The 72,089-nt window shown below is 35.0% G+C and overlaps 2 protein-coding genes across 3 annotated transcripts in view; both read left to right on the top strand.

Moving 5' to 3' along the window:
• LOC149797362 (uncharacterized) overlaps positions 1-2,396 on the top strand; it is a 4,911-nt gene extending 2,515 nt beyond the window's left edge. For both annotated transcript variants that reach the window (XM_089962129.1, XM_089962130.1), the window contains exon 2: positions 217-2,396. In XM_089962129.1, the coding sequence (XP_089818255.1) occupies positions 237-1,373 (1,137 nt within the window). In that variant the 5' untranslated portion in view covers positions 217-236 and the 3' untranslated portion in view covers positions 1,374-2,396. The remainder of the gene's footprint in view (positions 1-216) is intronic.
• A 29,206-nt stretch (positions 2,397-31,602) lies between these two features.
• Positions 31,603-36,314, top strand: LOC149797363 (uncharacterized). The gene is made up of 2 exons (XM_089962132.1): positions 31,603-31,850; positions 33,560-36,314. Exon 2 carries the CDS (start codon positions 33,569-33,571, stop codon positions 34,691-34,693), a length of 1,125 nt encoding a protein of 374 aa, XP_089818258.1. The 5' UTR covers positions 31,603-31,850; positions 33,560-33,568; the 3' UTR covers positions 34,694-36,314.
• The last annotated feature ends 35,775 nt before the right edge of the window (positions 36,315-72,089 follow it).

Consider the following 72,089-nt stretch of genomic DNA (forward strand, 5'->3'; position numbering starts at 1 on the left):
TTTAAAATGGCATATACAGGGATATAGTATGTGATTCCGATATAATCAAATGGATTGAGGACACCAGCACTGCAAACAAATTATATATCGTTAAGGGATATATATATATATATATATATATATATATATATATATATATATATATATATACATACATAGATATAAAATGTTTTCCTTAAGTGGAACTTATTTATAGTGCATCTCACTACTTTACAGATGTATTAATGGAGTGAATAATGGCAGCGATGAGAAGAAGAAATATTTGTAAGAGAATGGTGCTCGTCTGTGTTTTAGTTTGGATCGCCTATTACGGCATTTTATTATTTGCTGATGTATTCCATCAACAAGTGGAGAAAGTATGTATATACAAGAGCTACTCGAACAGTACGAAAAGAGCACATTTTTCGCATGAGGAAATCGAGAAAGACGTTATAAATATCAACCTGCAGGTTGAACCGCCCCCTTATGAGATTTCAGCTGAACACTTTCCAAATAACGGATCTTTCAGAATAGAAAGAATAATCCACCAAACATGGATTGACACAAATATTCCTGAAGACTTCCGAAAGCATGTCGCTTCATTCAAAAAACACCATCGCAATTATGTGTATATGTTCTGGACTGATACATTAGCGATGAAGTTTGTGGAGGCTATGTTTCCTATGATTCTGCCTTTCTACGTCAACTATCCGCGTAATCTTCAACGAGCTGATGCTGTACGATACATGATTTTATATGACTATGGAGGAGTTTATGCCGATCTTGATATTGTAAGTCTCCGTCCTCTTGATCCAATCTTGAGGAAATACTCCTGCGTCCTCTCACAAGAACCCTACCTCCATCCTATCTATTATAGTAATTTCTATGGTCTGGCATGTAATGCATTCATGGCCTGTCGCCGTCATCACCCCTTCATGAAGATCTTGGTGGACAATCTTCCTTCGTTCTCTGTGGCTGCAGATACACTTGATTCCACCGGGCCAAGATTTGTTACCATAATATACAGAAACTACATAGTCGACCATCCATACGTCAACAAAACGGATGCTGACGGTGTTTATTTAGCGCCGCCGGAATACTTCATGCCGTCTTCAGACCCTACCCTTCAAAAGGAAGTGGAAACGCTGTGTTCCAAGACAGAACTTATTCATTTGCAGAAATGGTTATGTGAAAGGTTCAAAAGAAAGGCCATGGGAGAACCCACAAATTACACATTTACTGACCACAAGTGGGCTCATTTAACCATGTCTTCAAAATCAAAAGTAAGAAAAAAAACCTTTAGCATCACAAACATTATTTCCGATGTAAAATTTTATATGCAAGAAGCATTCAAACAAGCTAAGAATAATGCAACGAAAACTCCGACTTCATGAATACATATTAAAAGTACAATCAATTTATTTCTAGAATTTTCTAACGCCAAATCATCCTCCTTGTGTTGAACCATGTGCATCGAATTATTGCTATTGGACCGATTTTAAATCTCGAATGATTTCATTATGGGAAACATTAAATTCTTGCCTATGTTCCACCAGATACACTAAAATATGTTACATGACCGAGTCGTTTTCTACATTTATGTAATTGATTCTACAATACATGTATATCTTTAATAAGGAAAATGCATAGATATTGTAATTCATCGTATTGCAACCAAGGTGAGAACTACAATGTTGAATATTTTATTGAAGTCTACTTAATCGACTCTAAGTTACTCTCATATTGATGAAAAATATTTCCACGAGCTCTCCATAGTTGACCACACACAACGAATTATTTTTTAGAACAGATTTTATGTAATATTCTACTGATGTAAACTGTTGCTTTGGTTTTTAGCTTAACATTAAACAAAGCAAAAACAAAGTTATATAATTTATGTCTCTGTAACTTCGCAATCCATCATATGGGGAACTCACAATTATACCTATTTCTTTGAGTTCATTAAAGCGACATTAAGTTACTTCCACACTGTTCCAAGATATTTGCACAAGTTCCCCATAGACAGATACATCAAAAACTGTTTTGAGTCGAATTTTGTTTTACAATTCGGTATGCTCTGCTGATGAAATGTATTGGTTTGATTCTGAAATCAAGTTTGAACGACGCGTTCGATTATCCGATTCATATTCCTGTAACTGCGTATTTAAACGAATGAGCAAAGCAATATTAGGTCTATTTTTATGGGCCCTCTGAGGAGATATTGACTGACTCTATTACTGATCCAGGATTGCGGATTTACTAACGCCAAAGCATTTTAAGTTCCATGTAAGTTTTTGTTAGTTTCCTACATGTAGAACTGAATCTAATCAAATGTTATAAGTATGTGGTTATCATAGTTTTGTTTACTTCGATTACCACACATATTGTTATTTATTAAAGCTTAATTCTTCGCTGAACTATGCTGAATCTCTCCTATGTATAATAACGTCCGAGAAAATCTGATGATTGTAACGCTCTTTGGCCATTTATTGCTTCATTCTCTTGATTAGAAAGAAACATTTTACGTTATAAAGAAGAAGTGCCTGCTCTGGGTATTCTGACAGAGACGATTACGATGACAGCATAAACTAACACCAATTGTCGGGCCGTGGGTCTGAGTTTGAAGGACATTGACTATACTGCACCCCCTTCCAATGGATTCGTATTACAGTGATGGTAAAAATGTAATATGCCGTATTTGTCCTTTTGTGGCATTGAGCTTCAGTTTGTTGCAAAAGAAAAGATTGGGTTTGGATGTTTTAGAATTAAGTTATATTTCACATATTGCCTTCCAAGAAATTGGTCAACGGTCTATGCGATTTTGAATGATCGACCCTCTGGCGATACTATATATGAAAGAGTTTCTATCTATCGAGTTTTACAGAAACGTGTGGCTATAGGACCTTATATAGACTCTTGACTTGTCAAAAAGCACAAAGAGGAAACAGATTGGAGCTTTATACCAAAGGTCGTAAATGAATTATTCCATAATAATTATATATCAATATTTAATGATACATTAACGATGAAAACAATTAGACTATTTTAATCCTAATATAGACTTGAACTTGAAATTAATTAAATAGCAGGGGAAAAGTCGTAAGGGTTAAATATTGTGACGGACTGATTAAAGGACCTTTATGTGCATGAATAGCACATCAGAGGCCGACAAACATTGGAGATTTGTTTGTCTTGTCCAAAACTATAATTAAAGGATACTCATTTCCTATTCACTGCATGTCAGTGTTCAGGTTTTAAAGAAGAACGAATGCCCAGGGACGTTGGCATTTTGTGCTTTTTTAAGTGTGTTTTGTGGAAGATACTCACTATTTGCAAAGCGAACAAAATCCAACGAATTAATTGGCCTAAGGGAAAGTTAAGATGGACATTGCAGAATGGATAAAATTGAAAGATAGTCAGACGTGAGTGTCAGGTGGAGGTTAATCATGTCTGAAGAAAACACGACCAACGTTATCATCCCCAACATCTAGGAACATGTAGTACAAGTCGACTACCAGGAACGTTTATTTGACAGTATGGGGCTGCTTGACTTGCTAAGGAATGGGGCCATTGATTAAAAGTGATTGGAATTTGAACAGTGAAAAATATGCAGTGAATATTGGTAGTCATGTTTGGCCTGTTGCACGAACACTTTCAACCAGACAGACATGTTTCGGGAAGACTATTAACTTCCCTTCATATGACTCGTCAGTTGAACAACGATAATAGCACTAACTGTTTGACATGATCCAGATTTTAAGGTTACCAAAAATGTCTGGATGACATTCAATTCCGACTTCAGAGAAATACTGAGGAAATAAGATGAACTCATTAGAGTACTTGCTGTAACCTGTCAGTCAATACTTCTTTATCACAAATAAAACTTAAAATTCGTGTACTGCAAAGAGAACACATCATCATTTGTTATAATAGACATGAAAAGGTTTTTGTCAGCAAGTGAGTAAACTTCTTGATTTAATTTTGTATTTATTTCATAAAATTACCGAAATCTACCTAGGCACAGCATGACGTTGTGTTACAGATTTAATACTTTGTGTTTTTGTCGAAATAAATTAAAACTGGCGGAAGGCGTTGGATACAGAAATCCGGGAATGCCTAGGTTGGATTCACAGCAGAGAACGAATTAAAATATGTATACATAAAATCAGCATGATATTTTAATACATTTTCGCAATATTGTATTCTGATGATGTTTCTAACTGTCCTGATATTGTTGGGATTGTACAATAACAAATAAATGTAATTGAACGTATCTGTGATAGAACTGGTGTGATGGTCAATCTCGATAGAACTGAAATCATTTTTTCTTTAGGAATGAGGGATAACATAAGCAAAAGGAGGTTTGGTTTTTCAAACCAAAGACGTATTGAATGTGCGCCTTACTACATATATATGAGTTTGTTTTTCACCATAACATTTGTTTAGACAAAAGCAAAGCATGTACTATCGAATCCGTCAAAGACGGTAACTAGAAGGATTTTGAATTATCAAAACCGCTTTGACTGTTTTAGTGTAGAGGATAAGTTTAACATTTTGATTCTGTAATATAACCAATTGCATGCTATGGGTCAGAACATTGGGGATATGAATTTAGTAGAAATACTGAAAGTATGCAGTGCAACATTTGTAAGCAGTATTTATGCGTTTCTAAAACTGCCAATAATGCGATTGTGCAAGGAGAGTGCGTAGGACACCCACTTTGTACCTCGTAGTTTTTACGATCTATTCAAAATAGTGTATGGAGATTGTAACAATACCTTGAACTCGTTATCCACATCAGTTTTATTTTATGTTGAAAAGATTAGATGAATCCATCCGTGTGAACTGGCTTACCAAAGATAAAGACGTGTTATTTCGCTTCGATTTTGGGTATGTCTGGCTAATTAAGATTATGGAGACGCAAAGCAATTGTTCTCACTATTTTTACAAAGAAATGAGGATTCGGCTTTCCAAAACTACAAATGCGATATTTACAATTGACGTAAATGTGCGTAATATCGTGTGTACTGAACCAAAACCGGAACAATATATATTGTTTGGATGATCATATGCTTTTAGGAAGTTACTAAATTCCGGTAGGCATAGCAGGACTGAGAGAATTAATAGGTACTGTGAGTTATGCTGAAACAATAATATCAGTTTGGTAGAAGATGAACTCTGGTTCATTTGTGTTTGCCAGATTACGACCATTTGAGAAAGAACTACAGTTACTGAAGCTTTATTATTGTTATCCTCCTGTAGAAAAGTAGAATTGTAACAACTCTTACTATATCAATTCGGCTTTTCAGCTGAGACATTCTTTCATACAATAGTCGAATGATGAGTAACACACTTAGTGAAAGTAGCACATTTATAATATGCATTTATTCTTTAAATTAAATTGTGTATGTAAGCATTTGTTGAACACCACATTGAATTTAAGTACACAATGGCTCTCAATGAATGTAGGGGTATTATATCTTGTAATATATATTGTAATATGATCCGCTCGTCTAAATTACTGAATAAAGCATTCTTACAAAATACTAATCACGTTACACAGCAAGGCTAGAGGCCAATGCAAACTGGTAAGTGAATCCTGTGTTAATAATGGGCTGTAAGTGGATACGGCGGCAGGTCAGCATAATAAAGGGATCATGGGGTAATTTTAACCTGAAAATAAACAAAACACATTCAGTACATCGTCATCAGTTTACGTACATCTCATTCACATCTCAGCCTATTTTAATCTACCTTAACTCAGAATCAATTAATATTTCTCACAGTTCTTAATTTGTATATCCTTGCCACTGTATCTATACAATAAGCAGAAATGTTCATGGACAAAAAAGTCACGCCCAGATAACAAATCACGGAATGAGGGCATAGTACGTGTTCACAAAGCTAGACAACATACAATAATTATATTCGAATATGCCAGCATCCTGTATCATATACTTTGTTTAAGACAATTATACAAAGTACATAAAATGATGTATGAAACGTACATACATATACATGTCATGAAACGTTAGGAACATTATCATATGGGACTTTGAACATAACTCGGGTAATACATTAAAATATCACCCGACTCATATCTAACAATTCAAAGACATTTTACGGACAAGACTATTGAACGAGCTATCACCTATAGGCGAACAAACACATTTTTCCGTGAAGCAAAGTTGTACTGTACTGTACCGCGCAAATGAATGTATATTTTAGGATGCCAAATCAATCATATCTATTTTGGAACTTCACCGACACGATGTTCGCTTGTATATGTGTGCAGTTCAAACTGTTACTCATTTTCAACATAGACAAGAACACGCGAAGAAGAGAGAACATCACTGAGTTGTTGAAATGGTTCTTATGTGTCTGTCCCTGCTTCCAGATTCAATTGCCTGAACTGGATCTCCTTTCGACACTTAAACGCTTTATAATGCTCGATTGGAATCCATTTCAATGTTGGTCTGGCTATTTTCAAGAAGTTCTACACAAACACGATCTTTTCTACTTTGAATGTTTTGACTTCAAGACCTCGCTCTGATCCAACACGATCAACATAAATGATCCTTTTCCTGAAGAATATGTACTTCTTCAGGGATAATGCCAACACCACACTCCCGAAGCCTTGCTGGGACCATTTCCATATTTTTGGAATGTTCTTCAGTTAGAATTATGTCGTATAGATAGATCACACAAATGTCGGATGCATGTCTCCTTTGCACTCCTCTGTCAATCTTTGCCTGGAGCAATTCACTGTCCCATGGGTAGGTAGTCTCTCAAACTCGTATAATCCTAGTGAATTCACTATAAAGGCTATCCTTTCTCTCTCTCTCTCTCTCTCTCTCTCTCTCTCTCTCTCTCTCTCTCTCTCTCTCTCTGAAATTCATGTACTTCGAACTGATCATAACCTGAGTTTATATCAGTACCGTAAAATATTTCTATCCAGCCAAGCAATCTTTCCTATCTTCAATCATGGCAAGACAAACTAATAATTGATTTTTTATCTACTTCAACTACGAGATGCGAAGTTTGTCATCGTTTTTCTTCACTATGACGATATTGCTTGACCCAGAACTATGCAATTTAAGGAACACTCCACCAGCAAGTAGTTGGCTGAGATTGTCTTTTATAACAATGTGCATCTAATGAGCACCCGACAGTAACTTTGTTTAGAACGATGTTGAGTCAATCAGAGCTATGTTAGAGCTGTTGTGAGTACCGGTCTGTTTCATCTTCTTGAGAGATCGAATTTCATGACATCTTATCATTTTAGACGATCATCTTTAGACAGATCTTCTACAGTGATGCCCACCTGACTTAGAATGTCATCTACTCTTTCATTTCAAAGTGCACCATCTAGCAGGCACAGAAACCGGCAGTAACTCCCACAAAATGGCTCCAAACGAAATATATTGATTGTCATGTCAGACACACTTGACACATACATTTTAATCAGACTATCTTGTTTTAGCTGTACGTCACCAAACAAAGATAAAATTATACGTTTTGACTGACAGTAGACATTTTTGCTCGCAATGACGTATACTAGTACCAAGCCTACAAGCAGTTTAGCCCAAAAATATACAACCCAAGAGGATTAGTAATGACATTGTCTCAAAATGCAGTTGAGATTAAAAGGAAAATGATATAAGGATGCACAATACCTTGGCGAGTTTTCAACATAAATCACTTGACCAAAATAACAAGGTTTTGAAACTGTCCATTGAACTAAGAAACTAATACCAGACAAATAAAACTAATGGGTTCAAGAATCATTATATCTGTAACACGTGATGAAAACAGATACAGAAAGAAACCACTGTGATAAACTGGGTAATGCGAGACGGATGGCATATGTTGGCATTAACACGACCTATTGTCGACTTATCCTTAATAAGTCAACACAAAAAAAGACGTTACGCTGCAATATGATACAGATTAGTAGACTTATGTGTGGTTATGTCGGCAAGTTTGAATGACTATGACTGCTTATTGAGGTGAATAAGTGGCAACACTATGCATCAACAGATGGCATAAGTGGGCATTAACAAGGCTAGTGGTCAAATTATTCTCTTATCAAGTCGACATAAACAGATGGAAATGCTGACTTTGATTTTACAAATGCTAACTTATTTAGTGTCTTAAGACGAATTATTTACAAATATGTCAGCCTATTTGAATGAATTAGTCATCTTATTTAAATGGATAAGTGGCACGTAGTTGGCAGAAATGTGACACAATATTCGAACATTACTATCACATGTATTTGCACACAGCAAATACCTGAAAACTTCAAAACTAACAACATGTTTTCGTGAGAGCGAGTAACAACAATAGAATCAGATGCAGCCAGCTACATTAAAATAATATTACCACATCCATGCGCACAAATAAAACTCCCATGAAGATCAAACATTTATACAGTGGTTTCCTCTGAATGCTGAATACCAAAAGGTAGCCGACTCCACCCAGATGCAAAGATGCTAAATTAAAAGACAGTGGATTCGCTCATTTTTAACGCCAGCTTCATATACAGATCAAACTTCAACCACTATACTTAAATACAAAAGAGTACAAAAGAGAATTAAAATCACACTTCCACAACACGTATGCCAAATAGGCCAAGCACGCTATCACGTAAATTGAAGATGTTATCAAGTAAATTGACGATGTTCTTGGTGACGATTAATGTACTGTATAAACCAGCCTTGCTGTCTCATTAATCAAACTGATTCGCGCTTAATGGATAACACCGTTTAATAATTTTATTTTTCCTCATTGGTAGTAAGTGTTATTTCGTAACTGATTATGCCTAAAAAGAACAGACACGCAATGACATAATAAGAAGTACAACGACCAACAAACAGATGCAAAAATGCACAAAGACTTATAAAGACAGGCAACATGACACACGGACACGGAAATCACTCCAGTTCAATTATTTGTAATGCATTTGTATGATTATGTTTTCCGTACTGGTCTTTGTTCATCTTTGCGGAACATTCCGCATGCAAAGGCACACAAAGACACATACATAATTACACGCAAAGACGCACAAAAATATACAACGAAATACACCTTGACACAGATTTTACTATCTTTCAATTTCGTATTTAATGTCTCTTGCGGTTGCTCTGTTCTGTTCTGTTTTTGTTTTTCTCGTGCTGGTCTTTGCGTGTTTTCATTCTCCTCTGAGGGACTTCCTGCCCATGGACGTGTCTTTGTTGTTAAAGCCGCCACACAGCTCTGATCACAGTGATATCCATGAATGGAAACCGTTGGAATTTAACCAAGAACAAAGATCTGAAAGTTTCAGACTCGGTAAATTACTGCATTTGTCCATGAGCAGTTAAATTCAAGCCGACAAAGGCTACTCAGAGTCAATTTTCAAAACATATAATAGTTGATTTTTGAATAAATTACACACTAAGTAGCGATATATGCATTATATTTGTATATAACTACTACATTAATTGTAGTCATTCACAACTCATTCAAGTTCCGGCAATTTCATCACAAGTGCTATGCGTTCCGAGCATTGACACTATACTATGTTATAATTACAGCTGACAATAACCCGTGCCTAACTGAAGCGGGATATCTGATAAAGAACACGACAAAAGAGGCGGCTTCTTGAAGACGATCAACAATAATTTCAACTTTTTTTTACAAACAAAATCTAGCAAATATCTTTGTTTGATCTTTAAGAAAATTGGCTCCTCGCTTTTAATTAAATCATCAAGGTTATATTTCAAGGTGAAAATAAAAATGTTTCCAGTTGCCAATCTCTGAATTTCCCATTATTGTTAATTAAATGCAACTGATGCAATTTTTGGATATGACCGGGCACTATAGAACATTGTGTTCCAATTTTCCTATAATTGCTGAACCCCTGACAAATTTATTGAGTAAGAGAAACAAGCTCTTTTTGACTGAAACATATTAGGAGGCTTTTCACAAGTTAAAAGCCAGACATAAAAGTGTGTCAGTTTTACAGCCCCAAATTGTAATGGTATTGATCATCCAGTGTGTTATTTTTCTAAGAAATGAAATAAGCAACAAATCAATTATTCAACAATCGACAAGGAATGTTTGGCTTTGATATTGACATTACAACATTTTGAAGTTTACATAAGCTATCTCCATCTTCAAATATTGTATTTAGTGACCACAACCCAATTTCTTTCATCAGCTAGATGAAAGATACAAATCAAAGACTACTAAGTTGGCGTTTGTTGTTACAGAAATATAATCTTGACATCAGGCACATTATTTATTTTTTTATTACATGCTATTGTAAATTTATAGCTTCACAGTGAATGTTCATTTTGTAAACACCAGATATCAATCTAGATCCTGACCTTGCTTTCAAATTAGTAACAACTTTAAAATGATTGGTAAATAAGTTCTTTTTTATTTAAACATTATTGGTAAATAAGTTATATTTTATTTTAAAATGATTGGTTGTTGTCAAGGTCATGATGGGACTACTGATTTAAGATGTAAACAATATTTTTCATTTTTTAATTCCTAGGGTAAAATGATTGGTCTTCGTCAGGGCCACACTGGGTGTATGCGACATTTAACAAGTACATACTTTTGATGAGGTTCTGGAACATGATCACGTGACCACCATTTTGCGTTTTAGAATACGATAAGACCTTAGTTTTAGAGAGATATTCTCAATAGCGACTGGTCTTTTTCTTTACAATGGAAGGTGAATGTTGTGCTGTTAAGAGTTATTTCAAAATACTCGGATTCAAAAGGATAAATTTCTTTCTTCCTGGACAAATATGTGTGCTGGTGTGAGATTCTTCACAAAAACAGTTCTTATAAAAAATGTATTCAGATTTCGAAAACTGCAGTGATAATTCTTGTTTCTACAACGAAATATAGACTTCGATACTACAGGTTACCGCATACATCATGATCTTCGATCTTGGATTCCTTGCTTGGATTCGAACTTGAAATTAGTAGAACATTTTGTTATTAGGACTTCTAAAACAGAATTTTTCTTGGGAAATGAATTATTATATTTTTTCAAAGCTAGCTGTTTTCACTCTTTCTTGTTTGACTGTTTTTTTTATGCCTAACACGTAATACTGTTTATTTCATGTAACATTTATGGAACAGAAATGACAGTTATGTGATTCTGTGAGAAAATCACCCATATAATTTGTTATGTAGCAAACCCTTAGTAAACTAATGTAAACTAAGCGTGCAAAATGCAATGATATATATATATATATATATATATATATATATATATATATATATATATATATATATATATATATATATATATAATGGATGAAACATGGGGGGGTGACGATGTCATGTGAAGAAAATGTTCAACTGCTGTGATTTTTGCTTAAAGTAAGAAATCTCATCAACCCCATAAAGAATTAAATTTTAATTAACAACTCGTTTAATTATTTTCTTTTATCATGTATTTTCACGTTTCTGTGCATGTCATATTTCGTAAAATACTGAATCCACAGAACATAAATACTTAAAAGTACAAACAATAATAAATTACTGACCCAACATACTAAATAATTACTACATTATACATATATAAATATTTCTGTTTTCAGATGACATGACAATTTCTATTCGGGGCACTCGTTTTCAAGAAAATCAATAAAACAAGCTAATTATGGGTAATAGGAAAGGCCAAATATGCAACATTGTAATGTGATGTGATGTCTATACTCCCTGAATCAAACCTGTTCATTACTGACTCCCTACTCTTCCTTAAATTTAAAAGAATCAAATAAAAATTAGTTTGTCTATCGTTGTTACAGAAATTATATTTTCAAACAATGGTGTGTATTTTGTAGTTTTTGCCAATTGCAATAAAACACTAAATTTTAAAAAGAAATGTTAAGAAAACGTTTCACGAGACTATTTGTAAAATCATAATGTAATATTTGACATTGTTACTTGATGGATTATGAATACGTGTATACCCATTTAATATACATCAAACCATGCTGATTGTATTCAATATGCAGTTATACGAGATTTATGCTGATTATTATCCCGATAGCAAAAGATATCAACTGAAAATTTTACTTGTCCGTCCTGTTATGTGAGTTCTAATTATAGGATGGAAATCTGACAACATTTTGAGGGAAAAAAATTAATGTTATCTTCCAGTTCCTTGTATAACACAATATTTAATCAACCGGTCTTAGAAACATTCAAGAATTCAGTATGAATACAATAATATTTCCGGAAAAACGAATTAATCTTTTAGAGTCCAAATAATCTGAATAAAAATGAACAAATAACTCAAAAACTCAAAACTTCAATACTCGTCAAAACAGAAGAAAACACATAAACATCAAGTTTTAAAAACCCAAATTCTGATCATGTTTACATATAAATAAAGATCGTGTAGACCCTGCATGACCTTAGGAACCAATCAATTTACTCATAGAAAAAACGTTTATTTGACCCTCAGTGAAGGCCAGGAACTAAGTCAAATTCTTTGTAAACAAATTTACATTACATTGACATGTAATGAAATAAAAGATTTAAAACCCCACAAACAATAAAACCAAATCAAACACAAATTAAATCAAATATAAATTAAATCAAATATACGTAACACAAGAAACATTTTCTTCAAATGTTCTATGAAAGTGATATATGTTTCTTTATTCAGCATATGAAGCTATGGCATAGCCCAGCTTGAAAGAATTAACTCTCAGCAGTGTGACAGTTGCTTTTACTAAGGAGTTGTACTCAATGGCATCATAGTACGAAACTTTAAGTTCAGTCCTTCGTTCCGTCATTCGATAGAGGAAGTAAAATACTTGTGGAATCGATCATTGTTGTGATTGTGCTTGATTGGAATGAGAACTGCATTTGTTTCCAACAAGGATAACAGAGCGACATAATGGAAAAATATAATATGCATTATTTAGTTGCCGGATAAATCTTCTGACCGTAGAAAGTTGGCTGATAGTATTCTATCAGTAGAGTTTTACTTCCTTTATCTAGTGCTTATTTAAACTGGTTTGAAACATATTTGAAATCGTTTATACGACATGTTGAGTGTTAAAGTAATAACAGAAAGAAGTGTTAACTGAGGATTCGCTAGTGTTGATGCTTTGGATTCGGAAGGCCAGGATTATTTTGAAAAAGTTGTATTGCTGTGTTCGTTTAGACCGTCGACGACAAAAATGGTCTTCGGCAAGATAATAGACTTGCGTGGCTAGGTGATTTCTACCAAAACTACTTTGAGGCAATTTCGCTGTTGATAAACGTCTATCTGATACACTTGTTCCTAGAGTCGACTAAAGATTTATTTCGCCTTGTATAATTAAGTACCTGATCTGTATATGGTAATCAACTAAGTATGTTATTTACATTCTTCAAGAATGGAATCTATTTTTCACACTGATGACACTATTCCTGATATGTTCAAGGTGTTGCCCTCGTTTGTAGTAAATGATCTAAAACAAATTTCCAAATGTATGCGAACGGTTTGACGATTGCACAAAGGTATAATTGTGTCAGGATCCATTGTTTTGTCACGAAAGTTTCGATCTTTACCTGACTTCAAAACTTATTTTAGGACGTTAAAGATCACCACATGACTACAACAATAGTTCGGTATGAACTTTCACTTTGTATTTCGTATGATGTTTTTACTTGCATGTGTATCATTAATCACAAGTATAGCCTCTCCCTCGACAAATTTACAATTGTGTGCTTTAGATATGCATTGGTCTATATAACTGACCGATTACCTACGATGTGCAGGTGATAGCTCAAGGATCGATAATCATACATTTATTCGGTTTCAAAGAAATAACACATTCTTTGATATGTTGGAAAACCGAGTACAATTTTACTGCCATTGGCAGTAACATATGCTGCCACTATCATGACTTTATGAACTCGGTATTTAGCGCAGGCTAAGTGGCAATTCGCAAAAAGTATACCTACACCTAAGATATCCACGTCTTTAATTAATTTATTTTTTTGGTAATGACTTAAATGTATCCGTGTAAATTTAGCAAGTAAAATTGAATACAAGATGTTAATCTTGTTTCCCAAAAATTAATTCAGCACGCACTTTACAAGTCTTCTTAATATATTTGTCTTGTTTTCTAAGGTGATGTCCTTTAAGGAGTGTGTTTGTTCTTTAAATTCACCTTTATCTTTTAACGTCCGATGGCAAGATAGATAATTAGCTTATTGCTTCATATGACACAATCACTATCTTGGGATTATTGTAAATTCATTCAAGGACTCTCTGGATTATATCATTTTTAAACATCATTACTATTGGTTATACAACCTAGTTTAAGGCTATTAGTTCGATAATTATAACTGAGTTCCTGCTTCGTAGACACACACATTATCTTGGGACAATTATGAATTCATTCAAAGACATTCTGGATTATATCATTGTGATATATCAAGATTGTTGGTACACCACCCTATTTAAGATTATTAGTACATCAAAACCTTCAGTTTTAGAATTCATTCGGCTCACAATACTTTTGGATTTTGAAAAGACTTTTAGGAATATTTGGGATTCATTCACAATATGGTAAATTCTTCTTGAATGATCGCTTTGCAAGTTAGGAATATAGTTATTTGTGTGTTTAACTAAACTTATTGATTTTGCTTCTTTTTGTCACTTATTTCAAGACTATTTTGTTCTAACACGCGCTGAAGTCTCATTTCAGGATAAAAACGTCCGACACTTTAAAACTATTCACTTTACACCTTACAGTTTCATACGTTTTGTAACTGTTACAGTTGTCTTACTGTTCAAAGCACCGCCAAAATATTTCATATCTGATTATGAATACGGTATGAACTAAATAAATATTTATTTTATATTGAAGTTTACAGAGACAGTGCATTTTGTTGATTTATTTCCAGAAAATAGATAGGTAAACACAATTAATGATTACGGATATCACTGCATTCACGTATTGCATTTCCTACTCTGAATTCCTGTTTATGTTCTCCTTAAACAATTTACCTCTCGCAAACCAAGAGGTGCTATGCTACTGCCTTGGAAACGTTCTTCTTTTGCACACATTGTCTCAATAATCCAACACCGTATTAGCAAGATCGTTTGATTCTCTCAAAATGACAGACATACGGATTTATTTCACAGTTCATGTTGTCACATCGACAACTATTTACATATCTTTAATTGTACGTACTTACCTGCTGACAAGACTGCATACGATGCCTGCATTTGAAGACGTATAATCCCGCTATGTATTTCTTGTGTGGCAAATGTATGAGGCCCATGTGCTGGGACCATGGCCCGTTTTATGGTGCAGTCTTGCGTACATTTAGTACTGTTGTCACCATTATGGCAGATTGTAGCATTGCAGTTTAAACTCAACGTGTGGCTACTGTCCTGGAATTTAAACACTTGGTATGAGAATCGTGTCTTGTGATTTTCCGTCGAAATAAGGTGGACCATAAGGTTAGCAGGGCAACTGTAAGCGAAGTATAAAGGAAATAAATTATAAAAAGGAATATAATATAAATAGAGATTACTTAGAAAATCAAATCCAAGCTTTTGAAAAGAAACCTATTATAATGTGATTAAACGTGTCTCTGCTAAGATGGGTATATCGATACATGTGGTTTACCATACATTAATATGTCCTCTTGAGAAATGCATCTCTAAATGTATTTTCCCTTGAGAAAACTGGCTAGGAGTATGTGGGTATGTGAGAACAAGGCTATTAATTTTCGGTGAGTCGCTGGGTCTTTTGGGGGATTTTACGGGTTTCTATTCTAACAATCACAATGGCCGTCAAGTATACCCTTTCTACCTCTAAGAAATGGCGTTCAACACAATATAAGAACAACACATATTTATGAAAATATCTTACTCATTGTTCTCAGTTCCACATACAAAATTTCATTCAAATATATCATGACAATAATTGTAGGCTTTTCGTCCTCCCCTGGGCCCGTATATATATTATCCTTTAAAGGTAAAATTACCACTTTGTTTAATAAATGTTCGATATCAAATTTGATATATAGAATTAGTGATTAAGAACTCTAAACCATTCTTAGACACTAATCAACATTATCCTGATTGAAAACCATTTCAAAACATGGGTGAGCATGTCGTTTTGTTTTCAGCGGACTCTAATTATCAATAAGAATATTCTTCGTACTACTAAGCTAACATGCATTTAGCGTTATGAGTCTCTATGGGAATGCTGGTTATATACTCTATGATCTGTAATGTGTGCATAAGCTAGGATGTGTGATTACCCAACTTCGTAGCCACTACATGTCATTCTAACAATAGGTTTTTGCAAACAAATATGCACAAGATGCATGTCTAAGGAACGTTTCTAACGAATATCAATAAAACGTAAAATTCAATAAACAGGAAACTTGCCCGTCTTTAATCTGTGTGATCTTCTACGATTGAGAAGATTGATCAAAGACAGTACATACGTCTAATCTCATCTTCATATTGACGTCTTGGGAATCAGGCGCGACCTTCACATATAACTCATTTCCAAAAGGTACATATAGTCTACCCTTAATTTCGTTATTGAACGCTTGATCAATATACAAGTCGAACTGAATGGTACTCTGAGTTGTGAAGGTGAGATTGTGGTAACCGTTAGCAATAACAGAAACAGCCTGGTCTTCTGTTGGATGGATGCTTATTGTATTAGCAGCGATAGCGGGCATACTGCAACGCGTTTCGACTCGCCACTTGTGCTTTAACACAACTGATGCAAATTGTGGGTCAATAATGGGCTGGATAAGATGGTTTGTGTAGATAACGTCATCTGAAATAATCTGGAATATATATCGATAGTGTTTACTATATAAGATTCAGATTTGACGCTGTAGTACATGAATGGCGTTACTGCCCTATTCGTTACCCTATTTGTTCAACACCACCAGTTCTCCCTCTAACACCAATGACCATGGCTACATTTTGACGAAGGGTTCCTTGAGGTGTAAACACCCTGGTGACAAGAATGTGCAAGTCTGGGGTGTTAGATTTTCATAGTACTGTTTGTCAATGCATAAGGTATCGAGTGAGTTTATCAGCAGTTCCATAATACTATATTATAGTATGTAGTGATTGTGGAAAACGAAAATGCTGTGAAGAGTGAGTAACGATATTGCTGAGACTCAGCTGGGCATTATATGGTAACGATCAACATATACACGCTTTATGAAGATTGTTTTTATTTCTCGATTTTTACTGTCTGTAAATATGGTTTATTATTTGTACTTGGATTTTTCTGTGATTTTCCATTTTCGCCAACACAATCTCAAACTCTGCTGTACTGATTATGTTATCATCGATTGCCAGCGATTACACTTTACTGATTGTATTGAAACTGCTCTGTACGGTCGCAACCAATTCGCAATAGACGTGTACTCTGAATGCAGTCACCTCGAATGCAACATGCTCGCGCCACCAGATACACATATTGATATATATATATATATATATATATATATATATATATATATATATATATATATATATATATATATATATATATAGATATAGATAGATAGATAGATAGATAGATAGATAGATAGCCCCGAACAAAAAACAGATTCCTGCACGCACAATGGTTGATTTTGTCCTGATTCAAGTTACACGAAGACATGAAGTTGCTGTATTGGATAGGCCACAAATAAAATTTATGATAAAACAAGCCCTAGAATGAGGGCCTGTCATAGATCTTCTATTAATATTACCATCATGTATTTGAATTGCACGATAGGAAGACCTTGTCTGGTTTCATCATCACGCGCAGACGCAGCAAAATTACAGAAAATAAGAAGGAAAAAAAAAACGAGAAAAAAAAATACAGGTTTTCTACAATTAAGCCAATAAATTTTTTCCCTAGAAAGAACCTACAGCAATGCAAATTAAATCTGAAATAGTCTTAAAATTTGCATCACAAGTCCAAATGATTTACATTCCAACTGAATTACAATGGTATTCCAAATAAGTTCAAATATTGGAAGTGTTGATATACCTGTATTCTGGAATATGTTAATATTCATGTGGTCTCGATTGTGAGATGCTAACAATCTTTTGATGTATTAGAATAATATAATCCAGAAAAAAAACCTGAACTCACTATGTTACCAATTTATACTCCACTCATGAATAGTATCAATAAGCTCATTACAATTCCAGTGAATAATAATTTGAACATAACAATAATAATTATTCTGATAATTATGCTAAAGCAAGAATAAGTTATTGTTCAAGTAATCGAGATTATGTTAAAATTAAAACACCAAAATAAAAATCGGATGAGGTTCTGAATGTCATTTCCCGAATAATGTATGTTGTCAGCAAGACAAGCTCCCTTAATAAAATGAAAATAAAGATAATGGGAAACGCCTGACAGACAACGGTTTTATAAGGGAATTCCAGCATCTTCGAGCAAGGCCCAATTAAATATGTTGATATCAATAATCATCTGAATATGTACTGCACAATCGTAGGCAAATTCGTATTCAGTTGCTTATAAAATAAATGGTATTGATCTCATCCACAATGAAATTGATTTTGGACATATTAAAGTACTTAATATAGATATATATAGCATATAAGCATAGATGACAAACAAAAGAGCATCATCAATTAAATATGAATAAAATCCGTACGCTCATCAAAAAAGAAAGATAATGCACTAAACCTTTTATTTTTATCTATTTTGCAAAATATGCTCGTTATAACACATTACATACAATGGAGTCTTATGAATGACACATAACATACGTGAAACAATAAAATGCCTCGATGCACGTGGAATTGCAAATAAATTATATTTTCTCTTGATGTGATTGATGTCTATATTGAATTCCAGCAACATCAAACTCCAACTTTATAAGTCTAATTTTTGTTCTTCATCATGCCAAGGAAAGTAAAGACTTTGTGTCCACTAAATGCAATAATTGGAGAAGGAACTGAACTAACGTATGATTCAAAAGTGTTCAAAGGCCAATACAAAAAAAGTTTTTTCTCGTTTGTGGAATAATTATATCCCTGGTGCTGATTTAGTTTCTTAGAAAATCGCACATTAGACGTTCTACATCATATACATCGTACCTGAACAGTATCACTTGTATGAAAAGACATTTTGAACAATGCAACATTTCTTTTCTTACACAACAAAGTTGTCAGGGGTGCAACAAATTATATACAAATGATACAGGGAATTGGGAGATATCATTATCATCAACTTATATGGGTAAAATTGTCTGTGTCCCACAATACCTTCCAGAAATGTAAACCAAGAATGGATAAACTTTTGGAAAAGTTCATTGTCACATTAGCATTATTGAGTCTGCCGAAGATTTTATCGATAGTTTCCAAGTGATCTTTCCAGATGTCGTTGTACATGATAGCATTATCGATGTAATTATGGCAGTTATCTAGTCCAGATGTAGTCATATTCATCAAACGTTGGAAATTATAAGGCGAACCTTTCAACCCAAACGGCATTACCTTATGTCTGGAGTTGCAAACGCCGAAATTGCCTGTACCTTTTCCGTCAGTGGAAGGTGCCTAAATCATTTCAAAATGTCAAACTGGGTGACATATATTGCATTTTTAATTTTCTCAATGTAGCATAGATTTTTGAAAATTGGAATTGATCCGGTTTTCTCTTACTGTTCATCTTTCTATAGTCGGTGCAAACGAGGATAGTATTAGCTCGCTTCGATACAATCAAATACAGTGACCTCCATTCAATTTTAATAGTTCTATGAAATCATTTTCCAACAAAAACTGATTTTCTGTTTTCAAACATTCCTGTTTTGGAGGTTTAGTCTGTATGGGTTCTGTTTCAGATGAGTTGAATAAACTATGTAAATATCACGTTCGATCTATTTTGTTAGTGTTGGAACATCTGGAAACAAGTGCTTATATACAAATAATAACTGTTTGATTTCACTCTTTTCTTGTAACTGCAGATGTGAAAGTTTCTGGTCCAGATTATTCAATATTTCTGAAATCTCAAGATGGTTTCACCAAAGACACTACAGTCCGATTTCATTCCATCGCTACCATCCTTACAGTGTGGGAGACTACAACTAAATTGACATCATGATTACAAGACTATCTATATCAATATAGTATTTTACAATATCTAGGTATGCTAATGATATTATTTATGTCTCGTAAATGTGTTCTGCCCGGATACGACTATAGTATGTATCCTGACGAGGAGTTGAGGCATGCTCTAGAGACCCATAACTGTATCACTTATAAGCAGACTCCTTTCCTTTCTATTTATGTCATGCCTTAATTTCATTTTTGACCCTGTCTATGATAAGGAACCGACACGATGTGCCATTATTCACCTAATGGTTTGTCAAATAAACGGGTATGTTGCAGATGGGCCTTAGGTATCTTCTGACTGGGTTTTCCTGTCTTTTGACGAATGTGACAAGATCTACCGTATTTACAAACATCACTTTTAATTCTCGGCAAATAAAAAGTATTCAAGATCTGGTGACAGGTACTTGTTGGCCACAAAATGACCAGTCAAAGGAGTTTTATGGTCTTGATTACAAATTTCCTGTCTATATGCTTTCAACCAACAATTTGGTACTTCACGGAACACCCATCACAACTGGGTACCTCATGTGGTTTCAAGATCTTAATAATGAACACATTTTGATCGAAATAACAAACTGTGTTATTCTAAATAAGTTTCAACATTCATTGTCTTTATGTGCCTGTAGTCTCAATTATGCTAACATAACTGTGTGTTTGAATGTGATGATATGCTAACTGTATATTGATGTATCCTAATGATTTAATCCAAAAATGTTATTTTCTGAATTTACTATGATTTCAAATTAATGTTCCAGTCCATACATACAGAGCAATACTTATTTCCAGTGAGTAATACTCTGTATGAAAAAATACATCTCTACTGAAAAAAATGACCACGGCAATAAGATTTATTCTGCTAAAGATGATAAAGAAAGAATGAGTAAGGTCTCAATATATTTTTTTGACTAAGACACAAATAAAATCAAAATGAGGGTCAAATGTTCATTTCTAAATCATTTCAAGTTGTCAGAAAGACAAGGTCAATTAATGAAAGTATAAGAAAGATCATTGAGACCAGGATTCTTACTGATTAATTCCAATGTTCTCGAAACAAGCCTAAAACATTTTTAGATTAATATTGATCTTAATATTTAATCCACAATAATTTTAAATTTGTTCGCAATATATTATGTTGTTTGTAAAATGAAAATTATGGGTCATAAAGGTCAAGTAATTAAGACATAATTATATAACATATAATCGTTTGTAATAGCCAAGCAATACGATATATATATATATATATATATATATATATATATATATATATATATATATATATATATATATATATATATATATATATATATATATATATATATATATATATATATATATATATATCTGGGTATCCCTGACACTTACAAAGTGTCCTCCTGTAGGGAGGGGAGCATGGATGCTGAATTTTAATTAAGCCATCATGGATAATTTTAAAAAACCCAAAATAAACGTACCAAAACTGATCAGAGTCGGATGATGAACCATGTAGTGTGGAATCCTTTCCTCGCCCCATGGCCATCCAATCAAAAGACGAATCGAAACCTCTTGCTGCTCTATCGCCATTTAAAGTCGAAAAGACTATACTTGGATTAGTCGGCAAGCCAAAAAGAGTCAAACAACTAAGATCAGGCGGCCTACTTGTAGAGTGTGAACACAAAGCACATACTGAAAATATCAAAAAAATTGAAACCTTTCACGATATTCCAGTAACCTGTTTCGCCCACTCTACACTTAATACATCAAAAGGCGTAATTCGTTGCAGTGACCTAGCTGGAGTCAGCGACAAAGAAATCGTCGAGTGGATGAAATATGAAGGTATCACTGCAGTCCGCTGAATTCGTATCAAACGAAACAACAATCTGCAGGACACCAATACTGTTATATTCACCTTCAACAAGCCGACAGCACATAAAGTGGTCAGGGTTGGATTCCTACAAATCAAGGTTGAGATATACGTACCAAAGCGCCTCCGATGCTCAAAAATACGACAGTCATGAGGACGGATGCTGTAGAAGCCAAATATGCGGCCGATACGGCGACCCCTCCTATCGGGAATCCAAGAGCAAATTCACTCCGCATTGCGTCAACTGCGGCAAGGAACACCATGCAAATTCAAAGGAATGCGACATATGGAAACATGATAAGGAAATCCAGACGGTTAAATACACATTCAACATTCCCTATCCAGAGGCCAGGAAGCTTGTACAAGCTAGAACATCACTCCCCTGCCCATCCTTCTCAACTGTAGTGAAAAGCAACTAAAATGCAACGAAAGACGCCCAAACCCAAACAAACCCACCTGAATCCCCTTCCGACTAAAACATTCCGCATTAAAAACCCCAGTTAAACTCAACATCGACGCAAACAACATTCGACAATACTCCACCACCAAGATCACCAAACAGTAAAGAAATGTAGCAAACAAATAGGAAGCAAAAGGGGTCTGATGACTCCATAAAGCTGCACAATAGGTTTGGAGACTTTGAGGATATGGATGCAGAAGAAACTGCTCCATGTCTCAAGGTGGCTCTAGACCAAACAACAAAAAATACACCCCCGTACTTCCTCCAGATAAATGACCAAACAGATAGCCTCTGCGAAATGTCTACCTAGCTCCAGAATCTTCAATATAAACTTGTAATGATGAACACCACCATACAATGAAACTGTAGATGACTTAAAGCCAACTACCATGGTATTCTTCTGCTTTTAAACGAACATGATCTTGCAGTACTATGTCTTCAGGGAACATTTTTAAAAGATACGGAGAACATCACACTTAAACCTACTCCCTCTTTAAAACCTACTCCCAAAATGTTGACAGGGCCTCAGGAGGAGTTTCTGTTATTGTAAACAACAAAACCCATCGTAGTGTCATCCTTTTAACCACAAATTTGCAAGCCATTACTGTAAGCGTCACTCTACATCGATTGATAACCTTTTTTTATTTACATACCACCAAACACCAACACAATACCAAACGAATTAAACAATATTGTTCAACAACTTGGCGCACCCTTTGTTTTACTCGGGGATTTTAATGCCCATAACATTTTATGGGGATCAAATCACATAAGTGACAGAGGTCACAAAATGGAAGACTTCATTTCCAGACACGATTTGTGTCTATATAATACCAAATCACCGACATATTTACACCCAGAAACGGGTACATACCCATGTATGGATTTGACAATTTGTTCCCCATCGCTGCTTTTGGACTATGAATGGAAGGCCGCTGATGACCTTCACAGCAGTGATTACTTTCCAATCTCTCTTAACAAAACCGACGTTACAGTTGACGAAGTAATTCCACATTGGAATTTAAACAAGGCCGACTGGGCCAGATTTGAAACAATTTGTACAACTAGACTTTATAGGGATACTGTCTTAAACGACAATAACCCTTTTCAATATTGAAATTCTGTTTTAATCGACATTGCAGAAGAATCCATTCCCAAGACCTCAAAAAACACTAAAAACACTCAAAACCGTGGTTCACAAAAGAATGTAAAGAGGCCATTAGACAACGCCGAGAAGCATTGAAAAAATTTAATAATCGTCTAACGCCCGAAAATTAAACTAAGTACCGTAATGATCGGGCCAAAGTCAGCCGCACGATTAAAGAAAGTAAAAATGCATCATGGAAAAAATATGTTTCAACTCTAAATTCTCGTTCCTCTATAAAGAAAATCTGGGACACGATCCGCAAAATAAAAGGAAAGGGAAATACAATTCGTTTCGACATCTCACACTAAACAACAAGAATACCAATTCCAAACAAGAGATAGTTAATATACTTGCTGACAGCTTCTCAAAAAATTATTCATCCTCTAATTATTCAGAAGCCATCACAAGATTAAAAACTCACAAAGAAAAGACACGGTTGAAATTCACATCGAATAACTCGGAAAGTTATAATCAACCGTTTACACTGTTTGAGCTGATGAAATCTTTGAATAAGGCCCATGATACATCCACTGGGCCTGATGACATACATTACCAGTTTTCGAAACACCTCCCAGAACCGTCATTAACAGCCGTTCTGGAAATTTTCAATGCTTTATGGATTACTTGTAATGTACCAAAAATTTGATAAAGAGGCAGCTGTAATACCAGTTTCCAAACCTCGTAAAGATATCGCAGATCCTAGCCACTATCGACCAACTGCACTCACAAGATGTGTGCAAAACAATGGAACGAATGATCAATTCTCGGCTTGTCTGGTACTTGGAAACTAACAATTTAATATCTCCTTTCCAAAGTGGTTTTCGATATGGCCGGAGCACCAACGAGCATCTGGTTAGCCTAGAAACATTCATTCGCGATGCATTTATCAAGAAAGAACACACAGTAGCGGTTTTCTTTGATTTAGAAAAGGCCTATGACACGACATGGAAGTACGGCATACTAAATGACCTGCACGATCTAGGTCTCAAAGGCCGTCCGCCCTCTTTCATATCCAACTTTCTCTCAGACAGAGAATTCAAGGTACGTATGGGCTCTACTCTCTCAGATCTGCACGAGCAAGAGATGGGTGTGACCCAGGGCAGTAATTTATCAGTGACACTTTTCAAAATCAAAATTAATAGCATCACCATCCGTTTGACCCCTGATGTGGATTGCTCGCTATATGTTGATGATTTTATCATATTTTATCGATCAAAGCACGTGCATACAATTGAAAGACATCTACAGCAAAATATCAACAATATATAAAATTGGGCAAGTGAGAACGGCTTCAAATTCTCGAAATCAAAAACGGCATGCATGCGTTTTTGCCCGTTACGAAGACACCACGATGAACCTAAACTCATGCTGGACGGAAGACCTATTCCAGTTGTTGAGGAAACACACTTTTTAGGTATAATCTTTGACAGAAAACTGACTTTTATACCACACCTTAAGAACTTGAAAGCTAAATGCTTAAAAGCACTTAACCTACTTAAAGTAGTAGCGCACACAGACTGGGGTGCTGATAGAAAAGTCATCCTGAATTTATATGGAACTTTTATACGGTCCAAACTAGACTATGGTTGCGTTGTGTATGGTTTAACCAGAAAATCATACCATAAAATGCTTGATCCAATTCATCATCAGGGAATAAGACTGCGTCTGGGAGCATTTAATACATCCCCTTGTGACAGCCCGTTAGCTGAAAGGAACGAACCACCCTTAACGCATCGTAGAGAAATGCTTTCCGCACAGTATGCTCTCAAACTAAAATCAACCCCTCTGAATCCTGCTTTTTCGGCTGTTTTTAAATACTTAAATACAAAACCTTATGCGAAAATAAACAAAACGCCATACCTTCCTTTGGCATTAGAATATCATCCAGCCTTGGCAGTACAAAAATTGATCTTTCTAAAATTCAGGAAACGTCCATCTCCGAAATACCACCCTGGCTATTTTAACAACCGAAAGTACTTTTTAAAGCTACACGATGGAAAACAATCTGAGACAAACCCTTCCGTCTTCCACAGCTGTTATAAAGAACTCCTCACCGAATTAAAAAACTACATAAGAATTTATACCCACGGATCAAAGGATGAGGAAAAAGCTGCTGCAGCCTTCGTTAGTGGAAATCACACAACGCGAGTTCGCTTACCAAATTGAACATCAATTTTTTCAGCCGAAATCGGAGCAATAGACCTTGCTCTGCAACACAGAGTAAGCAAACGTATTTTAAACAGCATCATCTTCTCCGACTCACTATCAGTACTTCAGTCGCTACACAAGAGAAAACTGGAGAATCCAGTATTGAAAAACATACTCGTCAAAAATACCGAGATGAATGTCTCCCACAATATAACATACTGTTGATTACTAAGCCATCTTGATATTAAAGGTAACGAAAAAGCAGATCTCGCTGCTAAAATGACCCTTACTCAAGAAGCATCTGATTTTAAAATAACGTATACTGATTTTAAACCTAGTGTTAAAAAGTCCTTACGTCAGAAGTGGCAGGCATCATGGAATGATGCATTGAATAACAAACTTCATGCAATCAAGCCAACTCTAGAAAAATGTAGAAGAATGGACTCCTTCCTACAGAACCATGAGTCGAGAGGAGGTAGTCATTGCAAGAATCCGAATTCGTCATACTTATATCACCCATTCACACATACTAAATGGTGAAGACCCACTGGAGTGCGCTTCTTGCAATGAACCATTCACTGACAAGCACTTTATGATATAGTGTTTTGACCTACGAGCGATCAGTATTACAATGTGCATGATATGATGGAACTTTGTGATACTATCAACATGACTCGTATTATAGAGTACCTGAAAGCAGTGAATATTTACTTTAAGCTCTAAGTTGTATGCTATCACCTTGTGCAGTCTTATACAATATATATACCGTCCTTTTTTAATACCTTTTCATTATTTTTCATTAACATTCGCATCCCCCGATGATCAGGAAGCTTTATTTTGCACCGTTGCCATCTTACCGTTTTAATTTAAACTATTTGTTTGGCCCTAAAGAGCCGTACAGCGCTGAGGCGCCGTTAAAAATAACATCAATCAATCAATCAATCAATATATATATATATATATATATATATATATATATATATATATATATATATATATATATATATATATATATATATATATATATATATATATATATATATATATATATACATATGTGTGTGTGTGTGTGTGTGTGTGTGTGTGTGTGTGTGCACGTTAACCATCGAAGTATACGCCCTCCGCTGTCTGTTAACTGTGATGTATGCGTTTGTCAAATTAAATGTCCTCTTTGTTTCTATTTAATTCATAAAAATGATTCTACTAAATTCCCATAATTTATATTGATTAATGTCCAAATGGATGAGAAGATTGCATTTATAAACTTGAAATCTGATACATTTTCTAAAATAGAGTGCAATATTTTTTATAGGTCAACAAAATTTGGCAAAGTTGTATTGCATTGCAATGCAATATCACAATAATCTCAATGGGAAAGAACTCTAGTAAACCCATCTACTTTGCCAATATCACGGAAAGATTTGCCTCCCATGCGATTGAGAAACCTCTCTAGAAAAGAATCCAAAGTGTCTCCCAAAATGACCCTAAAACAAAACAAAAAAGGATTCTCATAATTAGGAGGAAACAAACATCTTACAAACTTTAAAACTTTTGATAATGGACGATTGGTTGCTTTTACATGGATGCTGGTACAAAGTAACGGACATGAGTACAAAATCTTACCATCATAAAACATCCAATACAGTTTTATCAGGTAGCTAAACTTGCCAACAGTATGCAAAAACATTATATTCCTTGATGTTGAATTTCATGTTTCCAAATGTTATTTACTGAGATGAAGTCTGCTGAAATCGGGATATTCTTTCAACCTAAGGTAAGTATTAATGTGAAATAATTAGACACGTTGTCCGACTGTATTCTGAACTACTTTTGTTCTCCTGACTCATTACTGCAGTTGCAAAGAACGAGTTAGAATCGAAACATTAGTGGACTCTTCTGTCGTAAAATATATGATGAAATCTTCCAGAGGGGACTCACTAAACCCTTCAAATTAACGTGCATTTCTACAACTGGGTCCGAGATTATTTCTCGACTTAACGGAAATGACCTTGCGATGTTCCTTCCGATTGCTCTCTCGTTATCGTCTACAGGGGTTTCAGATGATGAGATGGTGCTGATGTGATTGGATATTACAAGTGTTGTCCATGCGTAGATCTGTCATGTATCTGCTCCTCCTGCAACATTCTGTATAACAACGCTAGCCATAGAAAATTATATAGCAAACGCAATGTCTGCTTTCAATGTTGTCCATGTTCGTACAGCGGGAACAACCTCTAATGATCGGGCGAATATTGCTCGACCAATTCCATTAAGTATAGAAATAACTTCTGATATTGTTGAAGGATTATATTTAATTTTCATAAGCTTGGTTATTTGCTTCTGGCGGAGTACATCACATTTGTGACAAAGAAATATCCAACAGTGTTCTTTCTGTGACTTCGTCTCCTTATGCTTCCAAATTGTTCTATATGAAGAAAGGTAGTTCACACTACAATTTCCCATGGCAGCGAATTACGATCATAATTGTTATCGGCGGATAAAGCCCGATGCCATCCGATTTATGGTTACGATTTATATACAATTGGAACGGACACAGAGCAAGTTGTTCACCATTTTCAATGGGATAGAAAATGTGTGCAATGTAAAAATTTTATAAATTACCAAATTTCTGTTAATGGGAGAAGACATTATCTGATCTTTAACAGATGCAAGACTGGAATGATTCAGATCATTTTTCAGCAACGATAGACTGGATATGGACGAATTCAAATTTCAAAGAAAGATTTGTTTCGTAACTCATTGATAAACTTACCAATTATTAGCATTTACTGGTTAGTAAAAGTTGGTCCCTTAAACTGTTTTGAAAGTCTTCCGCTTATTTTGATGCCATTTTACTGATCAATTTTACCCGTGCCATTTGATTTTATTTCCGTTTTTATAGAATGGGCCCATGCTCTATTATATGAGGTAAGTGATAAAATTTATTAATTTAGTTTATTTAATCAAAAGTATTTGTTATGTGTCACATGTTACTATAAATACGTGCTTTTGTTTTCTGTACTGTATCTACTACACTTACAATATATGAATTTGGCGAATTTACAGGATTTGTTTTGAGCACCATGTAAATCCACAGAAAATATTTGGTCACAGGTCTACAGGTGTGTATCATTTTCTTAAGCAGAAAATCATCACTTGTATCCAGGTGACACTCCTTCACTAAGACAGCACTTTTAGCTGTAGAGAATACAAACCATCCAGGTGCCGCAACTAACCATTGGAAGAACTCCTAGTGTTTGCATGTCATTCATACAGTTTAGCTCGGAAATAAGACGATGCCGAACACACGGTATATCAGGTAAATTGTGTAAACTTTAAACTGCTTTATTTTCAAAAAGCAGGAGTTTTCCGAAAGTCAGTTACATATGCCGTAATTATGAAATCAATATCTATTGAAAAATAAAGGTTAAAGATATATACAAGTTTCCTTTAACATGATTTAGTTTGAAGAAGGTGTAATTATTTACTATCGTTTACCGCAAGATAAAGTTTAGCGTTAAAAGAATGAGTTTATTTTCATACATAGCATAGATTTCCTTTACCAATTATTTACAATGCACAAAGAGCTTAATATGTGGTATGCAATATATGTATGTAGAATTTGTAAATACGATGTTTTCTATACTTTTCTGTTCCTTTTTCATACTGGATATCCTAAAACAGAGTGTAAAGATATCAAACATCATTCATACTGGAACAGCTGATGGAAGTAGCTTCACAGCAGCCATCTGTTAATCCATAATAAATATTACGGCATGCGCTAAATACCAAAAGGACACATTTTGACAATTGTTTACAGCAACAAAAAATATTATACCAAAAGAGTGAAATTTAAATACGAAATAGACATAAACAAGATATCACACATCAGCTTTGCACACGATTTTTAATGCAAAGAAAACTATTTGTAATTACTTAGTGTGGACGAAGTGATAAGGTTTTTCCAGACCAAACTTCTATTGAAAACGTCTTCTAGGAGACGAAATTCAGTTCCATACGTTCTGTGAATATTGAAACGATATAGCATCCGAAATTAAAGTTGCATTACCAGCATCACACACATGCTAAAGTCAATTACGTTTTGCATCATGCCGGATTGGTGACTCCACCTAGAGAATTTCAGCTAAAACATTTATCAGGGTTCAAAATAACATTAAACATAATGTGCCCAGTTCATACTTCAAAGTCGTGTTGACGTTGTACTAACGCATAACATTAATCATAATCCGCCCTTTGACCACTCAATACTTCAGAATAGATGTAAACAACAGCACATCCCAAATATATAACTGTATATATTAAGATTCTCAATACGCTGTTACGGATATATATTTCACTTATTTTATTTTATAATATAGTCTTTACTTGAGTCATTCAGTTAATGCCATATTTGTTAATTCCTTAATTCTTTGACTGGCCTGCACAATAAAAAGAGTACATGTATGTACTTTTTCCATTCATAAAACAAGGTCAAAATAATAAGTTCAAGCCAACTAATTCAATCACAGAAGGCATGGAAGGTGTTGCATTTAGGTTAGGTTATCGTGACGTGATTCTTGGAGAACTCCTGTACTAAATACTGTCATGACCGTGCTAGCTGCTGATTGGCTTAATTATTAGAAAGTCAGATGTTTTATGTTAGGATCATTCGCAATACAGAATAATTTAAATGCCTGGAATTATAGTCAAGTTATTTCGAATTCTTTATTTGATGTGCATAAAGCGATTGTAAAAAGGAATTAAATATGCAACTTTTCAATCTTCAGTTATATTTCAGTCTTTCAAGAGTCGTGAGAGGAAATCATAATTTTTTATTTATTCATTGTTATTAAAATTACAGAGCGGAAGGCATTTATTCTAAATAGACAGTACGTTGCTGGATTAATGTGATATTATGCAAAGAATTGGGTATTTATTTGATTTCATTTGAATACCATAAAACATTCAAGGGCATTTGTGATATTCTACTTTCAGTGGAATTACCTTGAAGTATAACTTTTTGGATATTACAATATTTTTTCTTTCTAATGCTAGCACATCGTAAAATAAAATTTTCATTCGGAATATTTTTGGAGCGTTTCCACATTACTATGAAATTAATATAAAATTTGTGAAATAATAAGAATTAATGCAATACTGTAATTTACTTTTAATTCTTTCGCTTTGTATGACTTTATATTTTATGGAATTATAGTTTAGATTACAGAATGCTTGTAGAGTGTTACTTTTTCTTCTTATATAGTTTAAGTCCATAGAAGCCAAGAATTATTTTTCAACATGCGAAAAGTTTGTACCCCTTATTTTGGTATATAGGTTTTAAATGCTGTATAAAATCTTTTGTATTTTAGTATGTTAGTACAAGTTTATGTTCACGGACACACTGTACGTGTACTTTAACCTGTGCTAGAATAAGACCAAAATGTGTACATCTTGCCTTCTCCTTGTCCTTTGCTTGCTGATGAGCTTATCCTGATCATTCACTAAATTATTATTTACCAGAGAACTCGTGAAGATTGTTGACATGTTACAGAGTGATTTTATTTTGTTAACTTTGAGACGGTGGAACAGCTAGCAAGGTTGTTTTGGATTTAAAAAAGTACGCATTAACTTAATAAAACTGTTATATCTGTCTCAATGGCGAATATATGTTTGTTTTTGTAATCGAATGTAGTGTTGATCAGTAAAGGGAAACTGAATTCATCAAAGTTATAAAGGCTTTATAAAGCTGGAGATTTAGGGAAGGTAGTCAGACTGATATTCGATATCGCGTGCCTCTCAGAAATATCACGTGAATGTTATTATTGTGCAATTTGACGCATGCCCCGTGACTCGCAAAGGCCTTTTTGTTAAGGACGGATCTCTGTTTGACTGAGTGCTGGCTATAGGTTTGCCTTTTCAGTGTCGCTAGATTTAGCGCAATTGCGTTTGTCTGACACTTGTGACTTGTCAGTTCCAATGTAATCTAGTTAAATGATTGTTAGGTGGAATATCAACGTATGACACGTATTCCCATCTGCAATTCTTGGATATTAATATGAATTTTGCAATACACGTTAGCGATTGATAATTCGGAAAAAAAGATTTCTTCCTCTACACGATATATTTCTCAAAGGTAAGTGCGCTTTCGATAATGATAATGTTATTAGGATGACAATTGGAGTCAAGTTGCACCAGTATTTGTCCAGTTCATAATAAAACTTATTTCACTGGGTGCTACACAACATCTACTGGTGAGAAAGAACAAAAATGTCTTTGATAACACAAAACCTTCTCAACCTTACTGACATAACGAATTGACACTGTTATGTATTATGTAGAGACGCACGTTACTTTGAAAAATATATTAAAAGATAAATTGAACCAAGTTTTTCCCCATGTAAGTTAATCGGTAACAATGTATCAACATGGCCTGAGATGCTTGGGTTAAAAAGGACAAAGGTATAGAACGTGAATCATTCCCAACCTATCTTTTAAAATCTGTCTGAACGTTGCTTAAATTTGCCCCATAACCATTTAAATTAAAACTAATTAATAATCGTGATGTGATGATCCCGAGATTAAACATTTTATCATGTTTCACTTCTTTCTCAGTTATTTACCGTACAGATCATCTGGGTGGATATTATTTTTTCAATTCGACGCTTCAAAATCCTCCATCAAATATTTGTATGAACGCTGGGTTGTAAATGCTTTTTTTCCTTTTATCTGTGCAGGTTGTGTTTCGCCTAACTATCTGGTGTCATTTTGTATTAATTTACATGGTACTTATACAAAATGTCATGTTATCATGGATCAAAGTCTAGATATTCTGAATGCAGAACCTAATTTCACTAATCCTCCTCACATTATGTACCACATGCTAAAAATGTCCCGCGACACACCCTATTATATGTTTACACCTACAGTATCCAGCAGTGTATCAATAAACATACTATTTTCTATTTATAAATAGTCTTTCATAGTGAAACAATGCTGCAATGCCATCAATGTCATCAGTGAGTGCCTAGATTAATAATAATAACAATAATCACAATAATTATCTTTATTAATTATAGCAGAGGTAATATTTATTTTATGAACTCAAACCGTTAATAATTAAGTCCAAAAAGGAACACATGTAATTGATTTAAAAAGACATCGAAGTTTCTAGTACTAAGGATGAAAGTAAACAAAAGGAAAAAAATTAAGAAAGAGTTCGAGAAATAATCGAATGAAACAAACAACAAGGAAAAAATCTTTCCAGCAAGCATTAATCTTACTTGAAGTCCCTTATTCTATTTGTAATAATTTACATAACACTCTTGCCATATTCTAAATAAACTTTCTTTGAAAGCGTGGTGGCATAATTGTATGATGAAGGTCTATAGTCTTCCAGGTCTTCTGGTGACGAGTTTTTCTTTAAGCGAAGGACTTCTTCTAAATGTTGTAAACTCAACAGGGACAGATTTATAGATAAATACATAATTGAATATAAATAATTAATTTAACGGATACCGGCTATTGTCTTAAAATCCAAAATATTCTACACATAAACATAACTGTCCATGAACATTTAGGTTCCTCCACACCAACATTCCGTTTATTATTTGCTATGGCATGTTCATTTTCAGACAGTGGGGCTGGTTTTATGAAACTAGAATGGGACCTGAATCTAGAAAGAACACTTTGCGTATTCAAATCATTTTGAACTCTGATTAGTAAATATTCAAACCTTTTGTTCACATCTTGCATTTATGATATGATAGCACGCCATTTTCCAAGCGACGTGAAATTGTGTATACAACTGTGTGATATGTATTTACTAATTCTCTTTATTTACAGATTTAAGGAATGGCGATCACAGTACACGTACAAAGAAACAGAAAACTTGTCAAAATGACAGTACTTATTTTGATTTTAGTTTTGATTTCCTATTACGGCACATATAAGTTGTCTGATGTACTACAAAAGCTTTTGACGTGTGCATATTTGAAACGTTGTGATTCCTCAATCCCAAGCAACTGTAATAACAAGACAGAACTAATATTCAATCCAGACCAGAAATTCATGCAGCAAAAAATAAGTATCAACCGGCATGACTCACTACCTGCAGATGAAATTTCTGTGGAGATATTTCCTAGCAATGGATCATTGAAAATAGAAAACATTATCCATCAGGTATGGATCGACAAAACAAAAAACTTATTTCCCGTGGAATTTCAAAAGTGTGTTTCTGCTTTCAGAGCAAACCACCCTAATTATGTTTATATGTTCTGGACAGAGAAAGCAGCAAAGACGTTTGTGCAGGATAAGTTTCCAAATATACTTCATTTCTACCAGAACTATGTACAAAATCTTCAACGAGCTGATGCTTTACGGTACATGATTTTGTATGAATATGGCGGAATTTATGCCGATCTTGACATTGTTAGTTTACGTCCTCTTGATCCTATATTGAGGAAATATTTCTGCATAATCGCACAAGAACCTCACTTTCATCCTATCTTCTATAATAACTTTTATGGTTTAGCAAGCAATGCGTTAATGGCATGTCGCCGTCATCATCCATTCATGAAGATAATGGTGGAAAACCTTCCTTCGTTCTTCGTGATGGGCGAGGAAATTGACTCCACAGGTCCAAGATTACTTACTATATTACACAGAAACTACATGGCAGATAATGCTCAAATCAGAGTAACGGATGGAGACGGAGTTTATTTGGCGACTCCTGAATATTTCATGCCATCTTCCGATCCTAGCCTCAAGATTCTCATTGAAAAGAAATGTGCTACAAAAGACTTAACTAATCTAGCTTTATGGGCATGTCAGAGGTTTAAAAAACTGGGAATGGGAGGTCCCACAAATTATACCTTTACCGACCATCTGTGGGCTCATGTTTACTTCTCTGATTTAAAGAGTAGAAAATATGTAGGTATAAATAATCTTGTTCCTGACGCTAAATTTTATGTCAATTGAGATTAGAATCAAGCAGAAAAGATCAAACATCGATAATGGCTTGCTAAAAAAGAGTGGTTTATTCAACATATTTACAAGACCACTTTGCTCCATTTATGTAATCCATTTCCCAAACTCCGACATGCAAGTAAATCAGATTGTGTACATCTGAATATTATAATTTCGTCACGTAGCGGTTAAGGAAGTAAAAGTTCAAAAGTAACTCAACGGGCTTATACTGTTTGTTCTGACTCAGTTTTATGTATTAAAAATGCTAAATAATGTAACTAAGAAATATATTTAGTAAAGTCGAGACTCCATCTGAAGCAATTTATTTTTTTGTCACGAAGACACTGTAAAATGTTACTAGTTTTCCACCTTTATGTAATTTTGTGTTTGACATTATATATATATATATATATGTGTGTGTGTGTGTGTGTGTGTGTGTGTCTTTAGTTATACATGCACTGGTCTGTGTAATTTAAGAGAGTTAACTAATGGATATCGAATCGGCCTGTTTGTATTGGCCACGGAAGAATTTCAGGCAACTGGGAAGAACATGAAATGTATTGATAGATAATCTGATGATATACATATCGGTTTGCCCATCCATAAATATGTATTGTGTTTATGGATTATAAATATGTATATAGTAATTGCTGCTTTAGTTATGAATCAATTGTACAACAAGGAAATGCAAAGTTATATCAAAACAAAAGATACTTTTAATGTCAATTCCATGGCAATTTCGGTCGATATAACAATAAGGCGAATATATACCACCATTGGTAATAGTTTAGCGTCCTGAACCAAATTTTCATTCAACATATATTTAATGTGAAACAACTGAATTTAAAGAGCGAAAGTCTTGCACATAATTACAAAAAACTGGACCTGATTGAAAACTGTAAAAGGAAAACTAAATCTACTCGCTTCCTTTCCCCACCCATAAAATTCCCGCTGTTGCTTTTTCATGTATATTTCAATAAAACCTGAAACAATTAGGCAAACTGTTGCGAATACGTCCATTTTATTAGTTGCTCCAATTACATTTGAAATGTGCGCTCGCTTAAGTTTCTTTAAAGGTAGCTTCTAAGCATTTTCCAAAGATAAACACGTCTCCCCCTGAATTTTCTCTACCTGACAAAGATATAGATAAACTTCCCTTATACTACCTCTCTCTCAACTGGTAACCTCTATAAAGTAGTTTGATCCCATTAAGGCTACAATAATGCAAATTCGGCTCCTTATATAGGGTCCTACACAACGATTGTAGAGAGAGAAAGAGTATTTCGTTAAACAGGACTGTGTAGACAAATTATATATTGTAAAATCATTCTTATTTTACACAAGATACGTATCAAAAATACATAGTACTTTTTTCTGAATCAGGGTATTTCCGTTAACATCAACCTATGTTAAATATATTATCACTCATGTGGTTATTTTGAAGTTCATGCTGCATAATTTGCATGACGATTTGTAAAAGTTTGCTAGGTTTTTTCTTCAACTTCTTCGCTACATTGGTTGTTTGTTTTCGTCTTCTTTTGACGTACTGTTAGGATACTTAAAGGCAATTTGTCTGAGGGTAAACTGTTAAAATACTATATTTTAAAATCAGACAATGAAAATCACTTTCTTCGTATTGTCTTGTCTTTCATTTGCATCCTACCTTATTGATTCATATGTAAGAAACATAAAATTATACATAAAGATTCCTAGCGAATAATGCACTTAAATCACCATACAAACAGGTCCTGAGATACTAGTATATGGGCGTATTGGCGATACATACGTGGATAAAAACCAAAATAAACGACACTACGACCTTAAGCTTATATTAATAGATTGGAAGCTTACTATTTAAGTAGATATAATGAATTTGTATGCACTCAGTGAGTTCCTAATATTTCAAGTATATAGTATTTGCTAACTCAACTTGATATCGTTACAGGGATGATAACAAAAATATCCAGTCAAACAAGTTAAATTAGACCTCTTGACAGTGTACAAACATGGTTTACGTACTCCTGGAATGTAATTTCCGCAAGCTATATTTCTTAAGTTTAACATAGGTACAGAGTAATATGCATTCGTCAAGCAATTTAAATATAAATACTTAATAATTCACTGTCAGTTTGTTTTACAAATAACTTTTGTCAATAGCATTTTATTCTTGAAACTAATTTAGGACGGTAGACTTAGATAATTAAAATATAATAAAGCATATTTAAAGCATTTTTAAAAATAAGGCCGCTATCGCTTAACCGGCTTGAAGCAGCTGTTCCGTTTTTTAGTGCTGTTTTTATGATATTTGTGCTTGCTGCCTATTTCCATCTTCATTATTGTGTTCATCATGTATTGGCTGTTCAATTCGCATGTGTTTCATCTCCTTGTTTTTGAAATGAGAACAATTAGACTTCTTTTCAGCTGTTTTGCTCCATTGTTTTTGAACAAACTGCAATCACGTGATACTCGCCAGTCATTCCGTTTATGCTACGATGGACCCTCATTAATTGCTTTAAATGATCACTACTTGGCTCTCCACACTACATTGTGATCTGGACTAAACGAACTGGGACTACATTCATCAATACCTAAATGTAAACAGAACCGAGAAAAGAAACGTTGTTTCAAAGCTGGCCGTTATAGAACAGGAAGAAGAATTCCAGTTATCTCCCTTATTTCGGTTCAACAATTTAAAACAATTCGACTGTTAATTTAGATATCCTAATTCGAATCCCTATGAATTTGTCTACCTTTGTGTCAACTATCCAAGAAATACCTCTGCGCATTGAATGTTTTAATGCACAGTCAGTAGGCCCACCGGAAAAATAGTTAATTTTATCAACGACCAGAATATTGACGTATTTGTCCCGACAGAAACATGGCAAAAAACATGGCAAAAACATTAGGCGATGAGCCCAAGTGTGCGGCTCTAACACCCACTGGTTACTCCATCAAGTCGTTCCCCCGTTATTCTCGCGGAGGTGGAATTGATGTCATCACAAAGAACTCCATGATAAAACGTCTTAACCACACCAAAACATTCACTTTCGACCACACATCGTTTGAACTAGTCCAAAATACACTCAAACTGGAACAAAGGTCAGTCCATTTTTTCTGCCTATACCTTCCTCCTCCTAGTAGAGAAAACAAGCTAGTTGACTCTCTCTCTCTCTTTGGAGCAGTTTCCGAATCTCCTGGACTATGGAAATTCGATAGGTGGCAACTTGATTATTCTTGAATATTTCAACTTTCACTTTGACTGTCCCGGAATCTCAAGTACATAAAAACCCATAGATTCCATTAACGTTTTCAACCTCAAACAGTCAGTTAACCAACCCATCCATGAACATGGTCACATTTTAGACTGGATTCTTCATAGACCTGATGATAACATTCTATGGTCCTCCCTGATCTCCAATGACCTTGCATCAGATCACCTCTGCATAATATGCCATCTTGACGTATCAGTCCCTAACCCTCCACCTTTATCTGCTACTAAGAAAAACCTCCGTATGATACACAGAACCAAACTAGTGCATGACATCCAAGCTAACCTAACAAATTGCTTACCTCCTACAGTAGAACAACTAGATAATTACCTGCGTTCATTGCTTGGCAAACATGCCCTAGCTACCAAGTGCAGAGTATCAATTAAAAAGTGCTCGTCATGGTATAGCAGTGTTAGGGACCAGCTTCGCACTGCTTAAAGAGACCGCCGTAAAGCTGAGACGCTCTGGTTTTCCAGCAGACTAACTATTCATAAGCAAATATATGAAGCCGCTAAGAAGAATATCACAAATATAGTCCATGCAGCGAAATCAGCCCACTACACTCCTAAGATCATGGAAAGTTGCAGCTGCAAAGAGCTCTTCGAGATTACTAACAAGCTAATGTCAAGGAACAAATCTACACTAATTCCAACTACTTTCTCTCCAGTCGACTTTCCAGACATGTTTGCAAATTTCTTCCGTGACAAAGTACAAACAATTAGAGATAAGTCTGTTCTTGGGCCTGTTCTCTCCATTCTGTACACTCGGGCTCTCTCAAGTGTCATAGACCATCACCATTGTCTCACCAATTGTACGCTGATGACACCCAAAGCAGCAGGGAGGGCAGACAGACCTAGGGTTCCCGACAGAGAATAAACCCTCCATAGAAAACTCTCTCGTAGAAAGGTTCTATTTACCGAATAAAGGCTTCCTGGAGAAGTTTACTCGTTACCCTGTTCCATCAATAAAAACCTAAGTCTGAAGATTTTAGCTGAAAAAAAAAGTATTCTACGTGAATTTTAATTGGTTTTGCTTATTGCCATACGACCGACCATAGGTAGGGCCCTCCCTGCTGCTATTATCTAATTGCATAGAATTATGCCAATCGGCGCTAAAAGATTTTATCCAAACCTATTCGATATCTTGACCTAGGATCACATAAATTTACCGTTACAAATCCATGAGGTGTAGCTTCAGCTCGTGAGAAGAAGATTTTGAATTTATTTATATCCATGTCACCACCGCACCAAGTCTGATGAATATTTCTTAATGTAATGAGCATCGACGCCGTTAAAAGTAACCAAAATATTACAATTATCTCTGATTACTTTAGGTATCTGAGCATACCTCTGAGTTACATAAATGACATCAGTGTTTTTGTGTCAACCATGGGAGAATATTCTAGCAGGATTAGTTTATTTATCCAGCATCACATCGTCGTAGACAACTAAATTATTGATCGACCCATCTAGATCATCAACAGAGGGAGCTTCTTTGATGTCGGTGATAAATTCAATTATATTTTTACCGTCATTTAGCAACGCTGCATTTTCATTAAATTTTTTCAATACCTGATAACAACGCTGATCATCCACAGATGGTGCAACCAAATGCAATTTATCCCATTTTAGCCATCTCATTATCAGATTCAACAATAATTGTGTTTTTCCACTACCAGATGGACCTATTATTATCATTCTAATTGAATTGGGCAATGCAGCATGATGCTTGACAGGAACGGATTTTTTTGTAGCTGAAAAATCAATTACATTCATGATATAATAAATATTATGGATCTATATTGTGTCAAATGTAAAACACGCACATCAACGGTAGAGCTAACTACGGATGTTACTCGCAATAACAGATCAGCCATTACGGGTAAATGTGAAAAATGCGGCACAAAAAAGTTTAGATTTACCTCATCAACTAAAAAAAAAAATTCCACGGAGGTGACATCACCTCAAAGTTATCATCGTTACCAGGATTCCCCTGGGCTAAATACTCCGGAGAAAAACACCTACCAGGATACAGCTACTGCGGACCAGGTACCAGACTCGATATCAGATTAAATAATCAGGATCAACCAAATTCAGGTGAGGAGCCAATTAATGCGATTGATCGGGCCTGTTTGATTCATGATATAGCATATCGAAATAAAGATATTCAACAGCGACATCTTGCTGATATAAATTTAATTCACGCAATATATTCCATAAAAAATAAATCTATCAAAGAGAGGCTAGATTCATGGTTAATTAAAAACGCGATGAAGGGTAAATTAATCTTCGGTGCCGGTAATTAATATAGAATCAATTTATTATTCTCCAGCAGGATTTTGGCGGGGTAAACCAGCTATCAAGAAGCTTGCAAATTTACCTACCACCACCTAAGTGGATCGAATACGCGCACTTTGATGTTAGTGTACCAAATGAGGTTCATCAGGGTGATATAATGTTTCTGCCACACGATACTGTTGATGGTAAAATCTACAAATACCTCCTAACCGTAGTAGATATTGCTAGCAGATACAAAGAAGCTGAGCCATTAACCAAGAAAACAGCCACTGAGGTAGCTGATGCATTTGAGCGAATATATCAGCGAGGACCACTAACCTGGCCAATTTTACTTCAGGTTGATCCCGGACGGGAATTTCTTGGCGCGGTGACCTCATTAATGAAACAAAAAAATACAAAAATAAGACGCGGTAAAGTTAATATTCACAATGATCAGGCAATTGTGGAGAGATTCAACAAAACATTAGCTGAGCGGTTATTTGGTTATCAGTATGCGACGGAATTTATTCAGGATAAACGATCTAATGATTGGGTTGTCAGGCTACCCAGTGTTATTTCTGCGATAAATAACGAAACAACGACAGCTATATCAATGAAACCAGCAATTGCCATACAGAAAGATTTTATACCGATAAAACGACGTGATTTTTCAGCTCGACCTGTTCTTGGTAGTGTCATCGTCAGATATTTATACAAACCAGGTGAGTCTGAGGGTGGCAGAAAAAGAGCGACGGATCCAATCTGGAGCAAGAAGACACATAAGATAGTATCAGTGACAAAATGATCAGGTAGACCAGCAATTTACATGCTCGATTCGTTAGCACCTCTGCGAGGTTTTACTCGCGAGCAATTACAAGTAATACCAGCTGATACTCAATTACCGCCTCAGTCACTTAGATAATCAACCCCACGCCAATTACACTCTAAACACGTCAGCGTAACATTATCACGATTGTGACCTAAATCATTATTTATTCTGTCTACGGTAAACTGTCTGGAATCATTTTTTTTATAACTCCACGTCATTATGCAATTACAACAGACACAATGATTTTTTTGTTTCTCTTTCAGCGATAAAATAAATTCGACATCTAAATCGAATTCACGATTATTTTTTTTATCGGTTTGTTTATAGCTGATCAATTTTTTTTAATCACATACTCGTCAATTTCATCGTTAATATTTATTCTATCTAAAACAATCCGACCTAGTTGGTTTATTTTTCTGACTCTAGATACGGCTAAATACACCAAATTAGACCATTCCATGTGATCGTCAACAATCCAAATTCGAATATCGGTTATGGTTAGTCCCTGTGAAGAATGAATTGTCATGGCATATCCTAACGTCCATGGAGATTTTTCTGTATTCAACATATCATTGATAAAATCAATATCAACAGTGACAATATCATTCAATACAAGATTCTGCTTTCCTTGTCCTGGTATATCAACGTCAATATTTTGCAATCTGGTATCGGCTGGCCTGTAACATAACGGTACTGGCATCAGCGGAAACGTTTCTTGATGTAACTTAAATAATCTCTGCTGAAGCACGTCACGTATTATTTTTCTGCTAGCCACAATCAAATCATTTGGAGTCCACGTTGATAAGAAATCTTCCATGGATGTTTTTGGAATTATTTCTCGCATCACACTGCATTGAATTTTATTTGGTTGTAATCGAATAAATCTCTTAAATTCGCTCAACCGACCATCAAGAGATCTGTAATCGGTGTTAACTTCCTCATAATAATCAACAAAATTCTTTAGCCATTCATGAGGTGATTCTCCCTCAATAGGATTGGGTTGGCCGTGATCGCCGCACATAATTACCGCTGTGTTTTTTGTTAGCAACCAATCCAAAAACATCTTCAACGTTTTAACGAACACAGTGCAGATCTCATCCCATATAATTACTCTGTTCACGTATTTCTCTCCCATTCGCGATGGATTCCATGTACCACCATTGTATTTGAAAAAACTGTGGTACGTACATGAGTTGACGCCGCGCTGTCTCATCTCTCGCACTAATCTATGTGTCGGTGTCAATACAATTACGTCAGAATTTTTAAATAATTCTATAATTCTGGTCGTTTTGCCTGATCCACCCGGTCCATTCACGTAGACTGTCTTGTATCTCGATACAGGATCATATACAGATGGTGCTGTCGAAATTTCTGATATACTATCAGAATAATAATTATCCTCAACAGGTACATCGGCGTTTTTACAATACCATAAAATACTTTCGTCTTTTACTCGCCATGTACCCCATGATCCATTGCCGGTTAATATTTCCAACTCTGGTAGAAATTTTTCATTAACATAGAATGAATCAGTAGCTACCCTAACAGCGTCATTAGGGAATCTGTTTATCATCGATAGCAGATTTATACTCGCGTACGCTAACATCGACGATCTTAAATGAGTATACTGCGGTGACTCTCCCTCGAGATAGCTAACTACAGTACCTAATTTTGTTCCGTTTGATAAATAAACACTCTCTCTGTTGCAAAATATACCTCTCTCAGCGGTATCAGCGATTATAAAATCCAATTCAGCTTCATCCATTATCAGTCTACAATTATGTCGCTGATGATCACATGAACCACCCTGAGTAAATTTTCCGATTATTGTTCTGCCTAAATCTTTCGCGTCGTTATGTTCAGTTGGCAGCCAAACGTCATTTTGTTTTTTATATGATACAATAGACTCACTGACCGTCAACGATGTCAACATCGCAGAATCTAGCATATATCGCAATAAAACAATTGGAACCCATTTTTGTTCTGAGAAATGTTTCCCAAACCAAACGTAACATATCTTATGCAAACCATCATTAAATTTAAACTATACAACACGAGCGAATCCTGTCAGAGGAAAATCTGGCAATGATCCATTAATAGATATTCTGGTCATCTCATCGCGGAGATGGCCAAATTGAGCAAAATATTTACTGCACTCTCCTAATCCGAGAAAACTACCAGGATAACACGATATCATGTCAAATGAAATCATCTTCATAAGATTATACTCAGTATTCCATAATCCACCATGACCGTATTCGATACACCTCTGCTGAATATCTTTAAGAAACTCACGTCGAGTTGGTTTCCATGAATTTTTCTCTTTCGCTGCGTGAGCAACAATAGATGGAATCGTGAAACAATTAACCAACAAATTTTCATCCGCAGAGTATTTTTTTACCATTGCTGTCATCGAATCATGTAAAGATTCACTTCGATATAGTTCTCCGTTAGGCCGTACGAAATGATCGTATTTCTGATCACTAGAAAACAACCAAATAGATACCGGGTCAGATTTACTTATTTCATGAATAAAATCAAAAATATATCCGCTGTAAAATTTAACAACGCGCTCTCGAGGAAAAATTGTTACCGCGCTGGTCCATGCATGTGAATTACGATCAAATATTTCTATTGGTTCTCCTCTGGATTTATACGCGGATGAGTATAAAATCTCGCCTGATATTGTTTTTACCGTAATGGGAAATTTCAATTTGCTGAAAACACAGCAACATGGTCAATTGATGCACCATCAGCAACAGATTCTGATCAAGCATTAATTTTTTCTCGCCGCAGATCGGTTAACCCATTCCGCGTTTCGCGTTTGTAAAATGCTATATTATTCGCTCAGCTACGCAATTTATCTTCGTGGACATCTTCATCTTAGTAAGATTCTCAACGGTGGGTTTATTTAATTTATATACGCCATAAACAACCGCTGTGACAGGATAAGCTCGCACGTAGCATGGTTTGTCTATGCCGGTCAATAATCCTGGTTTAGATTTTTTACTCACCGTTACAGATTTTTTCCCGCTGATTACAGGATGGCGTTTGTCTCGAGTAATCCACACGTCATTTTCGTTGTATACAATGAATTTGATTCTGAGTATGTATTTGTCATCACCGAGTAAATTAATTAATTTTTTAGCTCTTGTATCGTTCATTGTATTGTCTATGTCGTTTGTTCTCCATGTGGACCACACATGAGCTGCTCCATCATCGTAGAATTCTTTCTTGGCGAGATCTACCTCAGGAACAATATACTCAATATCATCGAGGTCGAATATTTTCATTATTATATTTTAGACAAATGTTTAATAAATAAAATGAACAATTGCAAATGGTTGATGGTCGGCTCGTTAAATTGTTGCAACAGATCATGCAGAAAAGAATACTGTGGAATACACTTAGCTTACATGCGACGAGTTGGTCCAACCAGATGCATCAGATGTCACGTCGGAATACGAGGGAAAACGCGTATTTGTTCAGACTGCGGGGGGGAAAAAATATAGAGAGCTAAAACGATATTACAATAAAAAATCACAAGATAGTTATCTCGCTATCAAGTGCGAAGAAGATTATCTAGATAGATTTTCGGACAAACTTTGATTTAGACAAATGGAATATTATATAATGAGTACCATAGTCAGGAAGCATCCAACCATTGATAATTATGAAGCATCACGCGATGGTGTAGTCAGGCATTGCAGAATGAAGAAACAGGTTGGTAACGTCAATGCTAATGGTTATCTTATGTTTTTCATCAACAATGGAAAGAAAAATTATTATAATCATCGATTTATCTATGAATGTTTTCACGGACCAATCAAGCGCGATCTGGTAATCGATCATATTGATGGAGATAAACTCAATAATTCTATAAATAACCTTCAGGCGATAACGCCAAGCGAAGATTTACAAAAAGGTGATGTAGGTGGACGCAAAGTTTCTAAGGCAGTCAAATCAATTAATATGGAGACCGGTGAAGAGATACATTTTCAATCAATGTATTCAGCTGGTAAATATTTTGGCATTAATCGAGCTGCAATACGGTTTGTTGCAGAAAAAATAATTAATTCAACATTCTCATACAAGTTTGGTTGTTGGGTCAAATTCGATTATTATCCTCTGATATTAGATTGAGATGAATATTAGATTCTGAATAAAGATCTTATGTATATGACTCAGACGAATATTACTTTTTTTCGCACATTTAGAATTAAGCTAATATAAATATGAACCAAGAAAATATTAATGAAATAATCAATGCTATTGAGGTACTTCGAATCAAAGAAATTCCTTTATCGGATGATTTAGACGCCGACAAAATCACAATGGATTTTGAAACGCTGATGCAGAACAAACAAGAAGGCCGATACGCGCTGTCGTCCGAATACAGATTCATAAAGAAAATTCAATTTGAGATGCACAAATCACTCATTAACATCGATGATGCACAAATATCAAATTTTACCCCGTTGGCGCGTGCCGTTGAGAAGATTAGATCAGCATTGTCTGACGCGTATGAATCTAAAGAAATGATTGATACACGTGCGAGGCAGCTGCGAAAATTAATTTCTGAATAATTTATTTCTTAATAATTTTATTTTATTTCTGAATAATTTTAAGAAAATCAACCATTTTGGTGAAAAAACGGCCGAATTTTTCAAATCTTCAGAAAAAAAAACAAATATAAAATAATTATTTTTGTTGTTGCTATAATGACAAAGTTAAGATTTTATTAGCAGATTTATGCTCAGAGTTTCCCCACGAATATCTAACAAATTCCCAGATTGGTCAGTTAGTGAGAAATTTACTCTCGACAGTAGATTATTGTGAGACCTCAAGTAAACAGGATTGATCGGTTCTTGCACAAGTAAAAATCCAGTTGGGGATGCTGGTGAAAACGAGTATAAAACAAACCCCTGTTTTGCCTGATCAGACACAGATGCATCTGCGCTGTAGCTGTTCTCGACTATATCACAATTAAGATTAACCGCGACAACATTTGTTATATTTACCACATCGGGTGAAATATGTCGTCCGGTACCATCTGGTGATTATCGCGCTTAAGAATAAATGGTGGTAGTAGTTTTTTTCTCCACGCAGTGGTAGTTTGGGAAACATTTCATCAATGGTATCCTCGATGGATTTTTCTAATCTGTCTGCGTTGTATCCTGGAAATTTAAAATTTTCTAACTGATCCTCAGTGATCGAGTACACGTCTAAAAATTTTTGTTTATTATTTGATTCTTTTATTGCCCGAATTAATTTTTTATTAAATCTTTTCATGGATGATACAAATCCTATCATAATTTCTATTCGTTCAATAATTTTATCGCATGAACTTGTTATATCAAAAATACACTCCTGAAAATAATTTCGTAATTTTTGTAAAGATTCATCATTATGAACTCGCTCATATTCATTAAATATTTTGATAACATCACTCAATTCAAAATTAATACCATTATCAAACATCCATAATTTGAGCTCACTTCGATAACCGAGGCCAGTGTTGGCTCCTGCCCAGATATCTTTATTCCAGGATCCTCTCCGGTTATATTTTTTATTCTCCATGTTAATTCGTTGCTGATTTGCTCAATCTGATAACTGACTGTTGGTAATCCAACTACGTTCCAATCAGGTGTTCCATCGGGCTTATTTTATTAGCAAAAACAAATGAATTATTCGACTGTAAATTTCCAAATGATTTGGATCTGATATTAGGCCAGCTGTAATAAACTCTCAAATGTGCCTGTGCTATTTCACTAATAGAAATAGGTGTTGGAAAATTAATACTGAACTCAGGCTTAGTCGAGCTCGCTGATATCATTGTTGTCTTTTGCGGATTTGTGTTTGTCACTATCTGCGTCAGTAATTCTGTCATTATTTATATTGACATCTTTAATCGTTTGATTGTAAATCTTAGTCATCAGCGAGAACTCTGTATCAGATACAATACCGTCATTGAGACTTTCTGATAACATCGAGGATAATTTTGAAATACGCCGCCATCGTTGTGTTTAATTTATCTTTGTATTCGGTTAATTTTGCGTTGGTACATGAAGATATTTTTTTTGCTATTATACCGAACACACCGGATAGCGTGGTAGTCACAGAAACGACGATGGTTATCGCTGCCGGCGCTATCATTGTTAACGCGGATAATATTATTCCGGTACCGACATCAATGGCAGATACATAATAAACAGTAACATCGATTACGACTAATCTGTGCTGGTATTTTTTTATTTTTGTTTGATAAATATCGATTATACCCTTCAGAGACTCCTGCCACGCAAGAGCCTGATCGTATCGGAATACAAACTCAAGCACGTACGAATAATTTGTTCTAGATAAAGCACCATCAATTGGCTGTAATTCAAATACTGCTTCAGCATCTTTTTGTAATTCAACTGTTACCGGGTGAGGCGATTCAATTGATAGTCCAGCTATAATTACCCTAAATTTCATTGGACTAATTACTGTTAATCTGTATATGCCAGTAACAGCTGAAGTATATTTTATTTTATTATCTGTTCTTGTCCACGTTACAAATGTAGATGATGATACCACACGAACCACTTCATCGAATATTTTTTTAATTTCTGAGTATTTTATACTGATTGCAGGTGATCTACCAAAAAATTCGAGTTATTTTGTTTGGGTCTAAATTATTTCTTCTAAAACTTGTGAAAGCTGCAAATGCACTTAAATGTTGATCATGCTCTTCACGTAAAATACCTAATTTTAAATTTACATCATCGACGTACTTTTTTGTTGGATCTCCTAGTGAAGATATTTTGTTTTTGCCCATGTTAAGTTCTCCTAACATTGTATCGCCTGTGATTTTTACATGATTATCGAATTTTGCATTAATATCGCGAGCATTTTCATTAACTTTTTTGATGGAGTCATCAATTCTTTTAATATCTTCCCTAGCAGTATTAAAATCACCTACGTGAGTACTGTATTCATCTCGTTTGGTTATATCGCCTATCTTAACGTTGCTGGTTTTTAATTTTCCATGCTGATCCTGAAAAATAACAACCTGGTCAGGATCTGCTCCTGCCATCGACAAAAGATTATTTATGTAATCTTTTGTTGCATATTTAGATAAATCAACATCGACGGGTGTTTTTTTTTTTATTGATCGCGATGAGAGAGATCTACCAAAAATATCAACCATTATTTGTACCTGATTGATCTAATTTATTTGACGTGTACTCGTGGACTGTTTTATGGTATGGTTTGTTAGATTTAGATATCGCATCGAGTATATTAATCGCCTCATCGCCGCAGATCGGAGGATCAGTTAGTGCTTGTGTTGGTAACGTAGAATACCATGCTGGTATATTTAATTGAGATATGTAATTAAGAAATTCACGAGGCGGAGCTAATCCATATGAATCAACGTAGATAACCTCGCTTGGATTTATCGCGTAAGCAACCCAATGAGTACCTGGTCCAGTGTTTTTATCGAGATTTATAATTCCCGTTTCATATTTATTGGGACGAGCTGGTAATTGATCTCGCATGAATACTCCTCTGAAAAATTTGATTTTTTGTTTATTAGCAGCGTTAATTAGATCTAAATTTGACATCGGTGTTATTTTACTAATCGAAGACCTTTCCCATACCATGAAGGGGGTGTTCCCGGTAGAGGATAACCTCGACCTTTTTTTTGCCGTATCTTCCACCGACTATCTTATTTACGGCTAATCCTCCTAGTGATCCAACAGCACCCAATGCAACGGCTTTTGCTATAGCTGGTGCAGCCGCGGCGGCTATCTCAGGTACCGCAGCGGCCTTTGCTGCGATTAGCGCTGGTATCGCAGCTAACAACGGGAAAAATCCACCTGTTTTTACCATATCTTTAATGGCACCAGCGGATAAATTAACCTGAATTCCTTTGTTACCTGATTTAGCTTTACTGAAACGTGCCAGCTGCTTTTTGGTTAGAGATAGCTTATTTGGTCCACCTTGAATTTGATCATGTTTCAACGTTAATTTTGTCCCGCAGGATTTTGTGATACTCGATTGTAATTTTTTTATCTGACCCGAAGTCAGAGTTACGCTAACGTGCTCATACATTTTATAAATAAACCTGTTGATTTAAATTACATTTTCTCCACAGGAGCGTCCATGATCCTCATGCGACCACCGATACTCTCAAGAATCATGGTCCTGTCGCTGAGTATAACAACAATTGCTCTCAATTGAGCAGCACCTGCGTTGGTTATTCTTGCTTTAAAATGTATATCAACAACAGACTGTTTTATCAAATCCATATGCTCTAATGAAAAATAATAGATGGGGTAAAATGATTTAAAATCCAATTGAGATATCTGCAGACCGGTATCTATATTTTGATCTCGCCCCATAAAGCTCCATAATCGATGATAACCACGCGCCACAGAATTACCTGTGTAATCTAATGAAATTTCCTCGATTGGTTCTTGATGTCCGTTTATTCGCAGTGAGATCTCGCTGGCATTAAAATGATCAAAAATCATGTGAGTTCGTTCTTGACTACCCAATCGATTAGCCGCTTGAAGAGCCACAAAGATGTGTCTTGGTGCAGAAACACCTTGTTGTGATGCTATATGCCAGGTAAAACTACCGTTGATGTTACTTTGAATGCTATCCGTGAATGTGGTCAACCAGGACATTACTGACTTACCACCCTGATTCATAAATGATAGTAATTTTCCTTCTTCGCTCGCTGATGGTGTCATCGATGGCATCCACAAGGTTAGTTTGGTTAGTACAACCTTGCTGTCGTCAACACCAGCCCCCCTCCAGATAGCATCGTTACTGTCACCCTTTCGATAAAAGACAATTGTGTGTTTAGCTCCAAATATAACCTTTCTGAAGTATCTGCAAAAACCAAAAATGTGAGATAATAGAATCGCGCATGAAAATCTTCGACGATCACCATCTAGCATAGATTTACGCGCAGCATATCCGAGGTTGTAAGTGTTAACGGTATTATGAAGATTTGTAAAAGCAGCACCTGGTCGTGGTACTGTTCCATCCACAGCATCAGTCGATGCATCACGATTCATTTGTATCTTAGTAAACATATTTGGTTCAGCACTATTTGAATTATCCTTAGTAAACATCATACTAGGACCAACCGATCCGGTAAAATCATCTGAATATCTTGCCAGGCCAATAATTGTTGTTGCCACATCAACGTTATCATTGACTGATTCAATTTTCCTTCCATCGATCATATATGCGGCGCTCTTAAATAATGCCATGATACCGTTGTTAACAAATCCAATATTGTTACCCGCGGCATACGCGGTACCATCAGCTAATTTGACGATCTCACCAACAACCTCAATATAATCCTCGCAAGGAAGAAAATACCGCGTTGTGTCTTGTACTTGCAATTCAATTCTGCTGCTGCTATTTGGTGTAACTGCGTCATATGAGTAAAATTGATAATCCTGAACAGAGAAATCTTTTCTCACTGGCTCATCCATGTTGAAAGCATCATTGGATGTTGGTGAAAACATTTTATCAATACAAATATTTATCGTCTAAAACGAATATTACCTCCGTATGCACTGGTACTAATTACATCTTGAGGTTGTTCTAATGATTGTATCAGAGCCTCTTGTTGCGCTAACTCTGCTAATTTTTGATTAGCTGCATCATTTACTACCTTACTAACCTCGGCGGGCATCTCAGCGGTAATAGGTAATTTTGCCGGTGTTTTTTTTCGCACCAAATTTGATAATTTTTCCTTGATGGCATCAAAACCTTTGCTAGCGGCATCACCAACAGTACTGAAGACCTTATCACGAATGATACCTATTGCTTTCGCTGATAATTGTTTAGCAATAGATCCAACCTTAGGAGCTATCCTGTTGAAGAGATCATCCAACCTTAACCCGTAATTGTATTTGTATACGGGTAACCGCGAGTTGACCACGTGAATCTGTACTGGTCGCTGATTATATTTATGGATAATCATTTTTATTTATTATTTGATTTGTTTAATCGCTGTAATAATCAACGATCTCATCGATGAAATCGCGGTAAATAGATGCATCAATGATACCACCCTGAAATAACCTTCTGCAGATATCGCTTGCTTCATTGATTATTTCGTGAGAATTATTTCCGGCTCTCATTCCTCCAATTAAAACCTCTAACCGAGATGCATCGTTAACAACGCTATCGGGACAAATAGTATTGTATCCACTACCTGTTACAGGCTTTCGCGTTCGTATTTTATACACATATTCTCTGAAAGATTTATACTCCGGATCATTTAGATCAATATTAGATTTCTTGTGAGCAAAATACACAGCAGAAATCCAATTACCCTCAGTAATCTCAGAATATTTTGGTATCACATATTTTGCTCGATTTTTATACTCAAATGCGGCTATTTCGGTAGCTCTTTCTTCATCTTCAAGCTCTTTGAGAGTATCTTTATTAAATATCCTACTAATATTTCCCCCCGTTAAGTTAGATTTTTCCGGTGGGGCAACAAATTCTTCAGCTTCTTCATATATTTCTCCCTCCGGCGTTAATTTTTCCTTATTGACCTCCTTGATGAAAAGTCGATAATCCGGATCGTCATTCTTAAAATCTTTAGTATAATATTTGAAATATAATGCAGCAGTCCAATCTTCTGGATCCATATTAATATACTCTGGCAGTAGATATTTATCTCTTTTATCATAATCATGTGCAGCGAGCTCAATTATTCTATCACGATTTTTGAGAAATTTAGAAACATCCGCTTTGAATACATGAGCGGGTTCTGGTTGTTGCATAGGTCGAACCTGCTGCACAGGTTGAGATTGTTTTAATCTTGCAGAATACTTGTTTACTGCATCCATGTAATTAACAAACTTTGGATCGGTTGTCATGGCCTTATTGGTATTGTGATGCACATTAAACACCCATCTAAACCAAAGTTTACGAGCTGCTGGTTTATAATCGGATTTTAATATAGATTTTTGTTTTTTAAGATTTTCCACAGCAAACCTAGCAAGATCATCGTCATTTCTGATTGATCTTATTTTATTGATATTTTCTTCGGTAAACTTTTCAATAAAAGATCTCTAGTAGAAGTTTGTTCTGTTTCATCCTCCTCATTCACATCCTCTTCTTAGTCTGCGGTTGGAATTTCCTGTTCAGGTTTTTTTCTAATTCCACTGGGTCCTGCTTCGACAGGTACAGGCCGAGGTCGTGTTTGTTCTTCAATTTTTTTCAATATAGGAAGAATACCATGTTTCTTATCCTCAATATCTTTTGTATCACCCAAAATAATCTTTTCAGTGGTCTCGGTAATTGGTTTAAATAATAAGTCGGTTGACTCAGTAAATCCTTGTTTTGCATCTTCGACGGCAGGTATTTTCTGCTTAACCGCTTCTTTTATTGGTATATATTTCTTCAGAGTTTCCTGTTGCTTCCTTGATATTCTTGTCCTCAATGATTCTCCAGCATCCATGATTATGCCATTATTGATGTAAACTTTAATATAATTCTATGCAATTAGATAATATCAGCAGGGAGGGCCCTTAATATGGTCGGTCGAATGGCAATAAACAAAACCAATTAAAATTCACGTAGAATACTTTATTTTCAGCTAAAATCTTCAGACTTAGGTTTTTATTGATGGAACAGGGTTCAGTAACGAGTAAACTTCTCCAGGAAGCCTTTATTCGGTAAATAGAACCTTTCTACGAGAGAGTTTTCTGTGGAGGGTTTATTCTCTGTCGGGAACCCTAGGTCTGTCTGCCCTCCCTGCTGCTCACCCAAATATACAAATCTAGCCACCCAGCTGAAGTTGATGCTACCATCCAAGGTGTAAAGAGGTGCATTTCTGATGTGAAATCATGGATGACATGTAACAAGCTGCAGATGAATGATGATAACAACCAGTACGAAACCTGGTTTTTTAATGTTTTCTAATTTCATGGTGTTTTTTTTTAATTATATCATTATATGTTTTTTATCTTATAGTTGTTTGTCTAATGTTGTAAAGCGCTTAGAGCTTCTAAAGATTAGGTGCTATACAAGTCCTAATTATTATTATTATTATTATTATTATTATTATTATTATTATTATTATTATTTTGTGAACCGATTTTGTGTATTTCAGTCTTTTTAGGAAAAGGTGTCCAATAATGGCTTTCATATTTATTTTTGAATATCATACAGTATTAATCTGATGATCATCTTAGTCTACTTTCTTAGTTACCCTGGACAATTTATTGTTATATTTTATACATTTGAGAAGAAATTATGTGCATGAGCTCTTAGTACGGGTACAAGGAGGATATTCCACTGTGAGGGGAACTAATATGGACACTTCGTATCCTACAATAAACATATGTGATTTTGCATTTTCTGCACGGTGAAACAAAATAGATCAGAGTAACAACTATGTAATCGAGTTTTGTTCACATGCAAATGAAATTCCAAAGAAATACAGAGTTATTACCCACGTATCAGGTTAGCTTGTATCATGAACGTGTATGTCCAATATGCAACAAAACTAATTTATTAACGTTTTTCTCTTACATGCATACATCCTAATAAATTAGTTCATTTACGATCCTAAACTAACAAATAAATGTGTTCTACCATAGATCTTTCCTTTGAGACTGCCCATTATATTACTGCACTAATTAAGTTCCTGGTTTATTTTCTTCATTTATCTTCATTTATGTTGAATTATAGGTAATTAGTTTGCAGTTAATAAGCACCAAGACAATCTTGTTTACGTAAGACACTGACATTGGTACATCTGATGAGCACAGATAATGCTGAATTTTCTTTACTTACTTGCATTTGAATGAAATGACATGAAGTTGTATAGGAAGTGAATGGTTCCGTGTGAATCAGATGATAGGTATCAGTGATAGTTATTTACTGTTTTTATTTTCTAATACATTTGTCTTTCGTAGAAGCCGTGTGTCAGTGTCTGCTTTAGAAAGTTGAAATCAGTCTACTGAGCCACTGGGACATCAGCACCTCGTAATGCCTATATATATGCATACTTTGTCCAATCTGTACTCATCTGTTCTTCACGACTCCTATGCCATTTAGTACACTACAATATTTATTTTCAAGTTACCATCTCTCTGATTTATATCATTAGCCTGTTTGACATCCGTGGTCGTATCACCAGGCCCATCTATCCACCGTATAAATTAGTATCTGTATAATATGCTTTGCACCTGTTCCTTTATATGCATAACATTGATCTTCATGATGTTGGCGTTGCTCAGTACCTATCAGTACAATATTTAAGTAATTGAATAGAATAAAATACAAACAATTTGATTGAAAAGATAAGACAGTACTAGCATTTATACAGCTCAATTATATTGAAACAAAATATTTGACCAAGCGAAGAGGTTGAATGTATATTTTTCAGACATGAAAACACCTGATTTGCTACAAAATGTCATTGCCTAATGATGAACCATTAAAGAATCAACGGCATAATCTTATAAAAACAAAAGCAAATAAGTAATAACTATAATATTCTACTAATTCAGATTGAATATATATTAGTGGACACTAAAACATATTATATTTATAATTACGGATAAACCTGTACATCAAGCCATTGAAGAACCTACAACAACTGACGTGTTACGTTCTTGAAAACGAGCTAGAAGGTCTGAATATCGGAAGCAAATGTAGATTTTAAAAACAACTAACCAATTATGAAACGGGTAACCAGTTATGAACGGTACTATGAACGACTAGCTTTATACAACTCAGTAACGAACTAACGGATAAAGGAATATTGTACTTAAATCAGATTACTTGGACGTATGTAGCCTCCTTTTCTGTGCTTATTTAGATAATGAAGCAACAATTACACAGCTTGGTTCTATGTTCAAGACAGTTCAAAACACGTTATTGTAACAGTTCATGTAAAGTTAACAATGCTAACATTCATATAAGTAGTAATATAAAATGGTGATCCTCCCTCGTCCATCAGATTAAAGTATAATCCAGGAACGGTTTAATCATTGTTTGTGTGATTTTTGTTTCGTTGTTTAATTATGCTCCAAGAATTTCTATTTGATCATGATCCAGTTATACTGTGTTGATGGTGAGGGGTCATCCCCATCTTGTTTTTGATTGACATTGGTGATAATAGTAGTACTCGTCATATCACACCAGTGTATCCTCTTCATCTTTATCAACTATTGGTTTTTGTTTCTTTAAAAGCATCAGGTTCATCATAATTATCTTTCATCCAATCAAATAGTTTAAGTATTTTATCAATCTTGTCAGTGAATTGTATCCTCCTCAAGATTTTGGACAGCTGTTTTATTGATTTCTTCTGTTGCCCTGATTAGTATGTCGAGCAAGGCTGATAAATAGTGTACTATTATTTTCTAATCTTTCTAAATTATAGCGTGAATTTTGAATGTCATCATTGACACTAATCATGTTTTCAACTTGTGTTGCAAAATCAACTATTTGTCTTTCAACCTTACTCATTATTTCACAGGTTCGACCAATATCTCACCTGGCGCCATTACCCAGATTTTATTTGGTCGATCTGTTAATTAATACTCATTAAATTTATCAAATCAGATGTTAACGTCAGCATTTATTATTTTGTTCTCGTTAAATTATCAGAGTACTTCTTATTTTGTCATTATTTCATTGTATTCGGTGTAAATTTCTATATATTTGTATCTATTGTTAGCTTCGTATGTTTATTTTGTGAAATTGGACAGTAGAATTGATTTATCTCCTCAACTGTTAAAGTGTGTCATGCAGCCACAATATAAAAACCATTATCATTTACGTAAACCTGGACCAATTTTATTATGCTATTATCTTTTTTGAAATACACACCAGTCCCTTCTCTCCTAATGAAGAAAACAGTTAGTTACCTAAAGTATTCTACCCCAACAGACGTAAGATTGTCTTGTACAGAGCGATTTTTGTGATATGTGTGTACAACGCTATTAACCTATTATTTTCCACAATAGGTATATGCTCTGATATGTGATTGATATATAAAAACGTAGTCATTATTATTATCACCAACATTATTCACAAGGCAAAATAACAAGTTCTGGAGCAACCTCATTCACAACGGTAGCAAAATCAACAGTTTCAGTTTCGTTGAGAAATGATTTGTACTTTTCTTACTATATTGAGCTATAACCCTTCAAGTACTTCTTATGTCTGGCGTGAAAACTAAAAGCATCTTTCGCATATTCATTTAGTGCTCCAACTGTGAAGTTTTTGTCTAAAGTAACGTTAGCTGTTGCATATTTTCCAAGGTAGTCGACAACATCAGGATCATCACCAGGTGTTATTCCCTCTCTTCTTAAAGCGTCGACAAAATAAGAGATTTTTGAGTTATTGAAACAAATTTTAAAATTTATCAATCAATAGATCGTCTCTATTTCTTAGCTCTTTGTGTTCAGTACGCGTCTAAGGAGGAAAAGGTATGCTAATCCAGCGATTAATTGATCTGATAGTGGTGCTTGCTTCATCTATTCTATATAAGTCCTAATACCTTTGATAAAATCGCTGGTGGTAATGATTGAATTGTGGTAACGATACCACCACGCTGGTGGTAATGATTGTTTATTGACTAAATAGAAATACAAATATGAAATAATAGGGAGAAAAGCGTGGCATACATTTCGTTATCGATCATTAAATGAAGAGGAATAAATTGCTACCTAAATAATTCATTTCTTGAATAATAATTTGCATTGCTTCAGTAAAACAAGGATTTTCACTCAAAAGCAACTGTAATGAGTCAAACTAAGAAGATCTTTCATTTTCTATACTTTCATTTTCTCCTTCTGAAAAAAACAACTTCTCGATAACTTTCAACACCATTTTTCGTTGATCTTTTGTAACATTAGCTATTCCTTGCGTTTTTATATGTCTATCATTAATAACAATCAATATACGATCTTATGGCGAAATCAACAATTCGCTTAATGTATAAGTATTTATATAAAATGGCGAAAGCAATAATGAAAATGTTTGAGAAAACTGTTAAATATCCACATACTCACCAATTCTAGTATCATCAATAGTAATTTATTCAGTGTGTATTCTAACGTATACGTTTTTAACAACATAAACACTGCTATGTCTGAACTTCAACTCATCGCTAACGAAAATTATAAAATTTCTGAATGAAGCTAATTTTATCCGATTTTATATATCACTTGGTTTCTTCTTATCAACCGTTTTGTTTGTTTGTTTGTTTTTGTTTGGGTTTTTTGTGGGGGTGGCGGCTTTCTCATCATCAGTTAAGTTTTTATCATGCGGCCCACGTACATTCCATATAAGATCAGAAATGTCTGCTATCAATTAGGTAACCAGGTTGCACATCAATTGTTTTACTCTAAATATTTGTATGTGCCTTGTACGGAGCATAATGTTGTGATTCACCATGATTTGACATACATATTCTGTTTACAATGATGCATAATGTGATGTAATATGCTGTTAGCAAGATTATTGCATCTGATTAAATATCGTACATCTTTATCATCTTATCACAATCTTTGAATTTTAAAACACGTTTGTCATGCAAACGGCTGTTATGAAAACATGAACAGATATTTGTATCGTCCTGTATCATTGTTTGTCTAACCTTTCCATGATCGGTCATTAATTAATATCTTTTTTCATAGTGCTAATCAGTATTGTTTCATTATTTTGATTTTAGTTAATAATGACCATGTAAAGTTAGGGTGAAATTCACTTATTACCTTGTTAATTAAGTCCCCAATTTAATTTTTGATTAGGTTTTTTTTTGTTTGAAAAATTTAGCATCACCTGATAATCAATAATCTTTTTTTTTAATGCATCACGTCTCATTTCACGAACATATTGAATATTGTCTGTTGTTTCACTGTCAATTATAAACTCACCGATATGTGGATTTTCCTATTCTTTAAGCATTGGATGTGGTACTGAAACTATCTCATAATTTAAAATCTGTTTTTAAAATGATGCAGCCATTTCCAGAACTTCAGCCTTTATTTTATATTCCAAACAAAATCTATACTTGATTATCAAGTGTATAAATTTGAAAACAACTTTGACCTGGATTCACAGTTTACAAGTTACCACAGTAGAATCTGAGCCATTTATATTTTGTTGTTGCTGTCACATAACATTCTAGCGATCGTATACCAATATAAGCTGTATTTGCTGCCTCGTAAATTGTTATAAATGTTTGGTCATCACTTGATCCCTCTCCACTCGAGTTATAGAACCATTCATTACCACTAGAATGACCTCGAAAAGCAACTTTTTTAATTGCTACTGCAGCTGGACATTCTTTATAAAACTGAAAATTATTACTTTTTGAGTTTGATGCCCACTCATTTATATTTGCTTTTGGCAACATCCATGCAATGCGAGATAAGGGTTAACTACTATAAAGTGACGAGGCGCTATCCACAAAAGCAGCACGATGTCGTGTGTTGCCGGTTATTGTTGGTATGCGACCACCACTATTTTTTACACCACCAGATGAAATCGAGTCAACATAATTTTTTAATATCTAGGTCCTCACTAATTGTTGGTACAGCATATGAATTTACTTTGTTAACTGCCATAAAAAGATCACCTGTCATAGTATCTGTATCTTTTTCTGACCAAAGCTGATACAAAACTTGTCCGACTTGAATATGAGTAGCATATTGACTGGTGCTCCAGCAAATGTTCTGTTATTGTTCGTGTTAATTACTCAGGTCGTCAGTTTTATGCAGTGCATAACCTTTTACATAACCAACACATGCTGTTTAAGTTTCAGCTGGTGTTGTCTGTGCTAGCCCTATTATCACTCTACCGACCATATAAATTGATCTGACCATTTCAGATCCATTGAACGAGGCGTACTTCACAATTCTGATCTGACTTAACTGATGTTAATAGCGTCACTATTACCAGGTGGACAATTTGATGGTATAACATTTATCATGCTGTTGTCGGTGAAACTTAAATTACCTGTCATTGTATCACCGAATTTATTTACTTTTAGGTTGTTTTCTGCATTTAACTGTCCGTACGTTGCAGCTGATGTAATCAGTTGCTAGACCAGTTATCCTATTACCTAATATTACATGATCACCATTCACCAGCGTTTTTTTTTTTAAATTATGCAATGTGTTCAAATATAACAAGCTTATCATAATTTGATACGTGTACAGACAATTGAATCTCCCATATATAACATTTTAACTTGCCCAAATGCCATTACCTAATTGTTGGTCGAACTGGATCTAGCAAAACAAACTCGTTAATGAAGCATTTACTCGACCACGGATTGAACTATGATAATTGCGAGAGAACAGTGTGGCAATGTCTCAAAATAAACTAGTACTGTGTAGTATTACATTTCAACGGGCAACAAACATGATGGTTTTTTGTACGATATATTTTGTAATGATAGATCAAAGATGTTTTGTCATAATCATCGTCACCTTTTGTGTGTCCAAAGTAATACGAAATAAATGTTGTGTAAGTTGATTAAACAGAGAAAGAAGTTGAAGGAAAAGTGGACTTGACAACGTGAACCGAAATCAGGAGGCATACTGCAAAACTATTCAGTCCAGTGACAACTTACATAAAGCAGCAAAACAAAATTAAATGAAAAGGTCTTAAGTGTGTGTCTGTGTGTGTGTGTGTGTGTGTGTGTGTTTGTGTGTGCGTGTGCGTGTGTGTGTGTGTGTTTGTGTGTGATTTGGTTTTTTAACGTAGCTTTAACAATTTTTGAGTCACATCGCTACGATGTCTGCAGTGTGGCGGCTTATAGTGATGTCAAACACTGGGGCATCATGCTGCTGACATGTAGCCTGATGTTCAAGCCAGTCGCATTATTTTAAAACCAGGCTGACAAGTCCTTTCATTAACCTCTCAATGCTGAGCGTCGAGAGAGGCGGCCTTTAGCACCATTATTATAGGTCTTTCGTATGATCCACGACGTACCGCGTCTGAGGCGGAAGCTCTAACCACTAGGCCACCGAAGCAGTTATAAGGTCTTAAGGGTTTCCTTAATGAGAAACAAGACGCTGTCATCGCTAAACGTGAGGAAAAAGATAATAAAACATAAACTGGTCTTGAAAAGATAAGATGGAAAGTGGATTCGACTGAAACACCAGAGATCGTTCAGTTCTTTCCAATAAATTTTTTTTCAGGCAATTTATTGATTCTACGTTTCATAATTATCAAAAAGATGATGGTCGTTTAATTTTAGAAGATTAATTAACTCATGATATCAATATGCTGAGCACAAGTTAGTCCGTCCTTAACCGGACATAGATGAAGGATCTAGCTTCTACACTCTACCGGGTAGAAACAAAATAATATGATTAAGGAAGAAGAACGTGCCAGGCCAAACAAAACTAAATATATCAGCTTTTTAACTTTTTCAAACATAGATGAGGGCAGCATTTCAAGCTTAGATGCTTTAGCTAAAAAGCAAAAAGCAAAACAAAAGCCAAAGTACCATGGTAAAACTGCAAAGGAGACTTATGACAGAGAATTAACACATCACAAGATCCACGTTGGTGATGAAATGAAAAAATGATTACAAGTATTGGAACAGGTATCAACACACAACTTTATCAATCAATCAAAGATATTGTTATTGATCTCTGATAAATAAGGAGTTAACTCTAGAATTGAAATTGACAGTGACATAACATAAACACTCGACAATCTTAAATCATTCATGACTTTGTCCTCTGATGAGTACGACGTTTTATACAACAGTTTATTATACATGGATGATGTAGAGACCTTACGTACACTTAGTGAACAACAAAAGCCTTTGAAAAAAGCTGGGACATCAGCCAGATTGGGACAGAGTGAAGCTGAATACGATCTCGAAAGGCTAATCAGACCGGTAACAACTGCTGCTCATGGTGAAAATTATTTCAGTCTACTCTTGAACCAGCAAAACATAAATCAATTCGTGAAAAGATGCAAGCTGGTGTAGCTGATGATGAAACACTTGTTGTAACAGATCAAATAAGCAGTGAGTTCCATAAACGTAAGAACAATCTAAAACATATCACCAATTGGTTAGATACTACGTCAACTGTTGATATACTACCTCAGTTATTTGCTGCAAAACTCAATGTGAGGGAAATTATTCCGGATGTTACTAAACATGGTCCTGATCGAGAAGAATTGATTAAACTAGCAAAGTTCAATAAAAAGGAGAAACAAAATAATTCAGTTTCCCCATAGGTGAATGATAAAAATGTGAACAAAGTTAAGTTACATAATGAAGACATGTGATTGTTGAATAAGGTTATATATTCAGCTGATGAAGAGAAAACTAGCAAAGGATGGAACGAATACTTGATTTACAATATTCTGGGTTACGTTTTGTTGGGTGATTACATTCGTGGAGTAAACAAAGTAAATGAGGTGAGTATCATTAATTTTCCATATGAAGGCCTTTAAGTACACGAACATTATTCAACAAATTTTGGTGATTTAAGGGAAGAAGCATTTCAAAGTTTGGCTGACACCCTACAAAACGAGGTCATGGTATAGGCATTTATCAATCAAATAATGAACTGATCAATATAAAATCATCGTTAATCTCATCAGAATATGACACAAACGAAATAATTGAAATACTTGATCATCTTAGAAACAAATTGTGATATCAGTAACACAGTGAGACTTCATTTGGTGCACAAACAAAATTTAAGATGGAAGTAAATTTTTCTCAGAGTCAAAATGTAGTTGCTCATCACGTCAGATAAATATATCCCACTTGATCCCCGAGGTGGCAAGATGTCAATAAATGTCAACAAGAGATTATCTCGACTTTTCTAAGGTTGACGACTTCGATGATTCAACAACACAGTTTTAATGCATTGAGCAATTCAGTTACAATACAAATCATCCTAATCAACCTGGTCAGAGAATAATTAACAAGAGCGAGGAAGACATTTATCTGTTACCACACTAAGCGTTTCTTGATGTTCGAGAAAAATTCAGACAAGCAGCTGATGGCACTAATTAACCTGGAGGAACGTTAGTAATGTTACAAAACAATGGTTGGGGTATTTTCAAAACGCTCGTTATTAAATCACGTCAAACTATTCAGTATATTTCGTATTACCTGCCAACTGCTAGCACAATATTAAACTTAGATTCATTTAGCGATCGTTACTCGAGAAATGCAGCAACTAACATGTTTTGGTTCAAAGACACTGGTAATGGAGAAGCTGTTGACCAAGAATTTAATCAAGGGTTTTATTAATTCCAAATGGAAATAACGGACGACCTATTGCTGTATTGGTTAGTTATAATCGTATAGTATTTAATCCACAAATAAGGGTTGCAACACCAGATATTCAACTGATGCTGACGCAACTAGAGCAGCGGTCACAACATTTTGTAATGAATTTGGAGAAGCACCATCTGGAGCAGCAGATGATGGTGTTGCGATGCTTAATATATTAAATGGAATACTCTTGTTTCAGCAAATCAGAAGCATGAACCATAATGACGGATTTGCTAAGAGAAGAGCGTTTGCTGATCATGTTGCTACCATTGCAATCATCCTGCCTTTTCATCCTTCTTTGGATTTGTCAAGATGTTAACACAGTTAACACAAAAAGTTTTAATAAAGCTGATAGAAATGATTACATGCATAAAGCAGCTGGTGTATCCAATGGCGATTTTTAGATAATCCAATTGTCACTCTGGATGTCAAAAATAATGCCATCAATCACAAAGCAGACTTGCTTGTTATCAACGTTAAGACATTCAGGAGACGAATGTATTATGTTCAAAATAAAATCTACTACAAATAGATTTAATTGGAATGACACACACAAGGAAAATAACAAGTGCACCAAGTGAACAGTTACACGTCATATTTTCGCATCAGCAAGAACAGAACAAGATGATGTTTAAAAACTTTGATCTGAGGAATATCTATGCATCAATTTACTCACAAATATCCCCGGATAGACACCTTGAATGTGATTTTAGACCAGTAACACTTAATGTCTCGAAGGCATACATAATGTTGCTGAAATCAATGCAAAAGAACCAGGAAGCCGGTGATGATATACCTGTATCAAATGATGAGTTTGATACAAATTATCCAATTTTTTATTTTGCTATTAAATAACACAGAGAGAGAACTTCATATTCATCTGCTGAGATAGAAATAAATGTTACACCTGGTGCTAATCTTCTAGATACTTTTGGTGCTTATGCACTTATCACGTCAGGTAGATATATCGCACGTGATGCAATTGAAAGGAAGATGATAGTACAGGTCTAACAAATATTTTATCAAGAACTAATACTAATGGTTTAGTTGCGTGTGATGTAAGTTTAATCGACGGTCAAATGCTCCAGCTAGCGCTGTCTCAAATATATGTATTTCATTAATTGATCCGATATCAACAAAAGGTATATAGACCACGTTGATCTTATCAAAACATCAAATGAACACGTTATCAACGGGTTCAACAATTATCTTGAATTCATCTGCTGCTCAAAAACAGCTGTTAGAGGTAGTGATTTAAAACGAATTTAACATATACCAGTTAAATAAATGCCAAAGAGAAACTCAACAACAAAGAGGCCAATGAGACCGAAGACAAAACAAAATGTTAAAAACAAATCGATGAAAAAGGGCTTCATCTGTCTACTATTTGCCGGAATAGCTGGACGGCTCATTCCGAATCACTTGGGATTTGCATTTAACTGGTTTGCAAAGTGTTTTCTAACTCACATTTTCTATCACTAGTAATTACATATTGCTGATGCATTATGGTGAAGATTTTTGAAAATATGTAATAAAATTAATATTTTTCTGTCTTCCCTGTATCGTAATGTTCATAAAGAGTAGCATGATGGTGTCGAAATATTATTTTGTCTCATAGGTTAAATAGAATTCCTTTAGTTTTTCGGTGACGTGGTATTTCACATCGTACTTGCGTTTTGCTTTTTGATGAATAATGTGATCGTCATCAAAAAATTTACCTTGCTCTACGTTGATCTTGTTCATCAGAAACTATTGTTTGTTGTACTAAAACGTGTATGTGACCTGTTTCATCAGACATCTTGTGTAACTTAGCAGGAAAAGTGGAGAGATTCATTCTATATATTAAATGTAACTAAACTTAATTCTAATTCCAGCGAAATTATTTGATATTGCTGAAATTTGTACGCCAACACAGACTAAATGATCTGAATTGCGGTGAATCCCAACGTATTTTTCTGCAGTGTACTTATAGACACACTTTACCTCATCACCTGTTCCAAAGTTAATTGTTGAGACTGCTCTTTGTTTTTACGGGGTTTTTTTTTCCTGCATCTCCTCGTAGAGTATTTTCTTGCTGTGTCGCAGCCGTCAAGTTAATAATTATGTTGTCTGTCTTGATTCGGTTTAGATGATGGATCACAAAACCTTCTGGAATTAAACCGTTAAAGGTCTCATACTCAAAACGATGAGAAATACTATGACTTATTGATTTAGAAGCGCACGCTGCTGCAATTCTTAAGTAACAAAATTTATCAAGTTTTCCTTCAACCTTTTTAATCAGCGTATTTCTGGTCAATCCATCTTCATTTCCCTTGTATTTAACAAAGCTTGGCTCTATCTTGTATTCGTCCTCCAGCGACAAGTTATCGATCTGATTATTCCTTTTGTCATCCTCGACATGTTAGATTTGTCTTCCGTCAGGTACGTTTCCGTTAAACAATTCCCAGATAAATCTGCACAACAAAATTTAAGTACATTTATGTCTCAGCTGCTCGTATCATGACAACGTAACCAAAAGGTGTGGCTCAACCAAACGTTTTCTTAGTTTTAACGTTAATGACTTACTTGTCCAAGTTATTGTCCCGCACACAATACATATTTTCGATGCTGACAAAACACTTCACTTTCATCAGCAGCACTATGTTCAATAATGTTCTCAATCATTATAATAATATGAGTCCTTCAGTACAATAACCCATTTATCTAATAGAAACGTTTTAGTCGCCCTATTAGACAACTATTACTATGTATAGAATGATGGAAGCAAAAATATCAGCTGTTGTTGATATCAGTCCAGATGGAAAGATTATACGACATGAAAAGATAAAAAGGTTTAATAAGCAGTATCATGATCTAACAAAAGACAAATACGGCTTAATGAGATCTTTACAACATTGCTAAATCAATTCTTGACATGGTTGATGCATTACTAAAGGGAACAAAGAGGACATAATTTACTGATTAATTCAATGTCTTGATCAGCTAAAATGTTATCACACGATCGCAGTTAGCTCGAGGTCTCATGGAGCAGTAGTTCACGTTAGTAAAAATGTTTCTTGATTACCCAAGAACAAATACTGAAATGATCAAACTCGTAACGTAAAGTCCCATTACCCTGACTTGTTTACGGACAAACCGGGCCGTACTGGATTATTGATTCAAAACGAAATAAAGTTGAATACCTCTGAGCCGATCAGGATTAAAGAATATCCAATACCCTTTAATGCGCGCGGAGACAATCGTCTAATACGTGGGGAAAATGTATGACCAGGATGTGATCGAACCTTCCAGTTCCCCGTACTCGTTCCCCATTGTGCTAGTCAGAAAAAAAAAGACGGGACGAACAGTTTTGACATTCACTTTCGGCAATTGAACAAAATCACCGTGTTCTATGCATGACCAATGCTAGACATGGAAAGTCTATTTTCAAAGTTGGCAGGTCATAAATACATTCGCGACTCCCAAAGGTCTTTATCAATTTAAAGTTATGCCTTTCGGTTTAGTCAACGCCGGTGCGTCGTGCGTTCGTCTCATGCGCAAACTGTTAAACGGTATGGAAAACGTCGACAGTTTCGTAGATGATATCCTTGTTTATACACATACATGGGATGAACATGTTCAGGTACTACGGGATCTGTTCGATAAACTTCCACAACAAATCTTACAGCTAAGCCTACCAAATGTAACATAGGGTATTTTAGCATTGAGTGTTTGGGACATCTCGTGAGTGGATTCGGTCTGTTGAAACCTCACCTAGATAAAATAGGAGCAATCAGAGATGCACCTAGACCAATAACTAAAACACAAGTAAGTTCTTTCCTAGGTTTGACTGGATTTTACAGGAAATTTGTCCCCAATTTTGCGGCTATTGCCAGCCCATTAACATACTAGACTAGGAAAGGGCAACCAAATAAAGTTCCCTGGGGTGTGTGCCAGGAAAAAGCATTTAACGCTTTAAAACAGAAACTGATAAGTGCACCAATCTTAAAGTTGCCAGAACTGAACAAAACTTTTGTGCTGAGGACTGATGCGTCCGATATGGGTATTGTGGCTGTTTTGCTACATGAGCATGAATGGATGAAATTGCCCATTGCTTATGCAAGTAGGAAATTGTCCTTAGGGAGAAAAACTACTCCGTGATTCAGAAGGAGTTTCTAGCCTTGGTATGGGGGATAGGAAAATTCCATACGTACCTTTCCGGGAAGAAGTATACTTTACAAACGGACCATTAGTCGCTCTTATACTTGAACAAAGCAAAGGTCGCCAATGCAAAATTGAGGCGTTGGGCGTAGTCTTAGCAACTTTATTGTTTCCGTATCGAGGCGATTCGAGGATCAGAAAATGTGGGTGCTGATACTTTAAGTAGGGTGTAATTAGCAGATCATTTTCGTTCAGTATTCAATTTGGAAGTTTTAACAATTGTTAATGTACACATTCCGTGATTTCTCAAAAAGTGTTAACACCTTTATTTAGGGGGAGGTATTGTCACGGAATTAAACTCTTTTTTTATTGAATACATGTACTCGAGTTTCGGCTTTTGTGTACAACGATACCCGTGGGTGATTTATGTATATTGTGTCGTATTTCGAAATAGTGAGTTCGGTTCATCCCATGCCGAACGTGCGATATGTTCTCGATGGGACGAACCGAATGCCTATAATGCCAAGAATGTATGAGTACAAATACCTCACCGTACGTAAATTTCATTACAATACAGAGCAGTCTTGTCAGCCGGCAGTCCGCTTCAAAGACTTGCTCATTTTCAGCTGTGTCCGGAGTGTCTAATGTCCGGGGTGTCTAATGTATGTGACCTGAGGGTCTGATGTCCAGTGTCCGAAGTGTCTAATGTCCGGGATATTCGGAGGGTCTAATGTCCTGGTGTCTGAAGTGTCTAATGTATTTGACCGGAGTGTCTATATCTGTGACCGGAATGTCCAATGTCTGTGACCGGAGTGTCTGTGTCTGTGTATGGAGTGACCAGAATGTATATGTCTGTGACCAGAGTGTCTGTGTCTGTGTCTGGAGTGACCAGAATGTCTATGTCTGTGCCCGGAGTGTCTGTGTCTGGAGTTACCAGAGTATATAATGTCCGGAGTGTCTAATATCCGGTTGTCCGGAGTGTCTAATGTCCGGAGTGTCCGGAGTGTCCGGTGCGTATAATGTTCGGAGTGTTCCAAGTGCTTCGAAATGCTCCGAGTGTCCGGAATCTGTAGCAGCTGTGAAGCTGAACTGTAGCAACCGTGAGGATGAAACAGTGTTCTGATGACTGATTGCATCTCCGTACATATAATATATTAGCTGTGGGCTAATTTGGGGGTTCGTAAAACCCCGTGTATCTTTCGGGACTGCAAAGATAAGTTGTATATCTGTCCCTCTTTTATTATCACCATAACTTCGCTACCTGAGTGAAAGCATTTTACTACATGACTAAAATTTTACATCGATTGCTACCATAGTAAACTATATCCATCGTTTCATTGTCAAATCGTCGTGAATCATTCATCCCTTGTCTTTGTATTTGCGAAATTATTGTATTTGTATTTTTCATCATTAAGTCTGTACGTTCATGTGTGAATTAAATCCAATATTTGGATTATATATATATATATATATATATATATATATATATATATATATATATATATATATATATATATATATATATATATATATATATATATATGCATATATATATATATATATATATATATATATATATATATATATATATATATATATATATATATATATATACGCACGTATCCATAATTAATTGTTCATTCAAGTCATCCATTATTAAACATTTCATTTATATCATGTCCAAAAGTGTTCTGTTGTGAATTGGAAAAATCACACACACACACATCCAGTTATCTTGTTACAATTACTGCCTTTCTATAGTGTGCGCTGGCTTATCTTTATCCAGCTGATTGCCATAATCCAGAGCGAGTAACAAATATAGAGAGAATGATAAGTGAGCACTGCTGTTTCCAGTTGCTGAAAAAGATATACCAAAGTTTGAAAACTTAAATCTTGACTTGATAATCAACGTATTCGATGTCAAGGAGACAGCTGATTTAGAAAGAAAATTCATTGCTTATCCAAGACTGGTCAACAAAACGCTGATGATAAAACGATAATTTTGTTGTTGTATAAAAATCATTTTATTCTGAACAGAAACTTGTCTAGAATAATCGGCATGTAGCACAATATTCACAAGACAGCTAAATATTTCTGCTAAAAGGGTTAGCGGACGAGGGAGATGCTTGAAATATACAATACAATTTTAGTGTCCCGAGAAATATAAGCAAATACAATGCCTAAAGATGAAACGGCCTTGTTGAGTTTTCAAATAGTAGCAGAAACTTTACTATACAATTCATAATCTACGCTGATTTTGAAGCGATACTGGACACGGAAGAATTACCGTTGAATGGCCGAATAGATCATGTAACACAACTGTTCAAAATCATCTACCGTTTTCTGCTACTTACAACCTAGTCTGCTCTGTTAATAAAAACAATTTTTTAAAACATATTGTACAGAAGAGTTGATCCAGCACAATGGTATTTGAAAATTGTATTGAGTGAGCTAAATGAAATTAAAACCAGTGAGTTAACAAAGATGATACAATTGACTAAAAAGATTGTCAATCATTCAAAAACAGCGATTAATTGTCACATTTGTGAAAAGCCACCTGTTCATCATCGAGTAAGAGATCACTGTCATATCACAGGTCAATATCACGGAGCTGTTCATATGTGTAATCTACGTTTCAAATTACTTAGCTTTATTCAAGTTGTGTTTCACAGCTTGATAGGTTAATATAGCAATATCAAAGTTAAAGCTCTTGGTGATGATGAAATAGTAATTTGGCTAGGTGAAAGCAGGATAAGTGCAATACCAAACAATTTTGAGAGATACGTGTCATTCAGCCTAGGAGGACTAAGATTCGTTGACTCATTTTAATTTATGACGAGCTTACTTGAAAGTCTAGTTTGGTCATGCGATGCCTTTAAGAACCTAGATAATTACTTTAGCGAGTCATGAAATGATCGTAATCAAACAGGGATTTATCCTTACGAGTACATTAGTAGCTGGTCACGATTTAATGAAAGTGATCTACCACCAACAGAAAGGTCTTACTCGAAGTTATCAAACGAAGGTATAACAGATGATGAATATAACCTTGCAAAAACAATCTGGAATAAGTTTCAGATAATATAAATCTTGGTGAGTATCACGACTTTTATTTAAAAACTGACGTTTTGCTGCTAACTGATGTATTTGACATTTTAGGGCAGTGTGTCAAAAATATTATACGCTTGATCCTACGTGGTAATATTCGTCACCAGGACTAACCTGGGACGCATTTTGTAAAATGAATGTATTTACTGATCCTGAAATGTTCATGTTTATCGAGCGAGGTATACGAGATGGTAAATGTGTTATCAGGTAAAAGATGGCTAAATCAAACAATAAATATTTGTAACATTATGATCATTACTCACCGTCAAAGCACATAATAAATTTTGATTCAAACAATCTTTATAGACAAGCGATCAGTCGTCTGCTACGAGCTACTGACTATTGCGGGATAACTGGGGATTAATATATTTCAGAAACATCAAAAAAAATACTAGATAATGTTGGAAATTTATTGAAGTTGATTTTGATTATCCTTAACGTCATCATGATCTATATAACTATTATCTATTTTGTGTTGAAACATTGCTACTTACTGATGATATGCTAAATGAACAACAAAGAGCGATCAAAACATTGGGTCTTGGAGCTAGCAAAGTAAAAACATTGATTCAAAAAACGGGATTATCAAAGCGAAATATGAGATACATCATGCTGCATTTAGACAAGATGTAGATCATGGACTGATCATACGAAAAGTTCACTGAGCAATAAAATTCAGACAAAAATATGGATGGAGCAGTATAATAATTTAAATTCTAAGCAAAAATTCCTAGCTAAGACAAATTTTGAGAAAAATTTTCAAACTGATGAATGACACTGCTTTTGGTAAAACAATGGAGAACATCAGAAAAGTCTTAAGAATGAGATACAGATTACAGTTGAACGAAGAAATAAGTTGGTTTCAAGTGATTCCTTTGTGAGCATGAAAATATTTGGTGAAACTCTCGTAACAATACAATGACGAAAACGTACAATTTTAGTCCTTTGATAACCCAGTATACGTTGGCTCTACTGTTCTCGACTTGTCAAAGATATTCATATATGATTTTCATTACAAACAAAGACAAAATAATGTGGCAGCAGAGCACAAGTACTGCTCATCGACACCGATAGTTTGGTCTATCAATTTGAGACAGATGACATTTACAACGACATGAAGAAGTTAAAGAACTATTTCATCCATCGGACTACGCAATGAAATCTGTGTTTTACGATGATACCAATAAAAAGTGATCGGCAAATTCAAAAATCCGACAGATCTCATTCAAATCGAGAAATATATATAAGTAAGATCTAAGATGTACTGTTTGTTGTTGTTATCAAAGATAAAATAAAACAGGTAAAGGAATCAAAGCATCTGCTTTCAAAATGATGATGATGAGAGTCTAGTGATAAGCGGTGATATTGAATATTTATCAATGCCAAACAACATATCTAATCATCATGCGATAGAAACTAAAGCAATATAAAAGATTATCATCATTTAATGACAAACAATAATGTGAAGACGGACTGTACACGTTAGCCTAGGGTTATTACAAAACAAAACAATAAAATATTCACCAACTTTTTAAAAAAATCAATAGGGGATTATATCACATCATAAAAAAAAACAAAATCAGGCATAATCATATCAAATTTATTGGGGCATAATCAAATAGCAAAAACAATCACCAGTATTAATGTAAATAGAGAATTCCATCTCCATTCCCTCTAAAAATCTTATCATCAAGTAGATTTTCATTTTCAGGGTTAAATTCTTTGATATATTCTTTGGATTATACTTGAATCTGAGGAGGTGAGGGAGAATCCCCCTTTCAAATTACTGCCATATGGGAACATCACAAAATGTCAGAACAAACTTTGTTGTTTGGTGGTGGTGATATACTATAACTAGGTATATATGCTATGCGTGTATAGTTACCAATGGAAATCTACAAAAGTAATCAATTCATTTAGACTAGAAATACATATTGTTTTAACTAACAGCATGGTAAAAATTATAATAAGAGCAGCTGATATACTATCTGCAACTATAAGTCAAATTGAATATTTGTCAATAATATATCAAGATACAACAATACATCAAAATATAGATTGAGTAACACAACTAAATAACGGTAAAATTATTAGAAATAATTAAATAGACATTACCCCAGATATTTATTAAACGAAAATAACTTATTTTACTAACAACGACACATGCAACTAATGTCATTACTTATATCATTCTAAACATGGACTCTTCAGTAAGTTTCTGTAATATTACAGGATTATATTTTCTTGTCTGTGTGTGTGTGTGTGTAGGACGAGGGATTGATACCATATATCTCCTCACTGAGTCCAACCTAATGCTTTCACAGGCCCATTTCCTCCTGTAGTATTAACTAAGCCAGAGTTAACAAATGGTTCAAACTACAATGCTCTATCTTAATTTTAGACTGAGCTTATGTAACTGGTATTCTGTTTCATTTATTTTAAATTAATTGTGTTAATTTATTTGTATTGCCCACGAAATAAA

The sequence above is a fragment of the Sinohyriopsis cumingii genome, chromosome 6, assembly GCF_028554795.1.
Source record: "Sinohyriopsis cumingii isolate HCF-2022 chromosome 6, ASM2855479v2, whole genome shotgun sequence".
In the NCBI taxonomy this organism is placed as follows: Eukaryota; Metazoa; Mollusca; class Bivalvia; order Unionida; family Unionidae; genus Sinohyriopsis; species Sinohyriopsis cumingii.

Coding starts and splice junctions, on each gene's coding strand:
- LOC149797363 (XM_089962132.1), top strand. CDS start 33,569: ATGGCGATCACAGTACACGTACAAAGAAACAGAAAACTTGTCAAAATG.